At 44.2% G+C, this 72,089-nt stretch overlaps 1 protein-coding gene and 1 long non-coding RNA gene across 3 annotated transcripts; one reads left to right on the plus strand and one right to left on the minus strand.

Moving 5' to 3' along the window:
• Window positions 1–979: 979 nt before the first annotated feature.
• LOC123482165 (inositol hexakisphosphate and diphosphoinositol-pentakisphosphate kinase 2-like) lies at window positions 980–9,103 on the minus strand. The gene is made up of 5 exons (XM_045208935.1): window positions 9,022–9,103; window positions 4,192–4,809; window positions 3,664–3,859; window positions 1,544–1,634; window positions 980–1,040 (listed from the first exon to the last, which is right to left on the minus strand). The coding sequence occupies exons 2-5, from the start codon at window positions 4,345–4,347 to the stop codon at window positions 980–982; spliced, it is 504 nt and encodes a 167-aa protein (XP_045064870.1). The 5' UTR covers window positions 4,348–4,809; window positions 9,022–9,103.
• A 14,311-nt stretch (window positions 9,104–23,414) lies between these two features.
• Window positions 23,415–29,980, plus strand: LOC123482124. 2 transcript variants are annotated; one of them, XR_006657557.1, is made up of 4 exons: window positions 23,415–23,851; window positions 24,619–24,730; window positions 27,337–27,464; window positions 29,702–29,980. It is a non-coding gene; the product is annotated as an uncharacterized LOC123482124 (long non-coding RNA). The 2 variants fall into 2 exon arrangements; XR_006657556.1 differs by lacking the exon at window positions 23,415–23,851 and having other exon boundaries at window positions 24,077–24,730.
• The last annotated feature ends 42,109 nt before the right edge of the window (window positions 29,981–72,089 follow it).

Consider the following 72,089-nt stretch of genomic DNA (forward strand, 5'->3'; position numbering starts at 1 on the left):
AAGAAGCACAGGGGTCAATACACACTGCCTAAGAAACACAGGGGTCAATACTCCCTGCCTAAGAAACACAGGGGTCAATACACACTGCCTAAGAAGCACAGGGGTCAATACTCCCTGCCTAAGAAGCACAGGGGTCAATACACACTGCCTAAGAAACACAGGGGTCAATACTCCCTGCCTAAGAAGCACAGGGGTCAATACTCCCTGCCTAAGAAGCACAGGGGTCAATACACACTGCCTAAGAAACACAGGGGTCAATACTCCCTGCCTAAGAAGCACAGGGGTCAATACACACTGCCTAAGAAGCACAGGGGTCAATACTCCCTGCCTAAGAAGCACAGGGGTCAATACTCCCTGCCTAAGAAGCACAGGGGTCAATACTCCTTGCCTAAGAAGCACAGGGGTCAGACGCACAGGGGTCAAGTCTGGGAGCATCAAAACAGTGAGTCAATGGGCCAGCATCCCTGTGGAACGCTTTCGACACCTTGTAGAGTCCATGGCTCGACGAATGAGGCTGTTCTGAGGGCAAAAGGTGTGTGTGTGTGTGGGGGGGTCAACTCAATATAAGGAAGGTGTTCTTAATGTTTTATACACTCAGTGTATGCATTTCCATCATAACGTTCTACAACATTGTGCCCTGCTGAACACGCCCAGTTGTCTTGGAACCTAATGACTGATTCCCACTATAGGGCTGATAAGAACTGTACTGGCTCAGTTCTTTTCTTTTCACATTGTCCTTTCTAACACAGTTCCAGCAAATGCGGTGGATGGATAACCAGGCCACTCCAGTACAGCTTGGCTTGGCTCAGTAATGTGAAAAGGATACAAGTGAGTGATTTGACTGGGGTTTAAGAGTGACCAGAAAGGCATAGGACCAGTAGAGGCGACAGGTACAGAATATTGACCATTCCTAATGGGAACGCCAACGCATGACCTTTGGGGAGCGCACACTGACCGTCTGGTTTATCTGGGTCGCGGTTCAGCACAGCGTAGCGGGTAGATCGATGCCTTCCTGCTGCAGGATACGATACACCTCCCTCCTACAAAACAGACAACACACAACATTCAGCATTCAACAGAGAGATAGTCAGCCATCTCACTTAACGTCAATGCTGTATATATAAGATCACACAAATCACCATGTGACACCAGTGCCACCAATGCTGGTCACACACCACCACCAGTAATTCTTGAACTTATAATAACAATACAACATCATATGGTCATGACTTCATCAATACAAAACACATCAACTGTCCTTATTCCACATAAGCCCTCCAGAATAGCCCAGTAATAACCATGAGGCTCTGTGATAACTACACACATCTATACAGTATGCTAGGGTTGTCACGATACATGGCAAATATTCTGTCCTATTGCTTGGATAATAAACACGTGACTCTGGGTGATAGAATAAGTCTGTTTGTTTCCAACATCAGGACCGTTTTCCTCATGAAATGAAGTTTGCTTCTTGTTTTATTAGCTTGGCATGATACTGTTGTCATGACAACCCTACAGTATGCATCTCCGGCGCTGGTTGTACCTGTCCTGTATGTAGTACTGTGTGTTCAGGTCATTGATGAGCAGCGGGTTTCGGAGTTTGGCGTAGCTCACAGCCTTGTCCAGCGGGAATCCTACAAATTCAAATGCAATAACAATTGTTAGCCAATCCTATACGCAGACTACGCAGTATGTGCAAACTTTGCCAGGGTCAAGAATGGGACACATTAATGAAGTAAGACAAGTGAAAGTAATTTAAATTAATGCAGTCCAGTGGGCAAACATTGCTCAACTGGGTTTCTCTTCAACATTTTGTCAAAATAAATGGTAGCAAATGTAGTCACCTATTAGTCTAAACAGGCTGTTGTTGTGTCAGACAGAATTACTCATGCTGGGTTGAAGAGGAGTAATGCTGTCACAGCGTGGTACGAGAAAGGGCTGTATTTCGTGTGTGTGTGTGTGTGTGTGAGAGAGATGTAGTAGCATGTGACTGTTTAAATACAGTACCAGTCAAAAATGTGGACACACCTACTCATTCCAGGGTTTTTCTTTATTTTTACATTGTAGAATAATAGTGAAGACATCAAAACTATGAAATAACACATATGGAATCATGTAGTAACCAAATAAGTGTTAAACAAATCAAAATATATTTTATATGAGATTTTTCAAATAGCCACCCCTTGCCTTGATGACAACTTTGCACACTCTTGGCATTCTCTCAACCAGCTTCATGAGGTAGTCACCTGGAATGCATTTCAATTAACAGGTGTGCTTTCTTCAAAGTTAATTTGTGGAATTTCTTTCCTTCTTAATGCGTTTGAGCCAATCAGTTGTGTTGTGACAAGGTAGGGGGGTATACAGAAGATAGCCCTATTTTGTAAAATACCAAGTCCATATTATGGCAAGAACAGCTCAAATAAGCAAAGAGAAACGACAGTCCATTATTACTTTAAGACATGAAGGTCAGTTAATACGGAACATTTCAAGAACTTTGAAAGTTTCTTCAAGTGCAGTCGTAAAAACCATCAAGCGCTATGATGAAACTGGCTCTCATGAGGACCGCAACAGGAATGGAAGACCCACAGTTACCTCTGCTGCAGAGGATAAGTTCATTAGAGTTACCAGCCTCAGAAATTGCAGCCCAAATAAATGCTTCACAGAGTTCAAAGTAACAGACACATCTCAACATCAACTGTTCAGAGGGGACTGTGTGAATCAGGCCTTCATGGTCGAATTTCTGCAAAGAAACCACTACTAAAGGACACCAATAAGAAGAAGAGACCTGCTTGGGCCAAGAAACACGAGTAATTGACATTAGACCGGTGGAAATTTGTCCTTTGGTCTGGAGTCCAAATTGGAGATTTTTGGTTCCAACCGCCGTGTCTTTGTGAGACGCGGTGTTGGTAATCGGATAATCTCTGCATGTGTAGTTCCCACAGTAAAGCATGGAGGAGGTGTGATGGTGTGGGGGTACTTTGCTGGTGACACTGTGTGTGATTTATTTAGAATTCAAGGCACATTCAAGGCATTCTGCAGCGATACACCATCCCATCTGGTTTGGGCTTATTGGGACTATCATTTGTTTTTCAACATGACAATGACTCAACACACCTCCAGGCTGTGTAAGGGCTATTTGACCAAGAAGGAGAGTGATGGAGTGCTGCATCAGATGACCTGGCCTCCACAATCCCACGACCTCAACACAATTGAGATGGTTTGGGATGAGTCGGACCGCAGAGTGAAGGAAAAGCAGCCAAAAAGTGCTCAGCATGAGGGAAATCCTTCAAGACTGTTGGAAAAGCATTTCAGGTGAAGCTGGTTGAGAGAATGCCAAGAGTGTACAAAGCTGTCATAAAGGCAAAGGGTAGCTATTTGAAGAATCTCAAATATAAAATATATTTGGATTTGTTTAACACTTTTTTGGTTACTACATGATTCCATATGTGTTTTTCATAGCTGTGATGTCTTCACTATTATTCTACAATGTAGAAAATAGTGAAAATAAAGAAAAACCCTTGAATTAGTAGGTGTGTCCAAAGTTTTGACTGGTACTATATGTGTAATCACTTTTTTGAGTATAGAATAATGGGTGTGGTAAATAAGTTGAATACAGTGCTTTCATCAGTGAACAGAGTTGGTGTTTGTGTCTGTGTGTTCCACCTTTGGAGTGGAAGGAGACGAGGCAGTCACACAGCGGCCATTTGTCCACAGGCTCGTTAAGAATGACGTCCTCGGGGAAGATGACCACAGTGATGTACTCAAACCTGCACAGCCGCTCCAGGATCTGGGTCATGGGCTTAGACTTGGACTTCTTCATCATGGAACAGATCCCCACCACGATCTGTCGCTCCGGGGGCTGAGAGGGAGGGAGGGAGGGAGATCACTTTAATAAGTTAGGCTACTTTATCTATTGCCGACACAGTCTTGTGTAGCTTTACAATTAGTCAACCGACTGGAAAAACTGACAGTTGTCACAAAAGTGCTTTACAGTTGAATAGTCTCATGTCTTCCATGATCTTGTGCTGTGGAATTATCCCTAATATCTGTAGCCTCCATTGTGATGGTATCTAATAGTAATGGAGGTTACCATATCAGGGCTAGTTGTCTAATGTACTTTCATGCGGGTGATTCATATGACATCATGAGGCCTGATGTAATCTTGTGTTGTCTCGTCTCAAGCAGTCTCACCGAGTCTGCGTCCTCGTCGTCCTCGTACAGCTCCATGTCTGTCCTCATGCTACAGCCGTCGTAGTCCTCCAGGCCCTCGCTCTCATCGTCCTCGCAGCCCACGAAGAATCTGGGAGCGCCGCGCTGGCTCTCGCCCGGGCTGGCGGGCTCTGACATCACAGTCCTCGGCGGCAGCCCTCAGCGTCCCGCCGCGCCATCGCACACCAACACACCGCCGCCGATGGGGGCGCACGGGGCCTAGGAGCTGATCGGGTGGTGACTCTCCAGTGACGAGGAGGGCTAAGCTGCTCTGTGGGGTGGGTTGGGTTGGGAGGGGGTTGGGGTTTGGGTGAGGAAGGGAAGGAAGGGGATACAAGAGCTGGTCCTGGGGAAGGGGGCAGGTGTTCAGGGTTAAGTTGTTATGGGTGTGTGACAGACTATGCTAGTAGTAGTGGTGGTGGTGTTGTTTCTGGGGTGAGGTTGCTGAGGCCTCATTCTTTATTCAGCGGTTAAAGATCTCATGTTTCTGGCCTGGCCTGGGGCTGGACTCCTTGGGTGGCCTCAGGGCTAGTAGGGGTAGATCCAACTATAATGGGATCACAGCCCATTCCTCTATGCTTGTCCAAGATCGACAGAGTCCTAGAAAGGAAACAAACACAGAGATTATAGAGGATATTCAATAGCCCATAGGATTCCCAACAGCCTTTATTGCATCCATGTTACGACGGGGGGCCTAGAGGCCCAGTTCCATACTGATAATTGCTCTGTAAAACTGGACACCGCGTCTGACGCCCCTGAGTGTGACCAAGCTCATCTGTTAGAGCACACAGCCGTGGCGTGAGGGAGCGTTGATTCCCCCAAACACTAAATGTTACACCGCCTGCCCTGACATCAGCAAAACCCTGCAATCAGGGGTTGGAAAACCTCAGGAAGCACACGTCTGTTGTATGTGTTGTGTGGAAGACTTTACATCAGCGCTGAACTGTGGTCGCAGGTTGGTGACCCGTGACAGAGCAGCACTGGCCTACATCACAGATCACTAAGCTCTCGGTTAGCTGTTACCACTCATTACAACCTGCCATGTCATACATATCGAGCCAGTGGTTTCCCATGAGGAGAGCTGTTATTCACGGACGGTTGCTAACATTCTGTGCCTGGATGAGTATTAGAGAATAGCCTAGGCAGGCTACTTCAAAAACAAATTACTGCACAAAAGTATCTTACATGCCCGGACAACAAAAAAGCTAGGGAAGAAAATGGAGAAGCCTAAAACGTGATTAACTACAATATAGGCACTAGGTAGAGGAGGAACTGCAGAGGAGAGTGTAGAACCAGTCAAGTCCAATTATTCTACCTACTTGAACAATGCTGCTTTAAATTCACATCATAGAGAGGCAGAAATGTCAACACAAAATCCTGTATTTGCCAACACTTACTAAATGAAAGCTAGGCACAAACAGAACACTGCTGTTTGATATATGCCCCCAGCTCCCATACAAAGCTCAATTCTGCTTAGGGTGTGAAAGTAGCTAACGTCCATGATACAGTAGTTAAAAACATTAGCCATCATTACTAATGGTAGGCTAGATAGCATTCCAGTGATTATTAGCCTAGTCACTATAGGGCTGTAGTAAAAAGCTCAAAGGACATTTTAGGCTATCCAGTAATGGCACAGTTAGGCATTCAACAGCAGGGTACGTATAGACTACAATACATCTCATATCCAATTCTAACCACCCACCACATATATGTTTGAGTTTTGGTCATTCCAACAGAGGTCATTCAAAAATAGCTTAACCATATAGGCCTAGGCTAGAATCTAACAGAAAAATCATAATGAGAGTTGATTCACCTTCACAAATCCATCTATCTGCAAAACAAAGTAAGCCAGTCAAGCTGAGAGGGGGAGGTACCTTTAGAATTATTTATTTCTATTAATGATCTCTCACTAGCACACACCAGTCTAGATCTGTCAACCATGGAGGACAGTCAGTAACATACATGGCATCAAATAGTATTAGATTAAAACCTGGGTAAACATAAGGAAAATCCCTTTTACGTCTTGGCACGCAGTTTAATTAAAGTAAACTCTTTCCATGGTTAATTTAAGGGGATTACACAGGGCTTTGGATCTGGAGTTTAACTCCATTAAACCTGTTCCTCAGCGCTGCAGCGGCAGCATAAGGTGAGAGCTATTGGTTTCTCTTGGGCCATTAGGCTACACTGGCTAACAGTAAGATTCATATCAGACACTTTCTGCGTGGAATGAATGGACAGGTAGATGCTATCCAATACAGTGGAAATGATATGAAAAAGAATCTCTGCTAATTCAGTTTTTACTTGTTCTATATCAATGTCAGGTAACCAAAGCACGTACCAATTCACTAGCTAAATATAAAAACAATCTCTAATGTTGCCGAGTAGATGGCTGCACAGTGAACACCAGCCCTATAAATAGTACGCCAAATTCTAGCCCAAGATGTACTCTTACGGAGCCTATCGTTACATTAGTCCTACAGGTCCAAGGAAGGCTCCATCTAAACATAAATCGATTCTCTATTGCGATACGGTTCTAGAAACACAAAGCCCTTTACTTTCATATCACATCAAAATAACTCAAAAATGCAAAATACACACTTGCTGTACACTGTTTTAACCGGCTATATCACAGTCGCAGCAGACAGTATTTTTCAGTGACAACACGTTTCTAGCAGCCTTCTTCATTACACACAGGTGTTTGGAGCATGCTAGATCGCTAATTAGTACAGATGGTCCCTCTGTCTTCCGTAAATACATGCTGTAATATGGTGATATGTCCATGTGGGAACACTAACCCTAACCCTATAAAAAGGTGTGTATCAATTTAACGTTTAGTTTTTAGAAAACTGTTTCTTGCTAATATGAAAGTGAAGATATGCTTCAAAGACCGTACTGCAAGCGATGCGTGGTCATGTTGAGACAGAGTAGGGGCTCTTAACAAAACTCCCCATACAGAAGGGTCTTCGTCCAATGACTTATGTGTAATGTAATGGAACTGAGAGTGATGATCAAGGGCTAGCCAAATTCATCATAATAAAACATTTACATATGGTATTTTCTTAATGAATTAATGTTGATTAAAACATCAATAAAAATGACAATATCCAAATGTATATGTTTGTTAATTAATTTGGCGTACTATTTATAGGGCTAAGTGAACACGCACATTTCCATCCTGCATTGACTTGAGGTGAACCGAGTAGTCGTGAACAGACGAGTCCAGCGGTAATTCATCAAATCAATATTATACACTATATATACAAAAGTATGCGGACAACCCTTCAAATTAGTTGATTCAGCCATTTCAGCCACACCCATTGCTGACAGGTGTATAAAATTGAGCACAAAGCCATGCAATCTGCATAGACAAACATTGGCAGTAGAATGGCCTTACTGAAGAGCTCAGTGACTTTCAACGTGGCACCGTCATAGGATGCCACCTTTCCAACAAGTAGGTTAGTCTAATTTCTGCCCTGCTAGAGCTGCCCCAGTCAACTGTAAGTGCTGTTATTGTGAAGTGGAAACATCTAGGAAAAACAAAGGCTCAGCCACGAAGTGGTAGGCCACACAAACTCACAGAACGGGACCACAGAGTGCTGAAGCGCATAGAAATCGTCTGTCCTCAGTTGCAACACTCACTACTGAGTTCGAAACTGCCTCTGGAAGAAACGCCGGCACAAGAACTGTTCGTCAGGAGGTTCATGAAATAGGTTTCCATGGCCGAGCAGCCACACACAAGCCTAAGATCACCATGCACAATGCCAAGCATTGGTTGGTGTGGTGTAAAGCTCGCCACCATTGGACTCTGGAGCAGCGTAAACGCATTCTCTGGAGTGATGAATCACGCTTCACCGTCTGGCAGTCCGATGGACAAATCTGGACAGAAGAATCTGGGTTTGGTGGATGCCAGGAGAATGCTACCTGCGTTATGGGGCTTTTTTCATGTTTCGGGCTAGGCCCCTTAGTTCCAGTGAAGGGAAATGTTAATGCTACAGCATACAATGACATTCTAAACGATTTTGTGCTTCCAACTTTGTGGCAACAGTTTGGGGAAGGCCCTTTGCTGTTTCAGCAGGACAATGCCCCGTGCACAAAACGAGGTCTATACAGAAATGGTTTGTCGAGATCAGTGTGGAAGAACTTCACTGGCCTGCACAGAGCCCTGACCTCAACCTCATCGAACACCTTTGGGATGAATTGGAATGCAGAGCCAGGCCTAATTGCTTAATATCAAAGCCTTCCCAGAAGAGTGGAGGCTGTTATAGCAGCAAAGGGAGAACCAGCTCCATATTAATGTCCATGATTTTGGAATGAGATGTTCGAAGAGCAGGTGACCATACTTTTGGTCATGTAGTGTATCTTGCGAGATGTTGATTGTCCTATTCTTTATAAAGCCCCTGATATTTCGTGTCAACAACATGAGTGTTGCACGTCAGCCCTCGTCCACAGGACAAGGAGAGGAGACTCACATTGTCGGCATCAAAACCATGATCATAACTGGCTAGTGAATAAATCAGCAAACTAGGTTAGCTAGCTAGTTTATCCTAACACCTCGAATAAGAATATAGTTAGTTAGCTTAAATAACAAAGCAATAATAAGCAATACAATTAACATTATTTGCGTCATAGCTAGCTATGTTTCCATACCCGGCTGTAACGTTACTAACAAACAACGCTACTAGGTAGCTATGTAAACAAGTCTATTCGTGAAAAAAAAATTATGTAACCAAATGCACCCCATGATTCAGCTAGCTAATACTCACTATATCAGAAATATAACTGTACATGATAATTAAGCGACCAGTTACTTACAAAGTGGCTAGATAGCGTTGTTAACGTCTCTTCGCTTCTTTCCCCCTTGACAGCTTGCAAGTGCTACCACACTTGCTTTTCCTTCTTCTTCTTCGATGAGGTTTAAACGCGGATGGCATCCAATAAATGTTGCATTACCGCCACCTACCAGACTGGAGTATAACTCCCTTATACTTTGCACTACACACACTAAATAAAATAAATTATAAAAATGTTTTAAAAATTTAAACACCACCCTACTGCACTGTTTAAATCTATATAGTCCTACCTCAGGCCAACAGCCTGAAAGGACGGGACACCACTACTTAACACACCCTGTAACTCTTCTGACGTCAAGTCTCGCACACCCAAACACCTCTCTGTAGCTGCCACCACAACCTCAATTTTCTGCGATTTACGTTCCATCCCTGCAGTACAGTTGATAACCATTGCTATAAATACTAAAAATCCAATCTTACTGAAACATATCACTTGTTGGCCTATCCCTCTGTACTGGTAAAGATCTACTACTCACACCACTCCCCTCAGGATCCCTCCCCCTTGACCCATCTTCCTCTACTTTTCTTCACTGCCTAAGCATATGTCAACTTCTGCACTACTCTAACCCTGGAAACCTCAACCTGCCTCTCTCGCACCGGACATTTCTAATCCCCAGCCCCATGGGCACCCCTACAATTAACATACATTTTACATTTACATTTACATTTTAGTCATTTAGCAGACGCTCTTATCCAGAGCGACTTACAGGAGCAATTAGGGTTAAGTGCCTTGCTCAAGGGCACATTTACGTCATTTAGCAGACGCTCTTATCCAGAGCGACTTACAAATTGGTGCATTCACCCTATAGCCAGTGGGATAACCACCTTACAATATATATATATTTATTTATTTATTTATTTGGGGGGGTAGAAGGATTACTTTATCCTATCCCAGGTATTCCTTAAAGAGGTGGGGTTTCAAATGTCTCCGGAAGGTGGTGAGTGACTCCGCTGTCCTGGCGTCGTGAGGGAGCTTGTTCCACCATTGGGGTGCCAGAGCAGCGAACAGTTTTGACTGGGCTGAGCGGGAGCTATGCTTCCGCAGAGGAAGGGAGCCAGCAGGCCAGAGGTGGATGAACGCAGTGCCCTCGTTTGGGTGTAGGGACTGATCAGAGCCTGAAGGTACGGAGGTGCCGTTCCCCTCACTGCTCCATAGGCAAGCACCATGGTCTTGTAACGGATGCGAGCTTAACACATATCACTACTTTCCCCAATGCTACACATTCCTTTGTCTCTTGCCCTTCTGCACACTTTTCACACATAGGAACCTCCCATCTACACACTGCTGCCACGTGCCCATAAGCTTGACACCTGTAACAACGTAATGTATTCGGCACAAAAGCTCGTACAGGATAATTTGTATATCCTAACATCACTTTGTCGGGCAAAGACTCAACATCAAAACTCAAAAGAACAGACAATGACTCTTCCGCACCAAACGACGAGCATCACAAACACTGGGAATCTTCCCCTTCAGTTGGTCAACTTTCATATTTACCGCTACCCCAGTAATCACTCCTTTCAATAGCGCCCTTTTCTTGAGAGCAAAACAATTCACATCTCTTGCCCCCATTCGTTTAACACTCAGTGCCTGCGCCCTCTGACCAGCAGAAACACAAACAATTATCACAAGACCACTTTTGGTTACTCTCAACGATTCCACAGCACCTAACTCTGTTTTCACCCACCCTGAAACCACAAATGGATCAGCCAAAAGGCAAGGGTTTACTTGCTTTTCCCAAGTGGTTGTAGACTAAAATATCAATATAGAATGTAACCAATAGAATTGCAGACATTGCTCATCAGGACATGCCCAGAGAAGCATATGAACTAATGGCGAAAAACCGATGAGTTCGCGTCATTGGTTGAGTTCGTTTTGCATGGCCCTGTGCCCCCTGAGCAGAGTTTACACATTTTAGAACCTTCCATTGGTCCATAAGTGAAATCGCCACTCACCAGGGGCACCGGGCCATGCAAAACGAACTTGCCCAATGTAAAAAATAATAATAATAATCCGACCTGGTCCAAAAAACAATTCGTAGTTGATTTTGAGTCATCACAATTTATTTAAAGTGCATGCATTTAACAACGTCTCAACACATTTTACAGGAAAAAAATATTTGTAATTCATAAATCAAAAACAAGAAACAACAGAGAAATCAAAAACAGAGAAACTGCAGAGAGACAGCATTGACACAAAAACAGACAATTTCACGGGTAATATAAGGGATGTATAAGGGTTAGGGGGTCAAGACAGAGTGCAGGGGTAATACATGGGGTTTAGACAAATAGGACAGTAAAACATTGGGGAGTCCAGTAGGGCAGGAGTGACAGTGAGTCCAGTTACAGGATGGATGGAGAGTGGATGAAGAATGGATGGTTCACAGAGTTTGGTGCTTGGTCACAGGGGAAGCAGCCAGGCGGTGAGGGGGGCGGGTCAGTGGGTGGACCGGGTGGATCCGGGGGCTCACAGGCCCGTGGCCTGAAAAGGTGGGAATAGTGGGGAAAGCAGGGAGTTAAGGAAGCAATACAGACATTAATACAGACATAAACGTACATGACAAGTTGTTACGAACCCCGTGGCTCTAAACGTCTAGGGTGGATGGACATGAGACCCGTAACATAAATTATGCAAATTATAAGTGTGACCTGGAACAGTGAGAACCAAAAATGACACAACAACCATGAACTACCGTCAAACATAAATGGTTTATTACTAAACACACGGTAAAGGTTTGGGAAAAAGGGCTGAGCAGGACCCAAGAAATGAAACAATAGTGTAAAACCCCCTAAACTGATCTTGCCTGCCTCAAGAACCGCTAGGCTACTGCTACCATACAAAAATACAGTGGGTGGTCCGCTCAGGTCTAACTGGTGTTTATAGACAGATTTCTTCCTACGGGTAATGTACGCCCAAGGGCATCTAGCTTAAACTCCCCTTTTCCCAGAAACACACCACGCTACAAAAACAGGGTAATCAGCAATAAAGTATGTACACAATACACAGGACACAACAGTATCCACACTCACATAAAGAAATGGCTTCTAACAAAGTTACCAATAGGGTAACCAACAACTTAGTGAGTACACAACACACAGGACACCACCGTGTCCATACTCACATATGGAAAAAATCTCTCTCTCTTCCAACAAACACAAGTCTGGTTTTTATAAAATGGGATGTGTGATTGAACAAACGAGTAACAGGTGGTGCAATTCACAGGAATGTTCACTGATTGGTCCAATCAGCAGACACCTCAACGACCACCAATCAGGAACATACAGGACACCTGTGATTAGGGCAGAAGGAGAGAAAAACACAGGACACAGGATACCTGTATCCGTAACACTCCCACCCTTAAAAGAGCAAACCACAATGGTTTGCGACACACGTACTATCACAACACCCAAATTCACAAATCATCCTGCCGGGATAACAAAAAAAAACCTAGATCATTACACACGAGACAAAGCATCTGCCAACACATTATCCAACCCCTTTTTGTGGCGGATCTCCATCAGGAGTCTGTATCACGTAGTCAGTTTCAGTTAGTTTCTTTTCAATGACATAAGGACCAGAGAAACGTGCTGACAATGACGCTCCTGGCACAGGCAACAACACAAGAACTCGGTCACCTGGCTGCAGTGAACGAGGAAACAGCCTGTGTGTCATAGTGTCGTTTCATCCGTTTCTGTGAGGAAGACAGCGCTTCCTTTGCTAGAGCACAGGCAGCATGTAGGCGCTCACGAAAGCGACTAACGTAGTCCAACACATTTTCTTTCACACACAACTCTTGTGACAAAAACTGATCCTTAAGGACTTTCATAGGTCCTCTCATGGTGTGTCCAAACACCAGTTCAGCTGGGCTGAACCCTAGGGATTCCTGTACTGTCTCACGGACAGCAAACAACACTAGAGGAACTCCCTCATCCCAATCTTTCTCAGATTCCATGCAATATTTACGGAGCATAGACTTCAGTGTCTGATGCCAACGTTCAAGCGCACCCTGAGACTCTGGGTGATATGCGCTTGACACACGGTGTGTAACTGACAAGGATTTTAACACTTGTTTGAAAAGTGTAGAAAGGAAATTCGTACCCTGATCAGTTTGTATCACCTTAGGTAATCCAAAAGTTGAGAAGAATTTGATCAACGCTTTACTCACCACTGGAGCAGTAATCCTTCGCAGAGGAATGGCCTCTGGGTACCTGGTGGCCACACACATAATTGTCAACATAAACTGGTTACCAGATTTTGTTTTTTGGTAATGGTCCAACACAATCAACCATCACATGTTCGAAGGGTTCACCTATGGCCGGTATGGGACAAAGAGGCGCGGGGGAAATAACCTGGTTCGGGTTTCCCAGTTACTTGACAGGTGTGGCAAGTCCGACAGAACTGAGCCACATCTTGTTTTAAACCAGGCCAAAAGAAATGTCGCAAAACTCGATCATAAGTCTTGGTGACTCCCAGATGTCCGGACCACTGGTGATCATGAGCGAGGGATAAAACATTTTGTCGAAAGGCTGTAGGAATCACTATTTGGTAAACAGCATTCCAATCTCCGCCAGCGTCAACATGGGATGTCCATTTACGCATGAGGAGATTACCATCAATGAAGTATGCCATGTTTTTCTTCTTTAGCTCCTCCTCTGAGACAACACTAGAAAAACATTTAGCCAGGCTAATGTCAACCTGTTGGTTAGCGATCAGCTGCTCACGAGTAACTGGTAACTGTATGGCCTCAGCAACAAGTTCCACATCCTTCTTCCTTTCTCTGGGCTGTTGGTCAGACTGCACCAGCTTACCAGAGGTAGCACCCGAACTATCCTCTGGGTCACACTCTCTGAATAGAATCGTGTTCGACAAATCTATCACTTCACCCACTTGTCGTGCTTGAGCACGTGTGACAGCACAAGCGGGGAACACATCTGGATAACCCTGTGCCAGCTCCTCGGAGAGAGACTGGTCACTTTTATCCAATACCTCCAATATGGGTATTACCTTTCCTCCGGCAATATCGTTGCCCATTATAAAGGTCACCCCTTTTACTGGCAACATCGGACGTACGCCAACTCTGAACAATCCACTGACTAACTCAGAGTGGACGTTCACAAAGTGCAATGGCACTGGGACAAATCCCATTTCAATTCCTTGTACTAACACATTGGAACCACAATATGTATTATTAGACAAGGGCAACACATCAGCTAGTATGAACGACTGCGCCGCACCAGTATCTCTGAGGATTCTAACTGGACGCTGAGACGCTTCGTCATCTGATATAGAAACAAACCCCTCAAAAATGAACGGTTCATAACTGTGATCTGGGACAGGGACTTTCAAACCACATTCACTATGAGGCTTCTGTCTTGATTCCGGCCTGACAACCGATGCGAATCAGCCCAACACCCGTTGGCGGCCCGGCGTGCTGAGGCATCCCGGTTTGCGTTTTAGCAGAAAGCAATCATTAACCATATGTCCCACCTTATGACAATAGAAACAGTGACGCACATCTTTTGGGCGTGCTGGATGTACTGCTGGTCGACTAGGACTAAAAGTTAGCAACTCCGCAGCCCTGCTCTCCGTACGAGCCGAAAACACGCTCTTATGCGTCAACACAAACTCGTCTGCCAATACAGACGCTTCCGACAGTGAGGATACTTTCTGTTCGTTCAGATAAACTACAATGCGTTCCGGTAAGCAATTTTTAAACTCTTCTAACAAGATTAACTCCCGTAGAGAGTTAAAATCAGTTACTTTACTAGCACTGTGCCATTTGTCAAACAGATTTCCTTTGTCTCTAGCAAACTCCACATAAGTCTGAGTAGGAGACTTTTTATGAGACCTAAATCTCTGTCGATATGCCTCAGGAACAAGCTCATAGGCACGAAGAACAGTAGCTTTGACCACTTCATAATTCAAACTGTCTTCAAGAGGTAGCGCTGCCCGAACCTCTTGGGCTTTACCTGTTAGTTTACACTGAAGTAATAGGCACCATACCTCTTCGGGCCATTTCAATGCTACCGCTATACGTTCAAACACACTGAAATAGGAATCAACCTCTGACTCCCTGAACACAGGTACCAAGGTGATCTGCCTACTAATATCAAACGTAGCAGCCGACACAGCTGGTGAGGATGGCTCACTAGCAGGCATAGTATGAGCAGCGACTAACCTCGCTGTTTCTGCCTCCAGTTCCATTTTACGCACCTCCAGTTCCATCTTACGCGTCTCCAGTTCTTGATCAAGCCTACGCGTCTCCAGTTCTTGATCAAGCCTCACGCGTCTCCAGTTCTACCTCTAGCTTACGCATCTCCTGTTCTGCCTCTAGCTTACGCATCTCCAGCTTGTCTTGCCTGATTTGTGCCCGCTCTTCCGCCTCCATTTGGAGCCGTGTCGAGCGGACATCGATCCTGGCATCACTGTCAGTCAGTGGGGAGAGTGGGTCATAACGGGGCAATGTGGCTGGAGCCTTAGTCTCGTCCTCAGACACTGATGGGCTTACAGGCGTAGCAACCACATCCCCGACAGGAGCAGCAGACTCAGGCGGCGGTAACTCAAGCACTCGCTCGTTTAACAATATCGCTAGCACTACTTCCCTAACTTCTGCTTTCACTAAACCCCTCGGTATGGGTAAAGAAAAGTGGTCAGCCAAAGCCTGTAGATCCACTCTACGGCAATTCTCAAAAACCCCCCACGTAGGGTTTTCCAAAAATGCCTCTAACTCAAAAGTAGCCATCCTACTAGCAACACGAGCCGTCGACTACTGAACACAAAAAAAAACAGGTAGTACAGCTGCCAAGCTCAACACTGAACCAGACACTTGCTAATTTACATGAGTAGCATGGGATAGATAGGATCCCAGACGAGCCCCCACTTTATGTTACGAACCCCGTGGCTCTAAACGTCTAGGGTGGATGGACATGAGACCCGTAACATAAATTATGCAAATTATAAGTGTGACCTGGAACAGTGAGAACCAAAAATGACACAACAACCATGAACTACCGTCAAACATAAATGGTTTATTACTAAACACACGGTAAAGGTTTGGGAAAAAGGGCTGAGCAGGACCCAAGAAATGAAACAATAGTGTAAAACCCCCTAAACTGATCTTGCCTGCCTCAAGAACCGCTAGGCTACTGCTACCATACAAAAAATACAGTGGGTGGTCCGCTCAGGTCTAACTGGTGTTTATAGACAGATTTCTTCCCTACGGGTAATGTACGCCCAAGGGCATCTAGCTTAAACTCCCCTTTTCCCAGAAACACACCACGCTACAAAACAGGGTAATCAGCAATAAAGTATGTACACAATACACAGGACACAACAGTATCCACACTCACATAAAGAAATGGCTTCTAACAAAGTTACCAATAGGGTAACCAACAACTTAGTGAGTACACAACACACAGGACACCACCGTGTCCATACTCACATATGGCAAAAATCTCTCTCTCTTGCAACAAACACAAGTCTGGTTTTTATAAAATGGGATGTGTGATTGAACAAACGAATAACAGGTGGTGCAATTCACAGGAATGTTCACTGATTGGTCCAATCAGCAGACACCTCAACGACCACCAATCAGGAACATACAGGACACCTGTGATTAGGGCAGAAGGAGAGAAAAACACAGGACACAGGATACCTGTATCCGTAACACAAGTACAGTGAGGGAAAAAGGTATTTGATCCCCTGCTGATTTTGTATGTTTGCCCACTGACAATGAAATGATCAGTCTATAATTTTAATGGTAGGTTTATTTGAACAGTGAGAGACAGAATAACAACAACAAAATCCAGAAAAACGCATGTCAAAAATGTTATAAATTGATTTGCATTTTAATGAGGGAAATAAGTATTTGACCCCTCTCAATCAGAAAGATTTCTGGCTCCCAGGTGTCTTTTATACAGGTAACGAGCTGAGATTAGGAGCACACTCTTAAAGGGAGTGCTCCTAATCTCAGCTTGTTACCTGTATAAAAGACACCTGTCCACAAAAGCAATCAATCAATCAGATTCCAAACTCTCCACCATGGCCAAGACCAAAGAGCTCTCCAAGGATGTCAGGGACAAGATTGTAGACCTATACAAGGCTGGAATGGGCTACAAGACCATCGGCAAGCAGCTTGGTGAGAAGGTGACAACAGTTGGTCAATCTCCCTCGGCCTGGGGCTCCATGCAAGATCTCACCTCGTGGAGTTGCAATGATCATGAGAATGGTGAGGAATCAGCCCAGAACTACACGGGAGGATCTTGTCAATGATCTCAAGGCAGCTGGGACCATAGTCACCAAGAAAACAATTGGTAACACACTACGCCGTGAAGGACTGAAATCCTGCAGCGCCCAGAAGGTCCCCCTGCTCAAGAAATCACATATACAGGGCCGTCTGAAGTTTGCCAATGAACATCTGAATGATTCAGAGGAGAACTGGGTGAAAGTGTTGTGGTCAGATGAGACCAAAATGGAGCTCTTTGGCATCAACTCAACTCTTCGTGTTTGGAGGAGGAGGAATGCTGCCTATGACCCTAAGAACACCATCCCCACCGTCAAACATAGAGGTGGAAACATTATGCTTTGGGGGTGTTTTTCTGCTAAGGGGACAGGACAACTTCACCGCATCAAAGGGACGATGGATGGGGCCATGTACCATCAAATATTGGGTGAGAACCTCCTTCCCTCAGCCAGGGCATTGAAAATGGGTTGTGGATGGGTATTCCAGCATGACAATGACCCAAAACACACGGCCAAGGCAACAAAGGAGTGGCTCAAGAAAAAGCACATTAAGGTCCTGGAGTGGCCTAGCCAGTCTCCAGACCATAATCCCATGGAAAATCTGTGGAGGGGAGCTGAAGGTTCGAGTTGCCAAACGTCAGCCTCAAAACCTTAATGACTTGGAGAAGATCTGCAAAGAGGAGTGGGACAAAATCCCTCCTGAGATGTGTGCAAACCTGACCTCGATCAACATTTGTCTCTAGGCGCCCAAGAAGAATATGATGGTCAATATTCCCCTTATAAATCAAATCACATTTTATTGGTAGCATACACATATTTTGCAGATGTTATTGCAGGTGCAGTGAAATTGCTCATGTTTTTAGCTCCAACAATGCAGTATACCTAACAATACAAAACAATACACACAAATCCAAAACATTTAGAAATTAAGAAATAGATCAGAGCAGAGTAACCAAATGGTGTAAACTCCACTGGCTGAGACCTTGGGCCAGGCTAGGTGTATGGCAAGCATTCGCCGCTCTACATGGCCAGTTCCTCCATTACTACAAACACCTATAGAACGACCTAGGTAAAAAGAGCGGTTCCAGTCCCACTGCTTTCTTCCAAAGAAGCTAAACATGTTGGGACAGAGATCTCTAGCTGTCAAAGTCATACAATCAAAATCATGCACGTGCTGTGGTTGTTTTTTAAACTCTTTTTTCTCACACTTTTTTGGTACCACTGTACAATAAGGTCACCTTTGTGAAAAGATCCAAATGATTGTTTCAACCATGTTATACAGTGTTTGTTTACAATTACATTGTTTACAAACAGTGGGGGAAAAAGGTTATATTTTGGGTTCAGATGACATGTATAAGTTATATTCTTCAAGAATAAATGGCTTTATGTCAATAATAAAAAAAATTTTTTTAAAAAGGATGTAGTAATCACAGATTGCCCCTTTAAGTTGAATGCCTGTGAGAGGGTTTTGTGCCTGCAGGAACAGTCATGTATGCTCTTTTACATAATAGTGTAGGTTAGCAGCAAATATAAACTGATATCACAATATGCCTTGTTTATATCGATATGAAACATCAATATCACACCGAAATATGGATATTGGTGCCCACCATTCATTATGAATGGTTAATCATTTGTAAATGCATTATAAACCATTCATAAATGGTTATACAACATTGGTGAGAACAGTGAGATAGCAAAACAATTAAAAATAAATGTTGTATTGTCACACACTAGATAGGTGCAGTAAAATGTGTTGTTTTACAGGGTCAGCCGTAGCAGTACAGAGCCCCTGGAGCAAATTAGGGTTAAGTGCCTTGACAAAGCTGGTCAGTGCTTGCCAAATAGTGACCGAGTATTTAGGCCTACCTCTAGTTATTAGCCGTTTATAAATGCACTTGCAAATGTTTATAAGATGAACCCTTATGTATCATCATGCAACCTTATTTTCAAATGGTTGCACAGTTGAAGAATAGTTATTTTCATGGTTGATGCTCTCAAACATCCCGATCATATACACATTCTCATTGTGCCCGTATTTGTACGACGTGTCTACACTGGCACTAAAATATTTATCTTGCCTGTCAAATGTGTCCTCATTGGGCCGATAACCAAATTTCCCAGTATCTCGCTGTAAACTTTGAAGAAAACATTTACAGGAGGCTGAAGAAATTCGGCTTGGCCCCTAAGACCCTCACAAACTTTTACAGATGCACAATTGAGAACATCCTGTCGGACTGTATCACCGGTACAGCAACTGCACCGCCCGCAACCGCAGGGCTCTCCAGAGGGTGGTGCGGTCTGCCCAACACATCACCGGGGGCACACTGCCCGCCCTCCATGACACCTACAGCACCCGATGTCACAGGAAGGCCAAAAAGATCATCAAGGACATCAACCACCCGAGCTATGGCCTGTTCACCCCGCTATCATCCAGAAAGCGAGGTCAGTACATGTACATCAAAACTGGGACAAAGAGATTGAAAAACAGCTTCTATCTCATGGCCATCAGACTGTTAAATAGCCATCACTAGCCCATTAGAGGCTTGCGGCTACCACCCGGTTCGCCACCCTGCACCTTAGAGGCTGCTTCCCTATGTACATAGACATGGAATAATAATAATAATAATAATAATATAATAAGCCATTTAGCAGACACTTTTATCCAAAGCGACTTACAGTCATGCGTGCATCAATTTTTTGTGTATGGGTGGTCCCGGGGATCGAACCCACTACCTTGGCGTTACAAGCGCCGTGCTCTACCAGCTGAGCTACAGAGGACCACATCACTGGTTTCTTTAATAATGGAACACTAGTCACTTTAATAATGTTTACACACTGTTTTACTCATTTCATATGAACATACTGTATTCTACTGTATTTTAGTCAATGTCACTGTGACATTGCTCGTCCTAATATTTATATATTTCTTAATTCCATTCTTTCACTTTTAGATTTGTGTGTAATGTTGTGAATTGTTAGATACTACTGCACTGTTGGAGCTAGGGACACAAGCATTTCGCTACACCCACAATAACATCTGCTAAATATGTGTATGTGACCAATAAAATTTGATTTGATCAGTCATGGGTATAAACCCTGGATGACTGGGGAGTGATAACTGGGGTGGGGTTGAGTGTTAATAAGGTGGATCAACTGATGTTGGGGACCCCAGTTTCTGTGATGCACGCTGTTTGGTGCGACGCAGACCCAGTGGTGAGCGTGAGACTGAGGAGACCCTGTCTGTTCTTTTGAGTTTTGATGCAGAGTGTTTGCCAGATCAAGTCATGCTAGGGTATATAAGTTATCCTGTGAGAGCTTTTGTTCTGAACCCACTACGGTGTTTCAGGTGTCAAGTTTATGGTCATGTTCCAGCAGTTTGTAGGGGGGAGATTCTGAGGTGTGAGAAGTGTGCAGGAGGACATGGGACAAAAGAGTGTGTCGTTTTGGTGGAAAAAGGAGTGTTTCAATTGTGGGGGTGGCCATGTTGCTGGGGATCAGAAATATCCTGTGACAAGTGACACAGATTGAAGTTTCCATGGTGAGAGCAGTGCAGAAAGTGTAATATGCTGAGGCAGTGAGGAACATAGAGGATGGTGGGCAAAGGGTGAGAGAGCCTGAGAGGATCCCTGTGAGTAGTAGGCCAGTACAGAGTGACCCCAACAGTTTGTGCTTTAGTAAGGTTGGCTTCTTGCCGTTTATTTCTATGGTTATTAATTGTACTGCACAGATGAAAAGGAGATCCCAGAACATTGAAATGGTAGTCGCAGCAGCAGATACGTTTTTGGGTATCAGAGATTTTAGTACAGAAGAACTACAGGGGGTTTTGAGAGAAGAGGTTCCAGCCAACCAAGGCCGATGGCCTGGAGGAGGTTCTGTTGTGGCTAAAGTAGCGGGAAGGGGTGGTAGGGTGTGTTGGGGAAAGTGTTATATATACTGAACAAAAAATATATAAACGCAACATGCAACAATTTCAAATTTTACTGAGTTACACTTTAAATATGGAAATCAGTCTTGAGACATCTCTGGCACTGTGTTGTGTGACAAAACTGCACATTTTAGAGTGGCCTTTTATTGTCCCCAGCACAAGGTGCACCTGTGTAATGATCATGCTGTTTAATCAGCTTCTTGATATGCCACACCTTTCAGTGGATAGATTATCTAGGCAAAGGAGAAATGCTCACTAACAGGGATGTAAACAAATGCGTGCACAATTGGAGAGAAATAAGCTTTTTGTGCATATGGAACGTTTCAAGGATTCTTTATTTCAGCTCATGAAACATGGGACCAACACTTTACATGTTGCGTTTATATTTTTGTTCAGTGTACAGTCGTGGTCAAAAGTTTTGAGAATGACACAAGTATTGGTCTTCACAAAGTTCGCTGCTTCAGTGTTATGAGATATTTTTGTCAGATGTTACTATGGTATACTGAAGTATAATTACAAGCATTCCATAAGTCAAAGGCTTTTATTGACAATTACATTAAGTTTATGCAAAGAGTCAATATTTGCAGCGTTGACCCTTCTTTTTCAAGACCACTGCAATCCGCCCTGGCATGCTGTCAATTAACTTCTGGGCCACATCCTGACTGATGGCAGCCCATTCTTGCATAATCAATGCTTGGAGTTTGTCAGAATGTGTGGGTTTTTGTTTGTCCACGCGCCTCTTGAGGATCGACCACAAGTTCTCAATGGGATTAAGGTCTGGGGAGTTTCTGGCCATGGGCCCAAAATGTCAATGTGTTGTTCACCGAGCCACTTAGTTATCACTTTGCCTTATGGCAAGGTGCTCCATCATGCTGGAAAAGGCATAGGTCATCACCAAACTGTTCTTGGATGGTTGGGAGAAGTTGCTCTCGGAGGATGTGTTGGTACCATTCTTTATTCATGGCTGTGTTCTTAGGCAAAATTGTGAGTGAACCCACTCCCTTGGCTGAGAAGCAACCCCACACATGAATGGTCTCAGGATGCTTTACTGTTGGCATGACACAGGACTGATGGTAGCGCTCACCTTGTCTACTCTGGACAAGGTGTTTTCCGGATGCTCCAAACAATCGGAAAGGGGATTCATCAGAGAAAATGACTTTACCCCAGTCCTCAGCAGTCCAATCCCTTTACCTTTTTCAGAATATCAGTTCTGTCCCTGATGTTTTTCCTGGAGAGAAGTGGCTTCTTTGCTGCCCTTCTTGACACCAGGCCATCCTCCAAAAGTATTTGCCTCACTGTGCATGCAGATGCACTCACACCTGCCTGCTGCCATTCCTGAGCAAGCTCTGCACTGGTGGTGCCCCGATCCTGCAGCTGAATCAACTTTAGGAGACGGTCCTGGCGCTTGCTGGACTTTCTTGGGCGCCCTGATGCCTTCTTCACAACAATTGAACCTCTCTCCTTGAAGTTCTTGATGATCTGATAAAGGGTTGATTTAGGTGCAATCTTACTAGCAGCAATATCCTTGCCTGTGAAGCCTTTTTTGTGCAAAGCAATGATGACGGCACGTGTTTCCTTGCAGGTAACCATGGTTAACAGAGGAAGAACAATGGTTTTAAAGCTTCCAGTCTGTTATTCTAACTCAATCAGCATGACAGAATGATATCCAGCCTTGTCCTCGTCAACACTCTCACCTGTGTTAACGAGAGAATCACTGACATGATGGCAGCTGGTCCTTTTGTGGCAGGGCTGAAATGCAGTGGAAATGTTTTTGGGGGATTAAGTTCATTTTCATGGCAAAGAGGGACTTTGCAATTAATTGTAATTCATCTGATCACTCTTCATGACATTCTGGAGTATATGCAAATTGCCATCATCAAAACTGAGGCAGCAGACTTTGTGAAAATTAGTATTTGTGTCATTCTCAAAACTACGGCTAGATGGCGGTGCAATTTCTTTTTTCCACCCCCATTTCCCTTTTTTGTGAACAAATGTGCAGTGCACGTTCCAAACTGTGAAAGCAGCAATGGCGTCTCGTCTGCCGGGAAAGCCACACGAAGAAGAAGACGAAAGAAGCGCGCGCTCTCTGTGACTCCGCCTACCACTAAAGAACCTCGCGACAGTTTGTATGCGCCTTTTTTTTGTACACCTCATCTTTGAGCGATTCAGAAACAGCATACGGAGAAGGACGAGTCGTAACGACGTGCAATTGGGGAAGATGAAGTGGATTCTGAATAAAATGGCGTAGAATCAACGAGGATTGTTCAAAATAATGGAAAACGGAGCAAAGTAGTGTACACTGATGAGAATGAACCTTCGTATCTAGTAGGAGTACGGTTTGTTAATGTGGAGCAGCTGAGTAGAGTACCAATCTTAAAGAAACCATTTGAGTTATCCAAACTGGTGGAGAGTGCGCTGAGTAAAGTGCAGGCTGTGAGGAGGGCTTGTTTAGATTGTTTGTGCTTCTGCGGATCAGAAGGAACGTGCGGTCTTAACCGATTTGATAAGTTTGAAGTGTCGTGTGTGTCTCTTCGGAACAGGGCACCCCTCAAGGGGGTTATAGCTGGCGTCTCGTGGGAAGTCGATTAGGAAGAGATGAAAAATATTCCTGGAGTGATTGAAGTACGTGTTTATTTTTTTTATACGGGGTCTCTCCCTATTCAAGTGCAGTTCGAGTATATTAACTATAGAGTCCGAGCATTTATCCCAAGACCAATGCAGTGTGATCATTGTAAAGCTTTTGGTCATGTAGCAAGTGTTTGTAGAAGGGAGAAGCCGAGATGTCCAAGTTGTGGAAAGGATCATATTATGTGTTATAAAAGTGATGAATGTGACATGTTGCAATTGCGGTGGGAACCATGAAGCCACGTCTTCCGAATGCCCCACAAGGGTGAAAGAGAACGAGGTGGCCAAAGTCAGGGTTGTACAGAGCATTTCATATACAGCAGCTGTGAGAGGGGTTGAATGGTGCACCAGGAAAGTCCATGGTAGTTGTTAGGCCTACACTGCAGGATGCAGGGGTCGCCTTTCACCAGCAAGATCCAGACATTTTAAAGGTTAAGAAGGTGGACTTTTTGGCATTTATAGCTATGGTAATTAATGGCACTGCCAAGGTGGAGAGAAGGTCCAGGAAGATATAAATCATAGTGATTGCGACAGGGCGGTTCCTGGGGCTAAAAGATTTCTCAGCGAAGGAGTTACATGGAATATTGGCACAAGCCGTACCACACTCTCGTCATTGAGCCTGAAAATGGAGATATGGAGAACTAAAAGCATGAATAAGTAAGAGTTTTGTTTGTTTTGGCAATGTACTATTTTTATTAGGGTGGAGTAAGTTAGTTTCACTATTACGTATGGATATATATATATATTTTTTTCAAACCGTCTAGTTGGTGGCGGCAAAAAAGCTTTTTGGATGAAGTCCGCCATAAAACCCACAGAAGAAGAAGAAACAGTGTATATATATATATATTGAACTGTGGTGGTCTGACAATGGCGTTGGTAAGTATCTAGCTTTACATATTTTCATTTAGCTAGATTAGATTTAGTTTATTAGTCACATGTACAGGGACAAATATATCATGCAATTATATGGCCAATAAATAACACACAACAGCATGGCATATTTAGATAGTGAAATAGGCCTAGCCTAAATCATATTTATTTTCTATTTTGCAGCTCAGGTGGTTATTCTAGGCAAGGCTCTTCTGTGTCTTTATAGTATCATTCTCACACAAGTCATTTGCTGAAGGCCCAAGCCTATACTACGCCATGTACTGGTATGACGTCGTTATCGAATGCCGTTCTAAAACCAGCTCTAGACTTTTATTTTGGAAATGAAACCGGAAGCTGCAAAGCAACTCTAACGTCTCAAAATGGAGTGCATTCGTTTTGGAACCGGGCTGCCTCCCGGGGAGGCTCTGGTCGACGGCATGGTTGGCTCAAAACAAAATGACGTAATTAAGCACGGTAGCGCGAAAATGAAAAACAAGGAAGTGACATGTTTAATGTTGACCGAGAGCTGTACTTTTTCATTCCAAGCAAGCGAGCAACTAACAGCTGAACAATACGTTACCTAGCTAAAACTATTTCAAGCCTTGGTCTCATAACAACCCAGTGTACTGTAGCTTGCTAGTTAATCAAGATGGTATTCCGCTGGTGAGTCTTTTCATAGTTAGTCGATGTGTAATGTTATTAACTTGTAATTTTTTTTTACTGTGACTTACTGGCTAATTCAGGCACGCTAGCTTAGAAAACAAGTAAATGCTAACTGACGTTAGCTACCTTGACTTCTCGGCCTGTATCGTTAGCTACGCTAGCTAAACTTAGCAAGTTTACGTCGCGCATTTCGTGTATTTTGTTAATTGACCGGTGTCTAGTATAAAAGCTATAGCTAGCTGAAGACAAAAGTATCTGTGTAACGTTAGGCTAGAAGTTAACTAACAGTTAGCTAGCTTTCCCTGTCCTATCGATTGTCGAAGAGAAATACGAAGCCCGGGAGCAAATTAGTTAGTTAGCTAGTAGGTATGTTTCAAACCGGTGTGATTGCCTTATACTTATTGCTGAGACATTCATCAATTCACGTTACTGCGTACATTGATTGAAAATCTATAAGCCCTAAAAACGGCCACATTTTTAATTTGCATGTATAGCTAATTGAGAAGTAGTAAATATTGATACTAACCACAATTGAACAAATGAATCAACACATGCTAAGATTTATGTCAACAATATTGGAGTTAAATTCCCGTATTATGGGCATACGGTCCCGTTATTGGCCTCCTTACTATTTTGTTCAATTACAAGATATATCCGTTTAATTATGTTAAAAAATAGACACCAACCTCGTATCCGAAGTGTTTACTAGATAGTTGGCCTGTCAACTTTTCATTATGTAGCCCGGTGCGCTCTCCTGTGGAGGGTTCTTCACCAACATATTCAGTGTTGTAACCAAATAATGTCTCATAATTTGTTTTACATATTCATTTTATGTTTTGAGAAAGTAGATAACAGCTTAATACTAAAATATAAATGAGTATCAGTAATTTACATCAAATAAAACTTTAATTTCAGTAATGTGCATTGACATAAACAATGAAAACACTGTTGGAGTTTGTGTTGCTGAGATGCACTTGGAAAGTAAAGGAAGAAATACACAGGATGGGTTGAATAAATATATAAATATTATATTTTAGACTTTTTTTTTTTTGTACAAATAAATAATTTTAATATGAACACAAACAAAACAACAATTAAATCTCAACCTCCATCCCTATATTGTCACAAAAATCACACTAAAAATCCAGCTCCACCGCCACCTCTGGATCCCACTGCAGTGGAACCAGTGCTGGCAGAAGTCACAGCACGCCCATGGCACCTCGGACCTACACTCCTGACGGAGAAGTTCTTCAACAACCATAGTAATTGATACAACAGAGAGAAAAACAGATTATGAAGTACCTGAGCGTGGTGCCATGGGTGGCGTGACAGAGGTGACCGGTGGAGCTTTTCTCTTTCTTTTCTGTGCTGCAGTTTGAGAAAAAGTAATGTTAGACAGAGCATGTTTCATGAAAACCCTTTTCAACATTTTTACATCAATACCTCTGGAGGAAGCTGCAGAAGTTTTGGAGGAGGTGGACATGACTTGAAGGCGGGTGCTATGGACTGTACATATGCTAGCTGAAGACCAACGTATCTGTGTAACATAAGGCTGGAAGTTAGGCTAGAAGTTAACTAACAGTTAGCTAGCTTTCCCTGGCCAAGTGATTGTCGAAGCGAAATACGAAGCCCAGGAGCAAATGGGTTACTGAATACATTGCTTGAAAATCTATAAACCGTAAAAACAACCACATTTTAAATGTACATGTATAGCTAATTGAGAAGTAGAAAACATTGATTCTAACCACAATGGAACACATAATGAACACATGCTAAGATTGATGTCAATGTCATTGAGTTAAATTCTTAGCTAAGGATATCATTAGCTAATACATAAATAATGGTAATCTCCTAACAGTCACTTAGTTATAACGTTACTATGAAAGTGTGTTGATAATTGCTTTCTTCAAAATTGCAAATGGTCATACAAATGGTCAATTTCTCCTTAGGCGTCTGATTGTTGTCCTAGTTACAATCTGGTTCCTGTCCTGCCTGCCTTCCAGCTGCCTGCCTTCCAGCTGCCTGCCTTCCAGCTGCCTGCCTTCCAGCTGCCTGCCTTCCAGACAGCCGAACTCAGGTTGGTTTTAATTAATTATACCACTGGAATTGAGCGTTTTCGTAACATACATGAAAATGTACTACTACACCAAAAAAGAGTCAAGAAATGACTGAGTGCAAAACAGTAGACCCCTGTTACCTTGCCTAAAATATCATGCCTCAACTCAAATTATCTTCAGTCCAAGTTGTAGTGCTCCTTGACTAGTGCTGAGGGGCGGGTGGGGTGTTATTAATCAACTAATTGACCGATGTCGGTTCAGATTACTTGAATTCCATTCAGTCAGGGTTTTTTTGTGAGCCCAACGCGCTGTTTCTCTGGAGATAAATCGAATCATTCACAACAGAAATCAACTCAAGATCTATGTGGGACGCTGGGCTGAAGGGAGTTGTAGTTTTCATTAAACAAATATTCTTGGAGGCGCCTTATTGTAGCGAAATTAATATTACATTCTCTTGTAACAGCTCTGGTGGACATGCCTGCAGTCAGCATGCCAATTGCACGCTCCCTCAAAACATGAGACATCTGTGGCATTGTGTTGTGAGAACTGCACATTGTGGCCTTTTATTGTCCCCAGCACAAGGTGCACCTGTGTAATGATCATGCTGTTTAATCAGCTCCTTGATATTCCACACGTGTCAGGTGGATGGATTATCTTGGCAAAGGAATAATGCTCACGAACAGGCATGTAAACAAATGTGTGCACAATTTGAGAGATTTTTGTGAGTATAGAATATTGCTGGGATCTTTTATTTCAGCTCAAGAAACATGGGACCAACACTTGTTGTGTTGATGTTTTTGTTCAGTATAAATAGGATGACTAAAGACAAAACAGCATGGGAAGTACAGAGATAATGTTGTTTGCCTGCGTCTGCCTGAGCAGCTATTATGACTTTTAAGGAATGAAAAAATAATAGTCATCAAATAAAAGCTAAGTAATATAGACAACTGAAATATTTTATTTCAGAGTAATATTCTATTGACTACCCAATGTGGACCTGACAGAAATTGAAATATTTAAATGTTTTGGCAATTGAATGTGAACTATTTTGGGCTTTGGAATTACCATTTTTAAAAAGCAAAACATTTATTTGAATGTCATTATTTCATGATGTATTTAATGAAAACGTGATAATTTTTCTATAAGCGAACTGAAACCGACCTGATCTAGAAAAGCATTAATCACTCAGCACTAACGTTAACTCATAAATTGCAGATCCTGTGGATTTATCCTTGTGTCGGTCACTTTAGGGTTAGAAAATATTGTATTTTTTTATAATATTGTATTGTGAGTTAAAGACATCAAAGCATGTTTTTTGCATTTTCTGTGATTTATTTGACCGGGTCAAAAGTTTGCCCTTCTGAAACGCCATTTTGATTAGTTGAGGGGAATTGATAAAAGCGTGAAACACTATCTAAAAACAATTGATCTTGATTGCAATACGTTTTTTGAAACCTTGAACACTTAACTTAATGATTATCCAAAATAACTTTACAGATACAGAAGATAAACTTGCTGTTTTAGCACATTTCTTCCACTGATGGCTTCTATTAGCTCATTATTCCCTTCAGTGGGAATCTGTTAAAATGGGGTGATATGAAAGTGCAGTTTCTGAGGTTTCAAAACCGTATTGCACGCAATGATTATTAACGGTTAGACAGTGTCCGAGGTGTTGTACACATTGGCTGCGTTGTGGTCAATGGTTCGAATGAGAACCCAATGGCATGCTCATTGTTTGTCTGTATTGTAATTGTTTTTAATAACCTGCCTAGGGACTGCGGTTGAAAACTAACCCGGCTGGCTAAAACCGGCACTTTTACTGAAACGTTGATTAATGTACACTGTCCCCAACAAAAAAAAGCTCTAACTTAACAATGCTGCTTTAGGGCAGAAGTTCTGCCAGCATAAATATAATCAGTCAACATGACTGACATTATTGAAGAAAATATTTTTGTCCAATTTGATCTGTCACTTAGGGTACATTTTTATATGCCAACAGCGTTTAAGCATTTTTTATTTATTTGAATTATTACAAAGAATCCTGACAGACTCACACCTTATTAGTCAATACATAACAATACTGCTTTACTTGATTTTGGTGTTCTGTAACGAGACTGAGGGAAAGTGTATGTAGATAGCTCTAGCATCTTGAAAGTGATGCTCGGGAGTAGCATTATTTAATGTTCAAAATGTTTTGCTGTGGTGGCAAAAATATTGCAGTGAATAATATGATAGTGTTTTTCTCTCATTTTTACAGTGCCATCCTCGGTATGTCCGGTATTCGATGGAGAGTCCTTATTCATAAAAATTGTTACCCAGTGTCCTGAGTCTGAGATCAGTTTACGCACCCAGCGAAAAGGCAGTGTGTTCACGTATGACAAGGAGAAGGACTTGTGTACTGTGGATCCACGTTATCGGGACAGGATCCAGATGAGGAATGACTCCAACGTCCGTGTTTTTGAATTTCGCAATGTAACCAAAGAAGATATGGATGAAATATATGTGATCTATGCTTCCAATACACCCATCAGATATTACAAGTAAGAAGCCTCCTGTCCATCTTTTTTAACATTTTAAAGGATTGAGTGGAAGTACATGTGACAGAGTGGTTTCTAAACTTGCACTGTTACTTCGCTGTACTAAAGGGATAAAACACCAGTTATAAAGCTGTTATTCCTATTGTAAATGAATTAACAAAAACCACTAACGTTTATTTAACTTATGATGTATTTTCAGGGAGTACTGAGAGTTCAACCACCGCAGCAGCCCCCCAACCATCTACAACCACACCAGGAGGTATTATTGTCACCTGATCTTTGACCAGAAAGTAGATGATAAAGATAATAGTTTTTGTAGTGCAGAAAAATGTGTTATTCACGCAAGACAAAGGTGTATTTGGCTTATGATCTATTTTCAGGTAGCACTGAGAGTTCAACCACCACCGCAGCCTCCCAACCATCTTCAACCAAACTAGGTATAATCATCTTCTGATCTTTAAGTTGAAGTAGATTGCTGAGAAGATTCTGATCTGTGGAGTGCAGTAATAGCAGACTGGGTTCATTTGACATTTTAGTCATTTAGCAGATGCTCTTATCCAGAGCGGCTTACAGGAGCAATTAGGGTTAAGTGCCTTGCTCAAAGGCACATTGACAGATTCTTCACCTAGTTGGCTCGGGGATTCAAACCAGCCACCTTTCGGGTATTGGCCCAAAGCTCTTAACCGCTAGGCTACCTGCCGCCCCGGTTTCAAATAATATTTCATCTTTCAAGCGCTTAATTGATATTGCGTGTTGCAGTAGAAGCAACAGAGATATGTCAAAAGTGAAAACCACGCCGATCGGCATTCAAAGGCCAACATTTTAGTCTCGTAAAGACCGCTGTCCTGTGAACTAACGCACAGCAACAATATAAATAACGCGAGCTCCCAAAATGTTACCGTAAGTATTTGGAATTTATTTTCTTTCAAATAATCTTTGGGGATCTGTTGTGTAGAACTTGAACGTAAAGTAACATTCAGATGCTGTTCTTAACTTCCACCAAACTCCAAATGTCACTTTATTTTTTGCAACCTCGATCATGACCAAGCAGTGGGTCAGATCTTGTTTATGTGCCAGTACGTTTTGGAATGAGTATGATTATCCATATGCCCACACCTGGCCGTATTTCATTAGCACAGTCAAGCTACTTTCCAACTTTCAAAGAGCAGAACTGCACTGTATGGTTTCATATGCACTGAGTGTACAAAACATTAACAACACATTCCTAATATTGAGTTGCACCCTGCCCCCGCCCTGTGAACAGCCTCAATTTGTTGGGGCATGGACTCTATAAGGTGTTGAAAGCGTTCCGCAGGGATCCTGGCCAATGTTCACTCCAATGCTTCCCACAGTTGTGTGAAGTTGGCTGGATGTCCTTTGGGTTGTGGACCATTCCTGATACACACGGAAACTGTTGGGCGAGGAAAACCCAGTAGCGTTGCAGTTTTTTACACAAACCGTTGCGCCTGGTACCTATTACCATAGCCCGTTCAAAGGCACTTAAATATTTTTGTCTTGCCCAATCACCCTCTGAATGGCACACATACACATTCCATGTCTCAAGGCTTAAACATCCTCCTTTAACCTGTCTCCTCCCCTTCATGTACACTAATTGACGTGGATTTAGCAAGTGACATCAATAAGGGATCATAGTTTTCACCTGGATTCACCTGGTCAGAATGTCATGGAAAGAGCATAATGTTTTGTACATATTTCATTAGCACAGTCAAGCTACTTTCCAACTTTCAAAGAACTGCAGGGTACGGTTTCGTATACACTGAGTGTAATAAACAGTAACAACACCTTCCTAATATTGAGTTTCTGTGTGAGTCGCTTTGATGTAGGCCAACGTTTGTATCATGTTAGTACATGTGCTGCCGAAAGGAGTGGGACAGTACTTTCAGAACATTAGCCCTAGCTAGTTAGCTCGCTAGTTAACGATGTATTAGTAAATGTCTTAAACAACTTTACTGCGCCACTCACAAATTACTGTGAATGTTTGTGGGTGCCTTTTCAAAACTAATGTTAGAAACTCTGTGAAGCGGTGTCATTCACAAAAATGTTATAGTTAAGAAATCATTTTTGGACCACAGGAAAGCTGCAGTTAGCTATATGGAACGCATGGAAATTGATAAATCAATCCCATGATGTCAAAATAGCTCCCCTGAAACCTGAATGCCTACGCTACTTTATAAGATAAATCACATGACCTTGCTTCAAAGTATACTAGCCAACATTTGATAACTGGGAATTAGGCCTTTTTATAGACGTTCCTTTTTTTTGGCTTCATTGCCGTATTCTCTGAATGCCTATCCCAATAGCTAAATAACCAAAGCTTCTGCGTATGTGTGGGATTCTCTTCTTAATTCAGTCTTTGCTCTACTCATTCAGCTACCCACAGAACAGGTTACGATAGCGCATTTCAGTGATGAATGGTGCTTGTTTAATAAAGTTAGGTCAAAGCTGAATCAATGTCTGCATAATCACATTGATAGTATTTTACATAATACAACTGAATATAAGAGCATAGTATAAGGCTACTGTAAGAAAACACCCTCATTTCTCATATTTTAGGATGATTGTATGAATTGTAATTATTCTCTCATGCAGCCAAAACTCAGTCAACAGTGCACAGTAGGCAAAACACTCGGAAAGTATTCAGACCCCTTGACATTTTTCACATTTTAAGTTACAGCCTTATTCTACAATGGATAAAATAATTTTTTCCACTCATCAATCTGCACACAATACCCCATAATAGCAAAGTGAAAACTGTTTTTTACACATTTAAAAAATAAAATACTTTAAAAAATGGATGCATTCTGAAAGTGTTCAGACCCCTTGACTTTCCCACATTTTGTTACATTACAGCCTTATTCTAAAATTGATTAAATAAAGTCCATCAGTCTACACACAATACCCCATAATGACGAAGCGAAAGCAGGTTAAGAAATTTTAGCAAATTTATACAAAATAAAAAAACATACCTTATTTATAAGTATTCAGACCCTTTGCTATGAGACTCGAAATTGAGCTCATGTGCATCCTGTTTCCATTGGTCATCCTTGAGATGTCCACCTGTGATAAATTCAATTGATTGGACATTATTTGTAAAGGCATACACCTGTCGTCTATATAAGGTCCCATAGCTGACCATGCATGTCAGAGCAAAAACCAAGCCATGAGGTCGAAGGAATTGTCCGTAGGATTGTATCGAGGCACAGACCTGTGGAAGGGTACCAAATAATTTGTGCAGCATTGGAGGTCCCCAAGAACACAGTCGCCTCCATTCTTAAATGGAAGAGCTTTGGAACCACCAAGACTCTTCCTAGAGCTGGCCGCCCAGCCAAACTGAGCAATCGGGGGAGAAGGGCCTTGGTCAGGGAGGTGACCAACAACTCAATGTCACTCTGACAGAGCTCTAGAGTTCCTCTGTGGAGATGGGAGCACCTTCCAGAAGGACAACCATCTCTGCAGCACTCCACCAATCAGGTATTTTATGGTAGAGTGGCCAGACAGAAGCCACTCCTCAGTAAAAGGCACATGACAGCCCGCTTGGAGTTTACCAACAGGCACCTAAAAGGACTCTCAGACCATGAGAAACAATATTCTCTGCTCTGATGAAACCAAGCATCATGCTGTATGGATGTTTTTCAGGTGAAGAGACCGGGAGACTAGTAAGGATCGAGGGAAAGATGAACGGAGCAAAGTACAGAGATCCTTGATGAAAACCTGTTCCAGAGCACTCAAGACCTCACTGGGATTAAGGTTCACCTTCCAACAGGACAACCTCCCCTTGATTTCTCAGTTTGGTCGGGCGGCTAGCTCTAGGAAGACTCTTGGTTGTTCCAAACTTCTTCCATTTTAAGAATAATGGGGCCACTGTGTTCTTGGGGACCTTCAATGCTGAATAAAGTTTTTGGTACCATTCCCCAGATCTGTGCATGAACACAATCCTGTCTCGGAGCTCTACGGACAATTCCTTCGACCTCATGGCTTGGTTTTTGCTCTGACATGCACTGTCAAATGAGGGACCTTATATAGACAGGTGTGTGCCTTTTCAAAATCATGTCCAATCAGTAGAATTTACTACAGGTGGACTACTAACTCCTGAGTGGCGCAGTGGTCTAAGGCACTGCATAGCAGTGCTAACTGTGCCACTAGAGATCCTGGTTCGAATCCAGCGTTGTCCAGGGTAGGGGAGGGAATGGCCGGCAGGGATGTAGCTCAGTTGATAGAGCATGGCGTTTGCAACGCCAGGGTTGTGGGTTCGATTCCCACGGGGGCCAGTATAAAAAACATGTATTCACTAACTGTAAGTCGCTCTGGATAAGAGCGTCTGCTAAATGACGTAAATGTACTAGAAACATCTCAAGGTAGCTAAGATATGACTAAACTAAAAGGTACATTTCCTAAAGAAAATCTGTGGCCTTGCTTCAGCTGAATAAAACGGTTTGGAGCCTACCATAACCATTTGATCTTTGGTATTTACTGAATGAGTTAATTATTTTAAAAAGCATAAAACGTATTTGGTTGCAATGTTATACATCAAGGGAGGTCAACCATCCTCCAGAACAGCTAATGGGTGTGCAGGCTTTTATTCCAGTGCCTCTCTTAACAAACCACATTTTTTAGAAATGAGCTGCTCAACTAGACCTTGATAAACTGGCTCTGTGTTTTGAGCAGGGCTTGATCAAAAGCCTGCACACCCAGTAGCTCTCCAGGCTGAGGGTTGACCATGTGTTTTATACCGTTGCCTAACAGGTATTCTACTTTGGGGGGGGTTTAAGTGCCTTTCACAACGACAGGAGATGGTACATAGGATCAGATAGAAGCCTCCCAGTGTCAATACCACATTACGCATACTTTCTTTTGTTATACATACATAAAGATGTCCCTAACGGTTGGTCATGGGAATGTGGTTAGAAGTCATGGAAAAGTCGTGCAATTCCATCTCAAAATGTATATGAACCCTGAACACACCGATAGGCTAGTTGAACACCATCTGCTCTAAAATTCGCTCACTGTACATATTTCAAGAAAATTTAAACGTATATTCCCATGAAAATGAATGAGATCAAATGGTTGGCATTCAAATATTTTGCTGTGTTATTGCTACTATTATCATATTGAATTCAAAATGTTGGTGTTGTGACATCTACTGCAGGAAAGTCATTGCTATGAAGTCATTTTCTGTCATGAGAAATCATTACAAACCAGAGAAATCATTTCACAACATGGATTCAGTTGTAATGGCAATTTGTGTTCATTTATGTTTAATGCTGGAAATAATCGTACTATAACAGTTCTTTTTTTGTCTTTACAGGTCCATCTGTGGTACATGGTCATACTGGTTTGCTAATATCAAGTATACTGGTACTATGTGTGGTACTGGTAATGGTACTGGTATGGCTATGGGTCAAGAATCATAAAAACAGTAAGACGAAGCACCTGGACATGGAAGCATATCAGCAGAACGTTGAAAATGAACGCTGTCTGCATCTCTACGTGCCTGGCAGACATCTCGGCTTGGATGTCGGCCCACCACCTCAACAAGACGGATCTGCTCTTCTTCCCGGGGAAGGCCTTCCCGCTCCAAGACCTCCTTCAATTGACTACTCCACGGTGTCCCCCTCCCATGTAAATTAATAAGCTGTTTACCCTGTCACAATCGTCACCTCCATTCACTTCCATTGATTGTTAGCTTGTGGTGGCTAAATTAGTTGAATTTTGTAGTGGCTGTTTAAAGAACTGAACAATGGATTACCATTTCTGCTGACCCATAGACTACTTTCAGTGTGAAGGACCCATCTAACAATACATTGTAAAATCCTGAACTTACCCTTTAAACCCTCAGCCTTACTGGACAACTATTGTATATAACATTTATTTTTCTTCATCGACCTTGCATAACCTTTATACAGTGGTGTAAATATACTTTCAAGTGTTACTTAAGTAGTTTTTTTTGGTATCTGTACTTTACTTTACAATTTTTATTTTTGACTAGTTTTACTTTTACCTAAAAGTACTCGTTACATTTTGAATGCTTAGCAGGACAGTAAAATGGTCCAATTCATGCACTTATCAAGAACATCTACTGCCTCTGATCTTGCGGGATCTCTAAAACACAAATGCTATGTTTGTAAATTATGTCTGAGTGTTGGAGTGTGCCCCTGGCTATCTGTAAAAAAAAATACAAAACAAGAAAAATGGTGCCGTCTGGTTTGCTTAATATAAGGAATTTTAAATGATTTATATTTTTACTTTTGATACGTAAGTACATTTTATCAATTACATTTACTTTTGATATTTAAGTATATTTAAAACAATCCTTTTACTGGGTGACTTTCACTTTTACTTAAGTCATTTTCTATTAAGGTGTCTTTACTTTTACTCAAGTATGACAATTGGGTACTTTTTCCACCACTGCCTCTATAACTACAGATCACTGTCAGCATTACATCAATTTGGGGACACATGTACTGTACTTTCATTGTACTGTATCAAATGACTGATGCCAGAACCATTCTGCTATTGTATGATTATTTCACTTATGGTAATGATGTTGTAATTGATTTCCGCTTCTTGGCAAGACTAATCAAATTTTTTTATTGTTTATTTAAATTCTGATAGAATTTTGCAGCTTATTGTTCCAGGGACCTGTTTCAGGACAGTGTTTTAAACAATATTGGTCACTATTTGGATAGTCCAGATTTTCCATCTGTAGATGTACTACAGATGGTCATATAAATGCTTAATGAGCTTAGTTCAACAGACAAAACCCAAAATATACACTTTTTTAATTCAATGTTTGTAAACAAACACTATATAGCCTCAAAACATGGTTAAAACTATAATTCTGATATCATGGCTGGTCAGTCCTTTCATCCATAGCTCTATCAATTTGAGTTGTTACATTTCTCCAACCCCATCCCTCAGCTTTTTACCGAAACAGGGGCGGGGACACCGCTTCGTTATTGTTTCTACTGCTGATTGATGCTTTAAGGTTCGGACATAATTAGTTGAAACGTTACTGATAGTCTGTAGTAGAGCATCTACAGATGGACTATCCAAATAAAATGTTACTGCAATATTTTGTATAACCTCCCAAATGCATTCCTATACAATCCTCACCTTCCTCAGAATCTCAAGGTCAGTAGCCTTCTTTGTAGAATGTAAGTTAGAGGTGCCCAACTACTGCATGTTCTATTGTAACTCACCCCTGGTAATATTCCATCCTCCTTGATCTTCTAAAAGACTTGTAACTGTAAAACGTTTTAATATATACTGTACAAATAATTTATTAATGACGTTTAAGATCAAATATTAACATAGATGTGATCAACAATTTTATTTTTTACTGAAGGTCTTTTTTAATAAAATCTTGCTATTTTCTGATTTGGTTCTGTTGACAAAGCAGGTTGTGTCACATTTCTTAAAGGTTTATGGTTAAGCCACTGCTATTTTGACAATTAGTCCTTGGATGGAATGGTAGATATGAGGTACATGATTTATGGTCTTATGGCTAAAGTAAAGTCAAAACTGTAACTTGGCCACTCAAGAACATTTACTGTCTTCTTGGTAAGCAACTCCAGTGTAGATTTGGCCTTGTGTTTTAGGTTATTGTCCTGCTGAAAGGTGAATTCATCTCCCAGTGTCTGGTGGAAAGCAGACTGAACCAGGTTTTCCTCTATGATTTTGCCTGTGCTCCATTCTGTTTCTTTTTTTATCCTGAATAACTCTCCAGTCCTTAATGATTACAAGCATACCCATAACATGATGCAGCCACCATTATGCTTGAAAATATGGAGAGTGGTACTACATAATGTGTTGCATTGGATTTGCCCCAAACTTAACACTTTGTATTCAGTACAAAAAGTGAATAGCTTTGCCACATTTCTTGCAGTCTTACTTTAGTGACTTGTTGCAAACAGGATGCATGTTTTGGAATGTAAAGCGGCTGCTTCTTCTTGATGTTCTTCTTTGTCCTGCTTCCACGCTTGCTTTTCTTCTTCTATGATATGACGGTCCGCAAACAAACGTTTAAAGTGCATGCCGCCATCTACTGTGCTGGAATGTATGATCAATCATGATCTGTCCAATTCTGTACTACCATGAAAATAAAATTCCAAAACAAATAAATCCCTAACCTCTACCACACCCTCCCCCCAAAACCCCATTAAACTTGAACTATATCATGCTGAAACACTCCACCCTTAGGATTGTTCAGCATGTCAATAACCATTTCAACAGTAACATCTGTTACCCCCAATATCTCTTTTGCTGTCTCCACAATAACCTTCAACCTAGCATTTCTGCTTTCCACACCCGAGTTGTATTGACAACCTTACCAATAAAAGCTAAGAAGTCAACATTATTCATTATCAAATTGTCCTTTGACACCGCACATTCATGAGCACAATATTTCTGAACAAGCCTTGAAACCATGCCAGGACCATCAGAAGCACCAGCCCCGACAGTAGGTCCACTTACTACAGGTACATCCACATAAGCTCCATCAGTCCGCACTGCAGTTCTACCAATCTGTTTTACGGCCTCTGCATATGATACATCATGACTGATCCTATATCAGATTGCTTCCACATTCACCTTAATCATGTGCCCCTCCACACTTGGCACATCTTTTCTTTCCTTTACACTGAGCAGCTACATGTCCCATTCTTTGGCCACTTACTACAGGTACATCCACATAAGCTCCATCAGTCCGCACTGCAGTTCTACCAATCTGTTTTACGGCCTCTGCATATGATACATCATGACTGATCCTATATCAGATTGCTTCCACATTCACCTTAATCATGTGCCCCTCCACACTTGGCACATCTTTTCTTTCCTTTACACTGAGCAGCTACATGTCCCATTCTTTGGCATTTAAAACACTGCAGTGCATATGAGACAAATTCTCTAACATTGAAACTAAGGAATCCTATCTGTACTTTTCCCGGCAAGACTTTCTCAAACCTCAGCATCACTGATAAGCTTTCACTTATTTGACCCTCTTTCCTACTGATCAACCTTTTGGCCTCAATCACTCTGCCTCCCTTCACATTTATTTAATATCATCTGTGGACATAGATATTGAGACCCCAGTGATGACTCCCCTCAATCTAACATAAGCACCAAGGGGACATGGCTTTTAATCTTCATCCCAATAGGGTTTTTCCATTTTCAGAATCTTCTCTTGCTGAGCCTGGCTACCACACAATATTAGCAATCTACCATTTCCAATGAACCAAGCTAGTTTCACTTCACCTACCTCTTTCTCTACGGCATTAGTTAGTCGGATAGGGTCTAAGTGAGGCCCTGTGGTCTCGTCAAACACTATCACCACTTTCCACTCCAACACATGATACTCTTGCTTCCTACCTTGACCCTCTTTGTGCTTTCTTTACTAGACGCTCCACTGCTTTCTGTATCATGATCGCTCTTCTTCCTATGTCTTTCCACTACCGACCATTCCGGTCCTTGACCCTCATCCTCCTGCTCCATACCATCAGAATTTACACCCATATTGTTTGCATTCCAGCACAGCTGAGCTTCACCAACTTTTTCTAAATTTCCTCAATTTCGTCCGCACTACTCACCACCATTTCCGACCTCCAACCCTCTCTCACAATCCCCTTCTTCTGTGGATTTTATATGGTGGTTGGCAACCAACTTTAAGGAGCATTACCACCACCAACTGGACTGGAGTGTGGACCAGAGACAGTGAAGGTCTAAATCCTACCCAATATTCTCGTCTCCCTAAGGAAACGAAATACATAACTAAATACTACATCCCCTGAAGATTTCCCCAACAGTTAACTTAATCCTGGCTCTTCAACCACATTACTCCTCAAATCTAATAACAATCGCTCCCTTTCCCTCACATATTTCTGGCCCTGAAATAGAACATGTTCCTCCTGACAATGATCACACCTCCCAGTCGGATGTTTCTCCATCAATTTCAATGTACTATTGAGGCTTATGTGTCCCAGTCTCATCCTTGTGATTACACATTCCTCCCTTCTCTCTCGGCCTGAGGACCTCCCTGCCCCACCTTTTCCTGGATCTTATACAGATGTCTTCCCTTTTTCTCCTTGTTCCACAACTCTTGCCATTTGTTTTTAATCACTGTTATTAACCCCTTGGCTTCTGCTTTACTTGATTGACAATTCCATCTCAACCTTAGGATGTTTAAGAGGCTGTTTGGCGTTAACATCCACCTCCTCATTCTCTTCTTATCCCACACCAGCTGGTATCCAGAGGAACATCACAAATACCCCCATCTGTTTCACACTATACAAACATGGCTAAACCTCATACAATACATCCTGTCTGCTCTGAGACACAATTAATTTAAGCTCATCAGAGCTGCACTGGAGTCAGAGCAGATGACTACTCTGTCTGGCCTCACCTCCTCCACCCACTCTGCAGCCAATAGTATGGCCAACAACTCCATTGTGTTAACAGATAAATGATCTGTTGCTCTTTTCGTCACTGCCTCCTTAAACTCAGGAACACTAACAGCTGCTCCTGTTCTCCCTGTTTTAGGGTCCTTAGATCCATCTGGGAATATATTCAAGAAAGCATAGTATTGTGTTCTTAAATGTTTACTTACAACTGAATCTACTCCTTCCTCAACATCTCTTACCCTTTCAAGCAACCCTAGATCTATCACTGGCTGAGGGAGAAACCAAGATGGGATAGCAGAAAGAACCACAGAGGGGCTAAACTCCCTCCCAAACAACCCCATCTTTCTCGCCATGCCGTTGCCTATCCACCAAAATATTGTATTCAGATTGTGTTCATGTTTCCAGGACTCTAGGAGCACCTTTTTCGTAGGATGTGTAACTTTATGTCCTTGTAACCCAATATGTCATGGCTAGCTCTTGTCTTCTTAGCTTTAACGGCATCTCTCCCAACTGCACCTGCATCGCTGCCACCAGGGAGGTCGTAAGTGCTCCACAACATATTCTTAGGGCTTGGGCCTGGATTATATCTAGCTTTTTTAAAGATGTCTGAGCTGCTGATCCATATGCTACACTTACATAATCCAGTGATGATCTTAACAGCACTATATATAGCATTTTCAACGCCATTCTATAATGCCCCCCACTCCATTCCTGACAAGCAATGCATCACATTCAAAACTACTCTGTTAATATGCTCCGCCCATGTCATTTGCGTGTCAAACCAGACACCCAGGAACCTAAACCCTCCCACCCTCTCCAGATTCCTTCCATACAACTTCAAGTATATTTCCTCCCCAACCTTCCTTCTAGAAAAAAACACAGTCTGTGTTAGCTCAACTGAAAACTTGAAGCCCCTCAAACAATGACCTCCCAATATCAGGTCTCAGTGGTGTAAAGTACTTAAGTAGTACTTTCAAGTATGTTTTACTTAAGTAGTATCTGTACTTTACTTTACTATTTATATTTTTGACAACTTTTACTTTTAACTCACTACATTCCTAAAGAAAAGTATGTACTTTTTACTCCATACATTTTCCCTGACATCCAAAAGTACTCGTTACATTTTGAATGCTTAGCAGGACAGGACAATTGTCTAATTCACACACTTATCAGGAGAACATCCCTGGTTATCCCTACTGCCTCTGATCTGGCGGACTCACTAATCACATACTTCGTTTGTAAATTATGTCTGAGTGTTGGAGCGTGCCCCTGGCTCTCCATAAATTAAAAAACAAGAAAATGGTGCCGTCTGGTTTGCTTATTATTAGGAATTTTAAATAATTTATACTTTTACTTTTGACACTTAAGTATATTTTAGCAATTACATTTACTTTTGATAGTTAAGTATATTTAAAACCAAATACTTTTAGACTTGTACTCAAGTAGAATTTTACTGGATGACTTTCACTTGAGGTATCTTTACTTTTACTCAAGTATGACAATTGGGTACTTTTTCCACTACTGTCAGGTCTCACCTGGGAGAATACATCGTCAATCATAATGAAGAACAACAAAGGACTAATGACACTTCTCTGGGGGTACCATTATCTACCTCATAGCTTTCTGACATAGAGCGCCCAACCCACACTTGCTCTTCCCAATATACAGTTGAAGTCGGAAGTTTACATACACTTAGGTTGGAGTCATTAAAACTTGTTTTTCAACCACTCCACACATTTCTTGTTTACAAACTATAGTTTTGGCAAGTCTACTTTGTGTATGACACAAGTAATTTTTTCAACAATTGTTTACAGACAGATTATTTCACTTATAATTCACTGTTTCACAATTCCAGTGGGTCAGAAGTTGACATACACTAAGTTGACTGTGCCTTTAAACAGCAAACAGCTTGAAAAATTCCAGAAAATGATGTCATGGCTTTAGAAGCTTCTGATAGGCTAATTTACATTATTTGAGTCAATTGGAGGTGTACCTGTGGATGTATTTCAAGGCCTACCTTCAAACCCAGTGCCGCTTTGCTTGACATCATGGGAAAATCAAAAGAAATCAGCCAAGACCTCAGAAAAAAATGGTAGACCTCCACAAGTCTGGTTCATCCTTGGGAGTAATTTCCAAACATCTGAAGGTACCACGTTCATCTGTACAAACAATAGTACACAAGTATAAATACCATGAGACCACACAGCCGTCATACCGCTCAGGAAGGAGATGCGTTCTGTCTCCTAGAGATGAACGTACTTTGGTGCGAAAAGTGCAAATCAATCCCAGAACAACAGCAAAGGACCTTGTGAAGATGCTGGAGGAAACAGGTACAAAATATCTATATCCACAGTAAAACGAGTTCTATATCGACATAACCTGAAAGGCCGCTCAGCAAGGAAGAAGCCACTGGTCCAAAACCGCCATAAAAAAACCGTCTACAGTTTGCAACTGTACATGGGGACAAAGATTGTACTTTTTGGAGAAATGTCCTCTGGTCTGATGAAACAAAAATAGAACTGTTTGGCCATAATGACCATCGTTATGTTTGGAGAAAAAAGGGGTAGGCTTGCAAGCCGAAGAACACCATCCCAACCGTGAAGCATGCAGTGGGGGTGCTTTGCAGCAGGAGGGACTGGTGCACTTCACAAAATAGATGGCATCATGAGGAAGGAAAATTATGTGGATATATTGAAGCAACATCTCAAGACTGTCACGATTCAGACAGACGACCAGAGGACCACAATTGCGTCACACCAGAAAGTTTATTAAACTTAAGGGAAAAGGGGAAGTAGGGAGTGAATGAAGGCTCCAGGGGTAACAGGGATCCCGTCCAATGCGCTGGGTCTGTGCCCCCCCAGTGGCAGCGATGCGTCCCTATGAAGCCGGTGGTGGGTGGTCCAGAAGTCCTGGGGGGAGACACAGACACAACAGGGCGGAATGAAACCAGGCAGCAGTACAGTTCAAGGGAATCCAAAATACGTAGTAGCAAGGCAGAAGGCTGGTCAGAGTTACCGGGATTGAAGAGTAGTCAGGAGTCGTAATGGCAGAAGCAGGTCTGGATCTCCTAAGGCAGAAGAGTATCCAATAAACAGGCAGGTCCGGGGTCACAAAACCAGGGGTGAGCCAGAAGCGCGAGCACACAGGTTCCGGGTGTGAGCTTTGCAGACGATCTGACCCCGGAGAGCTGAAAGACAGGGCCTTAAATACTGGGAGAGGTTAGTGGGTAATGCAGCGCAGCTGGCAGAGTAATTAGAGCCGAGCAGAGCAGGGACAGGTGGAGCTAGTTAGGCTGAGTAGAGAGAGGGAGGTGAGCAGAGTGGAAGATAGTGGAAACCAATTAAGGTGGTAACCCGGTGGAGTGAGAGGGCTCATGACAGAACCCCCCAAGGGACGGCCCCAGAAGTCCCAAGAGCAACACCACGCCGGGCGGGAGGAGGGGAGCCGGAGGAGGGCTAGAACTCCTCCGAACGGTCCGAGTGAACGTCCTCATCCTCGGAGGAAGCCGGAGGGCCGTGGTCGGGAGATGGGACAGGTCCCGAGACAGGATCAGGCACAGGACAGGAAGCCGAGCGGGCCGGACGGTTAGGGACCCCTCTGGGGCGGCCCCTACGGATTGCAGGTTGATCAGGATGCCGTTGGTGGAAAGCGGTGATGAGAGTCCTATCCACAATCCGACTAGCTGGCACCCAGGTCCTTTCCTCAGGTCCATAGCCCTCCCAGTCAATGAGGTACTGGAGACCCCTACCCCTCCGTCTGGACCGAAGCAGGCGGCGGACGGTGTAAACCAGACCACCATCGACGAGCCGTGGAGGAGGAGGACCAGGCGCAGCAGGGACCAGCGGACTCTCATGGATGGGCTTAATCTTAGACACATGGAAAGTGGGGTGCACCCTCAGGGAATTAGGCAGTTGGAGCCGGACAGCAGTTGGGCTAATCACTCTTATGATAGGGAATGGGCCAATGAACCGAGGTGCCAGCTTCTGCGACTCCACCCTGAGTGGCAGGTTCTTCGATGACAACCACACCCTTTGACCAACATGGTAGGTGGGAGCAGGAATTCTCCGACGGTTGGCCCCGGTAGTGTAGCTGGCAACGGACCTGAGGAGTGTGGCTCGGGCTTGTGACCAGGTGCGGCGACATCGACGGGCAAAAGCAAGTGCAGATGGGCAAGTAACCTCCTCCTCCTGGCTGGCAAATAGAGGAGGCTGGTATCCATAAACACATTGGAAAGGGGACATACCGATGGCAGAGCAGGTCAGAGAATTGTGTGCGTACTCCACCCATGTCAATTGCTGCGACCAGGAGTGGGGGTTGCGTGAAGTCATGCATCGCAGTGCCTTCTCGAGCTCCTGATTAGCCCGCTCTGACTGCCCATTGGATTGGGGATGGAATCCGGAAGTCAGACTGACTGTGGCTCCCAGCAGGTGACAGAACTCCTTCCAAAAAGCGGAGGAGAATTGTGGACCACGGTCAGAAACAACATCCCTTGGCAGTCCGTGGATCCGGAAGACGTGTTCCAGGACCACCTGGGCGGTCTCCTTGGCGGTTGGGAGCTTGGGGAGGGGAATGAAGTGTGCCATCTTGCTGAAACGGTCAACGATGGTGAGAATGACGGTCATGCCACTTGAAGGGGGCAGCCCCGTGACAAAGTCAAGGGCGATGTGAGACCAGGGACGTCTGGGCACAGGCAGGGGCTGCAGCAATCCGGCTGGGGGCTGGCAGGACGACTTGTGTTGGTTGCAGATGGGGCAGGCTTGGACGAATTCCCGTACATCCTTCCTCAGAGAGGGCCACCAGAACCTCTGGGCGAGCAGGTTGTAAGTGCGGGTGGAGCCAGGGTGACAAGCTAGGCGGGAGTCATGTCCCCACTGAATGACCTGGGACCTCAGGTCTTCGGGACAAAAAGGCGGTCAGCTGGGCAAGTGCTGGGACCTGGCTGGTTACGGAGAGCCTCCAGCACCTGTTCCTCAACAGCCCAGGTCAGAGCTGCAACGATGCAGGGACTTGGCAGAATCGACACAGGGTCCTTGGAGGGGGTGTCATCCTTCTGGAATTGACGGGAGAGGGCGTCTGGCTTGGTGTTGCGTGATCCAGGCCGGTATGACAGAGTGAAATTAAACCTGGTGAAGAACAGGGCCCAGCGGGACTGCCTGGAGTTCAACCGTTTGGCCGTGCGGATGTACTCCAAGTTCTTATGATCGGTCCAAACGAGAAATGGAATGGTGGACCCCTCCAGCCAGTGACGCCACTCCTCCAAGGCAAGCTTCACAGCCAGCAGCTCCCGGTTCCCTATGTCGTAATTGCACTCAGAGGGGGACAACCGACGTGAGAAAAAGGCACAGGGATGGAGCTTCCTATCCTCCGCAGCCCACTGAGAAATCACAGCACCAACTCCCACATCCGAGGCGTCCACCTCCACAATGAATTGCCGGTCCACATCAGGCATCTGGAGGATGGGAGCGGAGGTGAACCTCACCTTGAGGGTACTGAAGGCTTTGTCGGCTGCTGGGGTCCAGGTGAAGGGTTGCTTGGTGCTGGTTAGAGCAGTGAGAGGGGCAGCAACGGTACTGTAGTTCCGGATAAACTTCCTATAGAAGTTAGCAAACCCCAGAAACTGTTGCAGCTTCTTTCTGTTCTCCGGAACTGGCCACGAAGTGACTGCTGATACTTTGGCAGGATCCATTTGGATACTTCCTTCTGCCACTATGTACCCCAGGAAGGCCACTGTCTTGACGTGAAACTCACATTTCTCTGCCTTGGCGTAGAGGGAATTCTCCAGAAGACGATGAAGGACTTGCTGGACATGGCGGGTGTGTTCAGACAGGTTTTTGGAGTAAATTAAGATGTCATCCAGGTAAACGAAGACAAACTTGTTTAACATGTCCCGCAGTACATCATTCACTAGAGCCTGGAACACAGCAGGAGCATTGGTGAGGCCAAAAGGCATAACCAGATACTCGTAGTGGCCTGTTGGTGTATTGAATGCGGTTTTCCATTCATCTCCCTCCCGGATCCGCACTAGGTGGTAAGCGTTTCTGAGATCCAACTTGGTAAAAACAGTGGCTCCCTGGAGCAACTCAAAAGCAGAGGTGAGCAGAGGCAGAGGGTAACGGTTTTTCACTGTGATGTCGTTGAGTCCCCTGTAGTCGATGCAGGGGCGAAGAGATCCGTCCTTCTTCCCCACAAAGAAGAAGCCAGCACCAGCAGGAGATGAAGATGAACGGATTAATCCTGCGGACAGAGAGCCATTGATGTAGTCCTCCATGGACTTTCTTTCAGGAGCAGACAACGAATAAAGACGACCCCTTGGAGGAGCTGTTCCAGGGAGGAGGTCGATGGCACAGTCGTGACGGTCGGTGAGGGGGCAGAGATGTGGCTCTTGCTTTGTTAAACACCTCTCTGAGACCATGGTAGCATTCTGGGACATTGGAGAGGTCCGGAGCGGAGTTAGTAGGTACTGGCCGAGGGGGTAGTGCGGCAGCAAGCAGGCAGGTTCGGTGGCAGTCCTCTCCCCACTCCCTGATCACCCCGGTCACCCAGTCGAGCTGAGGGTTGTGCCGGGCGGAGCCATGGGTAACCCAGGATGAGGGGTTGGCCTGGAGAGGGGAGCAGGTGAAACTGGATAGTTTCTTGATGGTTTCCGGACAGACCCATCGAGACCGGGGCCGTGACATGAGTGACCGATCCGAGTAAGTGTCCGTCCAGTGCCCGGGCAGGAATAGGAGGTGTCAAACGGAGGTTCTCCAGTCCCAGTTGGCGTGCCAGCTTGACGTCCATTATGTTGGCTTCGGGCGCCAGAATCCACCAGAGCAGCCAGGGTGTGAGTTGAGTCAGAGAGGCGGAGGTGAACTTGCAGCAGGGGTTTGCGGTCGGAGGACTGGATGGTCATTGAACTCGACCGGACTCCCCCTACGCCCGGTGAGCTTCGGCCCTTTAAAGGGCAGGTTACCACACGATGTCCATCACCTCCACAATAGAGGCAGAGGTTTGAGGTGAAGCGGCGCTGGCGCTCTGCAGGAGTGAGGGAGGCTCGCCCAATCTCCATAGGCTCAGACTGATCAAGCTGACCTGGGTGAGTGGCAGTAGATGACAGGAGCCCAGTCGGATCTCTCCGAATGCCGGTAGTAGGTGGACCTTGGCGCCCCCTCTCACGACGACGGGTCTGTATCCTTCTGTCGATCCTGACAGTCAGTGCGATGGCTTCATCAAGAGTGGAAGGCAGTTCATGGGAGACCAACTCGTCCTTGATATAGTCAGCCAAACTATGGAAGAACGCGTCCACCAACGGTGGTGTGTTCCAAGAACTTCGTCTAGCCAGGGTTCGGAAGTCGATGGAATGGTCTGCGACTGTACGTCTGCCTTGTCGAATACTGAACAGTTCACGAGACGCCTCTGCGGTGGGTGAATCCAGGTCAAACTCCTTCAGCATCTCCTCAGCAAACAGGTCGAAGGTTGCACATGCGGGGGTTTGACGTTCGAACTCTGCTGTTCCCCAGAGTCGAGCTCGGCCCGTCAGGTGAGTGATGGCATACCCAACTTTAGCCCCCTCCGTGGCGAAGGTCCTTGGCTGCAAGGAGAACTGAAGTCGGCAGCTAGTCAGGAATGGCCGGACCTGGGTTGAATCGCCGTTGAACCGCTCGGGGTTTCCAATCTTGGGTTCCGGAGCAGCGGCTGCAATGACCGGGGCAGGTAACTCGGGGGCTGGGCTGGTGGGCAGACTGGCTGGGGTAAGGTTGGTGAGGGAGTTGAATGAGCATGGCGAGTTGTTGTTGCTGCTGCTGGAACTGCTGCTCATGCTCATCGGTTTCCATGTCGGGGAAAGTGTGCGCTGAGTCCATAATGGTCAGATCGTACTGTCACGATTCAGACAGACGACCAGAGGACCACAATTGCGTCACACCAGAAAGTTTATTAAACTTAAGGGAAAAGGGAAGTAGGGAGTGAATGAAGGCTCCAGGGGTAACAGGGATCCCGTCCAATGCGCTGGGTCTGTGCCCCCCCAGTGGCAGCGATGCGTCCTATGAAGCCGGTGGTGGGTGGTCCAGAAGTCCTGGGGGGAGACACAGACACAACAGGGCGGAATGAAACCAGGCAGCAGTACAGTTCAAGGGAATCCAAAATACGTAGTAGCAAGGCAGAAGGCTGGTCAGAGTTACCGGGATTGAAGAGTAGTCAGGAGTCGTAATGGCAGAAGCAGGTCTGGATCTCCTAAGGCAGAAGAGTATCCAATAAACAGGCAGGTCCGGGGTCACAAAACCAGGGTGAGCCAGAAGCGCGAGCAAACAGGTTCCGGGTGTGAGCTTTGCAGACGATCTGACCCCGGAGAGCTGAAAGACAGGGCCTTAAATACTGGGAGAGGTTAGTGGGTAATGCAGCGCAGCTGGCAGAGTAATTAGAGCCGAGCAGAGCAGGGACAGGTGGAGCTAGTTAGGCTGAGTAGAGAGAGGGAGGTGAGCAGAGTGGAAGATAGTGGAAACCAATTAAGGTGGTAACCCGGTGGAGTGAGAGGGCTCATGACAAAGACATCAGTCAGGAAGTTAAAGCTTGATCGCAAATGGGTCTTCCAAATGGACAATGACCCCAAACATACTTCCAAAGTTGTGGCAAAATGGCTTAAGGACAACAAAGTCAAGGTATTGGAGTGGCCATCACAAAGCCCTGACCTCAATCCTATAGAAAATGTGTGGGCAGAACTGAAAAAGCGTGTGCGAGTAAGGAGGCCTACAAACCTGACTCAGTTACACCAGCTCTGTCAGGAGGAATGGGCCAAAATTCACCCAACTTATTGTGGGAAGCTTGTGGAAGGCTACCCAAAACGTTTGACCCAAATTAAACAATTGAAAGGCAATGCTACCAAATACTAATTGAGTATACGTTAACTTCTGACCCACTGGGAATGTGATGAAATAATTAAAAGCTGAAATAAATCATTCTCTCTACTATTATTCTGACATTTCACATTCTTAAAATAAAGTGGTGATCCTAACTGACCTAAGACAGGGAATTTTTACTAGGATCAAATGTCAGGAATTGTGAAAAACTGAAAAAAATAAAGTGTATGAACCAATGGTGAAAACCGATGAGTTTGCATCATTGGGTCGTTCTGTAAGTGCTGTTAATGTGAAGTGGAAACGTCGAGGAGCAACAATGGCTCAGCCGCGAAGTGGTAGGCCACACAAGCTCACAGAACGGGACTGCTGCGTGCTGAAGCGTATAGAGCGTAAAATCGTCTGTCCTCGTTTGCAACACTCACTACCGAGTTCCAAACTGCCTCTGGAAGCAACGTCAGCACAATAACTGTTTGTCGGGAGCTTCATAAAATGGGTTTCCATGGCCGAGCAGCCGCACACAAGCCTAAGATCACCATGTGCAATGCCAAGTGTTGGCTGGAGTGGTGTAAAGCTTGCCGCCATTGGACTCTGGAGCAGTGGAAACGCATTCTCTGGAGTGATGACTCACGCTTCACCATCTGGCAGTCCAATGGACGAATCTGGGTTTGGCGGATGCCAGGAGAACGCTACCTGCCCCAATGCATAGTGCCAACTGTAAAGTTTGGTGGAGGAGGAATAATGGTCTGGGGCTGTTTTCATGGTTAGGGCTAGGCCCCTTAGTTCCAGTGAAGGGAATTCTTAACGCTACAGCATACATTTACATTTTAGTCATTTAGCAGACGCTCTTATCCAGAGCGACTTACAGTTAGTGAGTGCATACATTTTCATACTGGCCCCCCGTGGGAAACGAACCCACAACCCTGGCGTTGCAAGCGCCATGCTCTACCAACTGAGCATACAATGACATTCTAGACAATTCGGTGCTTCCAACTTTGTGGCAACAGTTTGGGGAAGGCCCTTTCCTGTTTCAGCATGACAATGTCCCCATGCACAAAGCGAGGTCCATACAGAAATGGTTTGTTGAGATCGGTGTGGAAGAACTTGACTGGCCTGCACAGCGCCCTGACCTCAACCCTATTGAACACATTTGGGATGAATTGGGAAGGGGGGGATTGGGGGGTGTTAAGTTGCGTAATTCAAATCTGGTATCAGAACAGAATTTAACACTAAGTCACTGTATATATTCTCAGCTTTTTTATTAATATAGTTAGTCAAGCGAATAAATGGTAAATGCAATCTTCGTATATACGGGTTCAATGTAAAACCTCGCAGGGCAAAACAAAGAACTAACTGTCCCAACCCAAAGTTATTATTTTAATACTCTGACAGAGATAGTTCCCGTTCAAAGCAGGACTGTCAGAGTAGAGGCTGAGCGTGGTTTAAACTTACTCAGCCTATCGTTGGCGCACAGGCTGGTCCCAGCCTCTTGGCGCTTCACTGTTGCCGGGCATTAGTTGTTTTTTGCAACTTGTCTCGAGAGTCAGCAACCCTCAGACATAGTTTCCTCTTCTTCATTGTTGCAGTACACATGTCCTTGAACGGTTTAACAAAGAGGCAGTGTGTGTGTGTGTGTGTCACAAGTCTATCTCAGCCTCCCCCCTAACGGTTCCTCACATTAGTCACAGCTTGTTATGTTAAACAATCTATATCAGTACAGCACAAACCTATTATGTTTAATCATTAATGTATTATTTTTAAGCTAGGCATCACATCTAATTATAAGAAAATAGATCCCAACAATCCCCCTTTTCACACCCGCTGGGTGTGAACCCAAAATAAGAAATTCCAGGGAAATTTAGGATTCCCCCTTTTGACACCCAATAGGGTGTCACTCATTAAAATACAATACAAACAAAAAGAATCACACTTTTATTAATAGGCAATAATGATAATTAAAAGGGCTTCAGTCCTTCCATCTACACCTAACTTGTACTAGGTTGGCTACCAGCCACCCAGGAACTTCAAACCTTCACATAGGAAAGACAAACATTCACAATAGTTAAAATGGATTTATAAAACATAAACAGGGAATTTTTGATTCCCCCCTTTAGACACCTACTAGGGTGTTACTCCACCACCTCACCAATAGCAAACCAAGGGTCATCCTTAGTCAACCCCATTTTCCTCCGAAAGCTAGACTCAGTTTCTGCATCTCCTTCTTGAGCCTCCAGCAAAGGCATCATACCAGCAGCGTGCACGACATCTGTAACAGACTTTCTCAGACAAGGGATAATACAGGCAGCACATCAAAATTAAAAACATAACGATTAGGGTCAGAAATCCAGTAACCACCAGTGCAGCATACTTACCAAACCAAGAAAACAGTCCGGTTTCCTCCACTCCAGCCATGCTCTTCATTTCAGCTGATAGTTTATCTAAACCAACTAGGGCTTTAGAGGTACTCCTGTCAGGACTGGTATTGTTAGGGATAAATGTGCAACAATGGCTTACCATTCTATAGACACCACCCCTTTCTGCCTGATCTAGAGCCAACCTCTTTTACTAAGTCATGAGTGAGATGGCGGAAAATTGTTCAGAGATCCCATTTGCTGCATCCCTAGTCTAGCCAATAAATCGTTGTTGGTCGTAATAGATATAATTAATCCAATCCACAATTTTGTTTGTCACCCACAAAAAGAACGTGGTAGTAAACCCTTCCCCTAATTGTTTCATAGCTCGGTATCCATCCGATACCCCCCTTGGTATCCCAGTCGCATCCATCTAAATAGGGCTATTCTCCTTCTTGTTAAAACTCCTCCTACATCTGTTTAATCCTTGGTTCCTGGTGACTAATTCTAACTAGCTGAACCAGTAGAACCAGGGCGCACGTATCTAGCCACCCTTTTGGAATTATCTGCCTTATACTGCCTTTACTGGCACACGCCCACCACACATCGGTTACAGTGCTGTAAGGTTTAGAATTCTCTCCTGTGCTTCCGAACTTAAGTCCGTCACATTACTACTATCACCAATTGATAATTGGTGATGTCTTTGTTTCTCTTTACCCCCCATCTGGATGTTCAGTCCCGCTCGGTCTCATATCCCCGTCCCCAAGTGTGTTTAAACACTTGAGTCTAGGAACAATCCGCCGCGGGGGCCGAACACGAATATAATGGGATTTTATCATCCCAATTTGCTTATTGACATGTACCCCACCCGTTGGCTACGTCCCTAACCCTTATTTTGATTCTGACTCCCATTTTGTAGGCCACTCGTCCTTGACGGTCAGTATGTCAGGTCGCTTCTCTTCTCTTTTACTTCTTAACAATGGTAAGGGCATAGCGTAATTGGTGGTGGATCTTGACATATCAAGACCATTGCCGAGACTATGATGCAGCTCAAGTCACCCATATTCCCAAAAACCGCCAACCCTCTCCTGTCCTCAGTCTTTCTGCTTGGTACTACCCCATACTCACACCCTGAGAACACACTACAGTGATGATAGGTCGGGGTAGGAGATCTTCGTTAACAGAGGTGATTCCCAGACCCTATTGGTCCAGTTCTTCTCTCTAACTCTGCGTGTGTTCAGTGGTGCTTGCATGTGTTCTTACCTTTTTGCAGTGGGTAACGCGGACCCAGGTTGCTCTTTCTGCTATTCTAATGGCAAAGGCAGTGACCAATATAACCTGATAGGGCCCTTCCCAACAGGCCTGCTTCCAGTTTTTCTTCTTTAGGGATCCTCACCAGTCACCTGGTTAGATAGAGTGGGTCACCTACTCCTTTAGTTCACCTGTGGGGCACAAAACCTCTGACATACGGGTGTGGTTAATTAACTACCTTCACACGTGTTCTGCTCTCAATTTCTATTTCTGACTGCTCCGGTCCTTCTAACTCGGGTATTCTGTATGGTCTACCAAATCCCTTCTCCAATGGCAATAACCCTTCTTTATCTGGAGTTCTCCTGATCATCATTAATACTATCGGTAGACCTTGTACCCCATTTCTTCCTGCTCGCCTGTGTGTTTTCCTTAACCCCTCTCTAATAATACCGTTCACATCAGTATTCTCTTTCTAGACTGTATCTAAAAAATTGTTTTTTTAAAAGTATTTTGTCCTCTCCTTTGTGTATATTTATTATTTAATCCTACCATCTACTATCATCCCCCTTTTGACACATGTTTTGCCCATGTGTCAATATTACCACCTACCTAAACAATCACTTAGGTAATATTGGTAATTTATCATCCAATTGCCATCCCTTATTTATTTTTGAGACTGTCCCTTCCTTCTTTATTGCTCCTATCTTCCTGATACTGTAGGGGATTTCCCTCAATCCTGGGAAAAAAACAAAAACATAAAACTCCCCCCTCAGAACACATCAGATAACTCCACGTATCATTAAATTCACTAAACCTATAAATAACAAACCCATAACCACCTTCCGGTAATCTACTGATTTAAACCTGTTGCATTAAAATATAAACCTACTGTTTAATAAATCCAATGTTTGCATTGAACACATCTCTCAGTCTCTCTAGGTATTGACTAATAGTCTCACTGTCTCCCTGCTTACACTCGTGGACTTTGGAGAAGTCAGCATGTCTGTGATAATATTCTCTCAGATTATCACAGAGTTGTGCCAATTTATCTCCATAAGCCCCTTCTTCTGCCCACTCTAGAACCCCTGTATTCAGCTTAAAGTTGGCGGTCAGCCCTTCCATATCTCTTCTGAACTGGTGTACCCCCGTCTTAGGGTGGGGTATCCCTTCCACTGCTCTCACTACATCTCTCTGCTTCGTTTACTAAATCCTGGCATTAGTAAATTCTATCCACACACCACCAAAAACGAATAACATATTTGCATACACATAACTAGAAAGCATGAATTTAATACCATTCTTGCTTAAACAATGCAATTCAACCTTTCTCAAATCTAATTACCTCTGTTATCAACTGAAATTATAGCCACCTCTTATGAAACCCCCAATCTGTCATTGTTTAGAATACAGCAGATATAGGTAACTGTCAATTCTAAGTAGGCTACAAATAACACCAAACACATGCCGTAGTTGACCAGCATATATTGAATTTATCTCCATAGTATTAATATCCAATGTAGTGATTGACGTTCCTTAATGGTACAATATTTATTATATTATTATATTAATCCTAAATTGGCTTTGTACAATATTATATTAATTATGTCTCACCCATGACGTATGTCTAAGTTTGGGTGAGCAAGTTAATATATAATTATTATTCCAATTATTATTTTATGAAGTCTCTAGCCTCTAATTCAACACAAAACCCCAGCATCAATTGTACTCCCAGCAGAACTGAAAAAAAAAAAAACATACTGTGATTTCCAGGACACTGCACCTTTGTTTCTGGCCTCACTATCTCCCCGAGAATTGGCCCTCCCTCAAAGTCCCTCCCAATCTGCTCTTGGTAAACTGCAAACCTTTTATTGCTTCTGGTTTCATAGGGTATTGCTTCTGATATGGCCTATGATTAGATTTGGGTATCACCTGTCCTGGAATTACCCCTTTTATTAATCCTACGTCTGCTGGACCCCGGGACCACAAATGCTCTGGAACTTCTTTTAAGTCTGACTCCTGTTGTTCTGTCAACAGGTATTCCTCTCCTCATCTGCATCTGCTATTCTCATCTAAATGTACTCCGGGAACTGAATTGGCTTTCCAATTCAATTTCCGACGATACCCATCTGTGGATGGGCTGTGTTGATCTCCACTCAAAATATTGACCCAATCAGTGATCCTCTTACCCTTGGATACCCACTGGCCCATGTCTTTCCAGTCCTCTGCTGGCTCCTTTGCTAGGGACACATGTGGGCTCCATCTTTCCCTGAACTTTGGGGCCCTAGTTCCACCTCCACTGCTGCGTGGGTGTTGTCATAGTGAAACCATTTCAAGGCTATAGTCCTTTCTGTGGTTTTAAATAATGCTTCCTCATAGATTGCATCTGGACCTGGGTGTTGGTTATACCAGAGAGTACAGTGTAGGTCATCGGGGGACATTTTAGTGGGGCCTGGTGCTACATCATCAGCAAGTTCCATCAAGGTTCGGGGAATATCAGTTATTCCCCCCCTTAACAAATCTTGACTATACCAATAACATGGCTCCCCTTCCCCACAGACCACCATATTGTCTCTGACTATGTGTACATCACGTCCTAGTAAATTTACCGGACACAGCTTAGATATCAGGATGGGTATGGTTGCCTCTCCTCCTGATTGGTCATGTTTTAGGGTTATTGGGGCTGATAACCTTTCAATAAATTGATGACCAGAGGCCCCATCAATTGATTTTCTCCACATCAACCCTGACTCCATCTGGCTTGTCTGTTGCACAGATTTACAGCCCTCTAACCAATTGTACTATTATGTGTGTTTTTCCGCGTTATTTGTAATTTATTTTGTACATAATGTTTCTGCCATCGTCTCTTATAACCAAAAAGAGCTTCTGGAAATCAGGACAGCGATTACTCACCTCGTATTGGACGAATAATTTTTCTTCAACGAGGCGGCCGCAAAGGATATCCTACAGACACGCGACAAGGCCCAAATCCCCGTCATTCGCATGAGGAAGAGACGGGGATATCGTGGACGTAGGTCGGGGTGCCTTGTAAGGATCCGACGGCGAGCGAGTAAACTGCAGCTCCCATCGATCCTATTAGCCAATCTTCAATCATTGGAAAATAAATTGGATGACCTAAGATTACGGTTATCCTACCAACGGGACATTAAAAACTGTAATATCTTATGTTTCACCGAGTCGTGGCTGAACGATGACATGGATAACATACAGCTAGCGGGCTATACGCTACATCGGCAGGATAGAACGGCTGACTCCGATAAGACAAGGGGTGGCGGTCTGTGTATATTTGTAAACAACAGCTGGTGCACAAAATCAAATACTAAGGAAGTCTCGAGGTTTTGCTCGCCTGAGGTAGAGTATCTTATGATAAGCTGTAGACCACACTATTTACCAAGAGAGTTTATCTATATTTTTCATAGCTGTCTATTTACCACCACAAACCAATGCTAGCATTAAGATTGCACTGAATGAGCTGTATAAGACCATAAGTCAACAGGAAAACGCTCATCCAGAGGCAGCGCTCCTAGTGGCCGGGGACTTTAATGCAGGGAAACTTAAATCCGTTCTACCAGCATGTTAAATGTGCAACCAGAGGAAAAAAAACTCTAGACCACCTTTACTCCACACACAGAGACGCATACAAAGCTCTCCCTCGCCCTCCATTTGGCAAATCTGACCATAACTCTATCCTCCTGATTCCTGCTTATAAGCAAAAACTAAAGCAGGAAGCACCAGTGACTTGGTTAATAAAAAAGTGGTCAGATGACGCAGATGCTAAGCTACAGGACTGTTTTGCTAGCACAGACTGGAACATGTTCCGGGATTCTTCAGATAGCATTGAGGAGTACACCACATCAGTCACTGGCTTCATCAATATGTCATGAACCCTGCATCCTGAGTCGGTTCCTGCCTGTGTTGTCATTTTCTGCTCGGAATCTCCAGTTTCCTGAGGGTTCTGGAACGCTCCCTGCCTGGTTGCCGGGCGACGTTGCTAGGCGGGAGTTCTCCTGATTAACCGCACCTGCATCCCATCAGCGATCTGCACACCTGGTCCTGATCATCACCCTTTTTAAGCTCTGACCTGACATCCATTCCCTGCCGGATCGTTAGCCATGAACAGTATGTTTATCAGTGTATCAGCCTTAGAGCTTCTAGCGTTAGTTTTGTTGTTTTGCACCTTGTTGGCTTGCTGTGTACTTACCTCCGTTTTGTTCTATCTGCAGTCACTCACCCGGAACCTTCACCCAACCCCTGCCTGGTGGTCGGCGGCTGCCGAGCCATTATTGGACCTGCCACTGCACCCCCACCAACTCATCTCCGCCGCCCGCTCTGTTCCCTGGATTATTCAGCATCGCTTTTGAATCTGTTAAATAAACACTCACCTTCGTTTCAACTCACCTTGTCCTGGTCTGCTTCTGGGTTCTGGCTTTGTAACCCGTGACAGAACGATCCGGCCAGTAATGAACCCAGCGGACCTGGACTCTGTTCGCCATGCCATTACCCATCAGGAGAAGATGTTGGGACAACATAGCACGGCACTACAGGAGATAGCGTTGTCAGTTCGGAACCTTTCCACCAGTCTGACGAAGATCCAGGCCCAGCTCAGTTTGCCGGTGGAGAATCCACTACCGGTTTCACCCATCTCGCCTGCCGCTTCTGGAGCTGTGTCCTTCCGTGAGCCCAAGGTTCCGACGCCGGATAAGTATGAGGGGGAGCTGGGAAAATGCCGTTCTTTCCTTATGCAGTGTGGCTTAGTGTTCGATCTACAGCCCAACTCTTATGCCACAGACAAGGCTAGGGTAGCCTTTGTTATTGAGTTGCTGCGTGGTCGAGCGCTGGAGTGGGCTTCAGCCGTTTGGGAACGACAGGACACCTGCATGGCTTCATACCAGGAGTTCACGGCCGAGATGAGGAAGCTATTCGACCATTCCGTCCGAGGTATGGACGCAGCTAGGCGCCTGTTTTCGCTTCGCCAAGGAACTCGCAGCGTTGCCGACTTCGTGATCGAGTTCAGGACGTTGGCTGTGGAGAGTGGGTGGAATGAGGAGTCTCTGCAAGCGGCCTTTTACCAGGGCCTGTCGGAGCAGCTCAAGGATGAGTTGATCTCCTATCCGGAGCCTAGTGACCTGGACAGCTTGGTAGCCTTGTCTATTCGGGTGGATAACCGAGTTCGAGAGCGAAGGAGGGAGAAGCAATGGGGCCCGTCCAATCGATCAGCTTCTCAGTTCCCAGTCGGATCGGGGGGTGGACCAGAATACGTCGATCATTTTCCACCACACAGGATTAGTGGAGAGGTCCTGCCTCCCGATTCTGAACCCATGCAAGTGGGGCGGCACGGGTTAACCAAGGAGGAGCGCCAACATAGACGTAAGACCAACTGCTGCCTCTACTGTGGTAGTTCGGGACATTACATCTCCACTTGCTCCCGGCGGTCGTCAAACTGCTCGGCTCGCTAAAGTTGGGAGGACTTTTAGCGAGCCAGTTTCAACCTCTCAATACCTCTGTCAGACCCCGTTTCCCGGCTACCCTCATGAACAGGAATCAGAGCTTAGCGATTAACGCTTTTGTCGATTCAGGTGCCGATGGAAGCTTTATTGATGCCGAAGTGGTGGAACAGCTGGGGCTTTCCAAGGAGCAATTACCGGAAGCCATTGAAGCTACCACTCTGAACGGCAGTAGTCTGGCACGTATCACGATGAGGACTGAACCGGTTAAGATGCTGTTGTCAGGGAATCATTCTGAGGTGATCTCATTCTTCATTCTGCCTTCTTCCCATGTTCCTCTGGTCCTTGGATACCCCTGGCTGAAAGAACACAATCCCACGTTCGATTGGGTGACTGGCAAGGTAACTAGTTGGAGCCTTGATTGTCATGCTAACTGTCTCAAGACTGCCTGTTCCCATTCGGTTCCCAGTCCGGTGATTGAGGTTAAACCCCCAGATTTGTCCCTGGTTCCCGAGACATATCACGATTTGGGGGAAGTGTTTAGTAAGCAGAGGGCTCTGTCACTCCCTCCCCACCGACCATATGATTGTGCCATCAACCTGTTCCCTGGAGCTGTCTATCCCAAGGGACGGTTATACAGTATCTCCCGACCTGAACGTGAGGCTTTGGAGACCTACATCAAGGAGTCCCTAGCTGCTGGTCTCATTCGTCCCTCGTCATCACCCCTAGGGGCAGGATTCTTCTTTGTGGGTAAGAAGGATGGCTCTCTTCGACCGTGTATTGATTATCGGGGGTTGAATGATATCACGGTTAAGAACAAGTATCCCCTGCCCTTGATGAGCTCTGCCTTCGACTCCTTACAGGGTGCTACTGTGTTCACCAAGCTAGACCTACGCAATGCGTATCACCTGGTCCGGATCAGAGAGGGGGACGAGTGGTTGACGGGTTTCAATACACCGATGGGTCACTTCGAGTATCAGGTGATGCCGTTTGGACTGACCAATGCTCCAGCTGTATTCCAGAGTATGGTGAATGACGTCCTGAGAGATATGATCGGTCTCTTTGTGTTTGTTTACCTGGATGACATTCTGATCTTCTCGAAGGAACCTTCCAACCACGTCCAGCATGTCAGGCAGGTTCTGCAGCGATTGTTGGAGAATCGCCTGTTCGTGAAGGCCGAGAAGTGCGAATTTCACGCCCACACTACATCCTTCCTCGGGTACATCATCTCCAGGGGAGAGATTAGGATGGACCAGGAAAAGGTTAGGGCGGTTCTGGAATGGGCCCAGCCCGGTACGAGATTGCAGCTCCAGAGGTTTCTGGGGTTTGCGAATTTCTACCGCAGATTCATCCGGGATTACAGCCGTGTGGCCGCTCCGTTAACTGCCCTGACTTCCAGTACCAGGACCTTCAATTGGAATCCGGAGGCGGATCGAGCGTTCCTGGATTTGAAGAGGCGATTTACCAACGCACCGATTCTCTCTCAACCTGACACGGCCCGTCAGTTCGTCGTTGAAGTGGATGCGTCTGATGTGGGGGGTTGGCGCCATCCTGTCCCAGCGATGCTCCACTGACGGTAAACTCCATCCCTGCGCCTACTACTCTCGTCGTCTTTCGTCTGCGGAGAGGAACTACGATGTGGGTAACCGGGAGCTTCTCGCGGTGAAGCTTGCCTTGGAGGAGTGGCGCCACTGGTTGGAGGGGGCGGAGCAACCGTTTATTGTCTGGACTGACCACAAGAATCTTGCTTACGTGCAATCGGCTAGACGTCTCAACTCCCGTCAGGCCAGGTGGTCTTTGTTTTTCGGACGCTTTAATTTTTTCCCTGACGTTCCGACCTGGATCTAAGAACGGCAAGGCGGACGCCTTGTCCCGGATGTTCTCCAAGACGGAGGAGAGTGGGGCCAAGACCGAGACGATTCTTCCCCGGAACTGTGTCGTGGGGAGCAGTTATGTGGAAGATTGAGGAGGAGGTTATGGCTGCCCTTCGGACGCAGCCCGATCCCCGGTAACGGTCCACCCGGTCGGTTGTTTGTGCCTGAGTCGGTTCGTTCTGCTGTCCTCCAATGGTCCCACGCCAGCAAGATGGCTTGTCACCCTGGCGTGGCTCGGACGATGGCGTACTTCGCAGACGATTTTGGTGGCCTGCCATGGGAGAGGATACTCGGAGGTTTGTTGCTGCCTGTCCAGTGTGTGCGCAGAATAAGAGTGCCAATCGGCCCAGCTCTGGACTACTTCACCCCCTCCCTATTCCCCGGCGACCATGGTCGCATCTGGCCCCTGGACTTTGTCACTGGGTTGCCCTCTTCTGAGGGGAACACGGTCGTTCTGACTATCGTGGACAGATTCAGCAAGTTCGCCCACTTTGTGCCCATTTCCAAGCTTCCCTCTGCCTCTGAGACGTCCGAGATCCTGGTTAGGGAGGTTTTCAGGGTCCACGGGTTGCCCAGTGACATCGTTTCCGACCGTGGTCCTCAGTTTACCTCTGCTGTCTGGAAGTCCTTCTGTTTGGCCATTGGAGCTACAGTCAGTCTCACATCTGGTTTTCACCCCCAATCTAATGGTCAGGCGGAGAGAGCCAACCAGAAGATGGAATCCACGCTACGCTGCCTTGTCTCCTCCAACCCCACCTCCTGGGTCTCTCAGTTGCCTTGGGTTGAGTATGCCCACAATACTCTCCCTACATCTGCCACTGGGATGTCTCCCTTCCAGTGCCTGTATGGCTACCAACCTCCCTTGTTTCCTTCTCAGGAGAAGGATCTCTCAGTGCCCTCTGTTCAGGCCCACATTCGCCGTTGCCACCGGACCTGGCATCGGGCCAGAAAGGCCCTCCTTAGAGTTTCTGACCGGTATCAGCTCCAGGCGAATCGTCGCCGGATTCCCGCTCCCACCTATACCATCGGAGATAGGGTCTGGTTGGCCACACGGGATCTTCCTCTACGGACTGAGTCTAGGAAACTGTCACCGAAGTTCATTGGTCCGTTTGTGGTGGAGAAGGTGATCAATCCTGTTGCAGTTCGACTCAAGTTACCGAGAACGCTCAGAGTCCATCCCACCTTTCATGTCTCCTGCCTCAAGCCTGTTCTCCTCAGTCCTCTGTTGCCCCCTCCGCCTCCTCCTCCTCCCCCCTCGGATGATCGGAGGTGGTCCTGCCTACACGGTGCGACGCATTATGGATTCCAGACGGCGGGGCCGGGGTTTCCAGTATCTCGTGGACTGGGAGGGGTATGGTCCTGAAGAGAGGAGTTGGATTCCTCGGCGACAGATCCTTGATGCTGACCTCCTTCGTGACTTCTACCGCCTCCATCCTGGCGCTCCGGGTAGTCCGCCCGGTGGCGTTCGGTCGGAGGGGGGTACTGTCATGAACCCTGCATCCTGAGTCGGTTCCTGCCTGTGTTGTCATTTTCTGCTCGGAATCTCCAGTTTCCTGAGGGTTCTGGAACGCTCCCTGCCTGGTTGCCGGGCGACATTGCTAGGCGGGAGTTCTCCTGATTAACCGCACCTGCATCCCATCAGCGATCTGCACACCTGGTCCTGATCATCACCCTTTTTAAGCTCTGACCTGACATCCATTCCCTGCCGGATCGTTAGCCATGAACAGTATGTTTATCAGTGTATCAGCCTTAGAGCTTCTAGCGTTAGTTTTGTTGTTTTGCACCTTGTTGGCTTGCTGTGTACTTACCTCCGTTTTGTTCTATCTGCAGTCACTCACCCGGAACCTTCACCCAACCCCTGCCTGGTGGTCGGCGGCTGCCGAGCCATTATTGGACCTGCCACTGCACCCCCACCAACTCATCTCCGCCGCCCGCTCTGTTCCCTGGATTATTCAGCATCGCTTTTGAATCTGTTAAATAAACACTCACCTTCGTTTCAACTCACCTTGTCCTGGTCTGCTTCTGGGTTCTGGCTTTGTAACCCGTGACACAATAAGTGCATTGATGATGTCGTCCCCACAGTGACCGTACGTACATACCCCAACCAGAAGCCATGGATTACAGGAAACATCCGCACTGAGCTAAAGGGTAGAGCTGCCGCTTTCAAGGAACGGGACTCTAACCCGGACGCTTATAAGAAATCCCGCTATGCCCTCCGACGAACCATCAAACAGGCAAAGAGTCAATACAGGACTAAGATTGAATCGTACTACACCGGCTCTGATGCTCGTCGGATGTGGCAGGGTTTGAAAACTATTACAGACTACAAAGGGAAGCACAGCCGCGAGCTTCCCAGTGACACAAGCCTACCTGACGAGCTAAACCACTTCTATGCTCGCTTCGAGGCAAGCAACACTGAAGCATGCATGAGAGCACCAGCTGTTCCAGATGACTATGTGATCACGCTCTCCGTAGCCGATGTGAGTAAGACTTTTAAGCAGGTCAACATTCACAAGGCCGCAGGGCCAGACGGATTACCAGGACGTGTACTCCAAGCATGTGCTGACCAACTGGCAAGTGTCTTCACTGACATTTTCAACATGTCCCTGACTGAGTCTGTAATACCAACATGTTTCAAGCAGACCACCATAGTCCCTGTGCCCAAGGACACTAAGATAACCTGCCTAAATGACTACCGACCCGTAGCACTGACGTCTGTAGCCATGAATTGCTTTGAAAGGCTGGTCATGGCTCACATCAACACCATTATCCCAGAAACCCTAGACCCACTCCAATTTGCATACCGCTCCAACAGATCCACAGATGATGCAATCTCTATTGCACTCCACACTACCCTTTCCCACCTGGACAAGAGGAACACCTACGTGAGAATGCTATTCATTGACTACAGCTCAGCATTCAACACCATAGTGCCCTCAAAGCTCATCACTAAGCTAAGGATCCTGGGACTAAACACCCCCCTCTGCAACTGGATCCTGGACTTCCTGACGGGCCGCCCCCAGGTGGTAAGGGTAGGTAACAACACATCTGCCACACTGATCCTCAACACGGGGGCCCCTCAGGGGTGCGTGCTCAGTCCCCTCCTGTACTCCCTGTTCACCCATGACTGCATGGCCAGGCACGACTCCAACACCATCATTAAGTTTGCCGACGACACAACAGTGGTAGGCCTGATCACCGACAACGATGAGACAGCCTATAGGGAGGAGGTCAGAGACCTGGCCGTGTGTGCCAGGATAACAACCTCTCCCTCAACGTGACCAAGACAAAGGAGATGATTGTGGACTACAGGAAAGAAAAGAGGACTGAGCACGCCCCCATTCTCATCGACGGGGCTGTAGTGGAACAGGTTGAGAGCTTCAAGTTCCTTGGTGTCCACATCACCAACGAACTATCATGGTCCAAACACACCAAGACAGTCGTGAAGAGGGCACGACAAAGTCTATTCCCCCTCAGGAGACTGAAAATATTTGGCATGGGTCCTCAGATCCTCAAAAAATTATACAGCTGCACCATCGAGAGCATCCTGACTGGTTGCATCACCGCCTGGTATGGCAACTGCTTGGCCTCCAACCGCAAGGCACTACAGAGGGTAGTGCGTACGGCCCAGTACATCACTGGGGCCAAGCTTCCTGCCATCCAGGACCTCTATACCAGGCGGTGTCAGAGGAAGGCCCTCAAAATTGTCAAAGACTCCAGCCACCCTAGTCATAGACTGTTCTAACTGCTACCGCACAAAGAGGTTTTGTCTGTTTTTCGTTTTAACGTATCCAATATTCTGCCGGGCTCCCCGTCAACCGGGAGTCCATCGGGTGAATTATAATTTCTCCCCCCTTCTCTTCCACTCCTTACCGTCTTTACCCCCATTAATTTCTAGTGCTGACTTCAATGCTTTCAGCACCCTCTCGGTCTCTTGGTTGGTCATTTTTTGTTTTAATCTATCGTAATCTAACTATCCAAACGTCTTTATTATTCCTAGTGATATATTTATTTTAGTGCAGAATAAAACGTTATAATTCAGGTCCCCGACCTATTATTTACCCGCAGGTCAATCAAACCGATATTAAATCTCTGACTAATATCAAATGTACTACAAACACTCAGTAAACCTCCTCAGTATAACCTAGGACCTAGCCAGTAATATGTTCACAATTACCGGACCTTGCCTTAGAACCTAGCCAGTAATATGTTCACAATTACCGGACCTTGCCTTAGAACCTAGCCAGTAATATGTTCACAATTACCGGACCTTGCCTTAGAACCTAGCCAGTAATATGTTCACAATTACCGGACCTTGCCTTAGAACCTAGCCAGTAATATGTTCACAATTACCGGACCTTGCCCCAGAACCTAGCTAGTAATATGTTCACAATTACCGGAACTTGCCTTGGAAAGAACAGAACCTAGCCCGTACAACTACGGGACCTTGCCTGTACTTATTTATCCGTGAATCATTCAAACCGATATTAGTGCGCTGTCTAATATCTAATGTACTTCATTCACACGATTGGGTTGGCCTCCCAAACTTCATTCAGTCTTGTTAATAGTCCCAGACTTATTAACCACAATCGAACTTGATACCCCGTATCTAGTACATTACATTCGCTGTTATACCTCCGTTTACTCACACACACACTCTGGTTAAGTATATCGTCTAGTCGCATACATAACTGATGATCAATACCTAATACATTTCATTCATTCATTATGTCATTTGTGACCGATCGGTTTTTTAAAATTGCATTTACCACAGCACACGCTTCATACATGTAATTAATTTGTTAAATACGTTTTCAACTTGATCAATTATACAATTTTGTAACTTACATCAAACAGGTGTCTCACAAAATAAATTTGGATAATGCCAATATGCAGAACTTTAGTTATTCACAATAGGTGTCTGCTTACCTTTTTGTCTGACCGGTCAGGATTTGTGAGGCACACCGTCCGACGACAGCAATGGCCAATCGGCCGGACAAGTTCCAGCGAAGTCCTTCTACCAGATCACGTCGGTGGTCACCAATTGTTAAGTTGCTGTCGTGTATTGAGATTATGACGCTGTTAATGTTTTAAGTGGAACCAGAGAGAATGTTTATGTTAGTATCAAAAGGGAATGTTTTAGTGTAACGCCACATACAACAGACAGGAAGTGTGTTGTAGACAGGGGAGACTGGTGATTGGCCAGAAGAGGGAGCATCTTTTTGCATTGTTTATAAGTAGGGGGAAAAACGAAAGAGAGGCAGAGCGGCCATTCTGAGGCGTCGCTCTCCGGGTGTCATGTCACCTGTCACTTATGCTGAAGCTTGTGATCTGAATAAACCTTATGATCAACGTTCAGTATGAGCGGACTCCTTTGTTCATCAGCAATAATTGCCACCACTCACTCGATACGACAAATGGCGCCCAACGTGGGGCTGGTCTGCATCTCTCCTCTGCCTCATTTGTAGCCGCCAAGCTAACTCAAGCTAACTCGGTCTGGAGTCATGACCAGACAAGGGTGAGTGTTCCTCACAGCTAAGTTGTTAGTTTTGTTACTGCTTGTGTACACTGGAGGAATGTACCATACGACCATGCCTCGGGTGGAGTTATTGTTGATTACTGGGGGTCTGGCTAATCATTATCAATTGTTGCACTGGTAGACAGGGCAAAAAAGGGGGAGAGTAGGCTTGGAATTTTAGAGCAATCGATGGTAGAGATATTAACGGCAGATATTGGCAGGAATACGTATGCAATTAGGGCATTGTGAATCTCGGAAAGCCCTCGAAACGAGGCGATTCTTTAGGAATGGGCCATAAAATCCTTGCAACGCGTTAGGTGGGGTAAGGTTGATTCTGGGAATTATAAGCTGGACGGATTATATGTATGTTATGCTCATCTTATAGTTGACGAAGTATATGTGTGGGGTAACCTCTCTATGATTATCCAGAACTTAAGGCAGCATAAATTTAGATGGATAAATGACAATAATAGGCACAATGCGGGATGGTTATTTGTGTGTGGTAGGCCGCAGTTAGCTAAAGGCCAAATGCTAATGCTAATGATAAATGCTGGGTTGCGTGGCAGGCTACATTGTACACAAAGGCTAAATGCTAAATGCTAAGGCTAAAGGCTGATTGTGTTGTGTGCTACATGCTAACGGATATCCTTAGAGACCCCATTGCGATGGATTAAAGTCTCTTAAACTTGTCTCTGTGTGTGTAAGTCAGGTTATATGTTTTGTGAGCGCTGTTAAATGTTGTTTGACTATGAGGGGAAAATGGAGTTAAAGTGGGACTGTTAACTGTCTGTTTGGGGAGGGAGTAGAAAATCGCCCGTCCACGGTGAAATTGTATTTTTGAATGTATCGCGCATGCGTGGGATTTTACTAAACAACACATCTGTTACACTACAAAACGTGGGAGTTGTAGTTTATGGCACGAGATTAGGACACGTTTTGGTTTACGGTACTAAACTACAACACGTTTTTGCTAATGGGTCATATCTCTGTGGGGCCTGCGTGTCGCAGGGGGAGACAGAGAAATAGACACAGACGAGGAGACAAAGAGATATTTTAACACGAATCTTCTAGTTGTTACATCGGCGGTTGGTTAAAGATGAAACTTGTTTTGTGACCTATTGAATTGATAAATGAGAGAGATATGTTGACGGAGTATAATGAATTAAATTAAATGACGGATTAAAATAAAATAAAAATGTTTTTGAGCGATCTATTTAGTTCTGAGTTTAGTCTTAGAGTGAATAATGTAGAACGAACGAATATTGAATGGTTGGAAATACTCAGTGATTGCATTAACTACTAAAGTCTTTTTCTGTGTATGTTCTTCTGTCATATGAGAGGAGCAATAGGACTAGACGACAGACGAGAGCAAAGGAGAGAGAGAGAGAGGAGATACAGGAAGTGCTGACGTACACGTCACGTGACGCGGCAGAGGATCAAGTCAAAGAGGTTTTGGTACTGATTATGGTTACAAAATCTTCCCCTAACAGGATATGTGATGTTATGACCATTTCACATAGGCTTGGCAAATACTGATTTGAATAAAATTGCATTTTGGAGGCTATGTGCATCACTGGGGTTGATTGGAGTTGTGTTGGGAATCAAGGACTGACATTATTCTATAAAATAAAGATAGTTAGGTGCTTATAGAGCAAGGGGTTATGGGAATTGTAGTGTTCTAGGGTTACAGGCTTTGTTTATGGGTATTTTAGTCTGAAGTTGACTACTTGCATTTGATGGGTTGTGGTAAGATAGCCAACACTAATTGATAAATTGGTGACATAGGATATAGGAATAAAAATTGGTTTTAATTATTCATGATTTTTAATTGATTTATAAAAAAATAAATAAAAAAAAGGAGTTGTTTAGGTTATATTAATAATTACAGGGGGGAAGCCATAGGCTATATAGTCTAAAATAAGATAGTTCACAATAAAGGAATATAAAAGGGTTGTTACAATGGGCCAAAAGATATTAGGACTATGAAAGTGATTACACCGGTTGAAATAGTAGTAATCCTTTGACTAAAGTGTTGCTAGGTTATCCGGCAAGTGAAACAAAAGTTGCTCTTCATTCTCAAACAAAAATTGATAAAATATTCCAGCGATAAGATAACCAAAGCTATAGAGATAAGGCTTAAAAAGTAGAGCTTAGGGATGTTTATCCTCAGCTTCCAGTGATCATCCAGCAGGGTGATTGTTGCATCAGAGATGAAGATGAACGAATAATAGAGAGAGGACAAGCAGAAACGACCATGAAGATGAATCAAAACTCCAGAAGGAAGAAAATGAGATGTCTGGAAGAAAAGAGGGAGGTTAGGGAGGATGGAACTTAAAGAAGATGAGGATGATGAAGATGAGAGTGATTGAGAAGAGGTCATGGGTGGATATGACTCTGTGATCAGAAGGAAGTTGGCAAGAGAGGAAAGAAGAAGGATACTAGAGATTTGATCTCTGATGGAAGTTGAAGGAAGAAGGATACACGAGATTTGATCTCTGATGAAAGCAAAGATGAAGAAAGCGATGAAGATTTGGAGATTAAAGGTGCTTTATGTTCAAGAGGATTTTATCCTACAATGACTAGCAAAGAAGAAATAGAGATATAGACCGATGCTTATCATGCCTGGATAAAGCAAATAGTTTAGAAGAAGTAACACAGCTGAAGATACAGAAGAGGAGAAACTGCTGAGAAAATAATCCCAAGAATTGGAGGAGGAGAAGAATACATTGAGGCCAAGATGCTGAAGAAAAGTAAGAAGATGATATTTCGAGGACAGAACTTAGAGTATAAGCTGTGGAAGAATACTGATATGTCAACAGCAAGAAAGAACAGGACGAAGAAACTCTCAGAAAACTCAATCATACAACTGGAGGAGAAGAGAAGCTTTGGTTCAACAATCACTACTACCGCTTCAACTGAACAATATCAAATGCAATTGTACCAGCCAAGGGGGGTACCAGGTGTTTCATATCCACAGCCAGTTTCTGGACAGACACAGAATTGGAGAGGAAGAGGACGAGAAGAAATAGAAGGAGGAGGAAGATTTCAGCTACACTTCCAGCAACTTTCAGAAGACTGTTATAATTATGGACAGGTTGGTCACTTTACCTGTTAATGCAACAAGTCAGGAGGAAACAACAGAGGAAGATAAAGGAGCAAGTCAAGATCACCTGTTCTCCAGGTGAACCCTAAGGATTCTAGAGCCTAGAAGATACGAAGGGGGGTGTCAGCTGATAGCATCGATTAGAGAAGAAGAGAAAATAGCTAACAATTGAAGTAAAAACAGAGGACTATGAGAATAATGGTGAATAGTGGAAAAACTTATCTGTGTTCAGCCTAAAGAGGTTAAACATCTCACTATGTAAAATTAACTAATTAGAATAGGGATTTGAGGTAGTAAAACAGCTACTCTTAAGGAACCAATTGAGCTCTGCTATAAAAATCAAAGAGAAATTAAAATAGACATATTAATATTAGTACCTATTGTAGTGTTGGGAAGAGATGCATGGTGTAAATTGAATTGTACAATAAGATGTACACTAACAGCTGTCTGATAGAGGATTTTAAAAAGTAGGGTTTTTTGGGAATCATATTTGCTTAAAAAGATAATATCATAGGAAGGATGATAATCTATTAGATTGTCTATTAGACAATCTGTCTGAAAAATAAACTAAAAAGGGGTGACTGTTATTCTGGGTTACATTCTTACACCCAGAGATTTCAGGCTAGGCTAAAAGGGTGTTTAGTCGTTTGCCAGGTCTGTGTGAAGAAGTCAAAAGCAGGTGGGGACTTTCCCAATCACATATTCTAAAAATTGGTGGTAAAGGGATTTTGTGAATAAATCAGTGGGAAAAGGTTTTTAAAGGTTAGGAGACAATATTAGATTAAAAAAGTTAGGAGAACTAGGTTGAAGGAACTCTAAGACAGTAAGCTAAGTTTCAAAGTTATTAGTAAGAGAGAGAACAGTGATGAAGGACATTCTAGAGTTTAGTGGGAAGATGTTTAATGTAAATGTAAGATATGGTAGGAGTTTAGATCTGTTAGGAGCAGATGCATTGAGAAAGTATGCGTTGCTGAATGATAAGAGAAGATTGAGGGTGATTGAGTATCTATAGTTACAGTTCCCAGCAGGGAGATCAAGGTAATTATAGGTTTATTTTTTATAATCAAAAGTTTGAAAGTCAGGGATTAGAGATAGGACTGGGAGTTGGGAAAAAGTGACACTAGTGGTGATAGATGGAAGTACAAGCAAAGACAACTGTTCTTTGGGGAAAACTAGAAGAAACTAATGACATCAACACTTCAGTCTAGTAAAACAACAGTGAGAAGCAATTTAACTCTTTCAACATTGATAGTTATTAAAGCCATAAATATATCGCATTTGATTATAAGGGAACCAAGAGCTCCAGCACCAATTTTAGAGAAAAAGACTGTTATTAGGGTTGGGATGGTGACGTTCCTCCCACATAGAGAGATAATTAGGGAGAATAAGTATTGTTATCAGGACCAGAAGTAGAAGCTGTTGCACCTAGTCAAGGGAGGTATTATTTTGCGTAATGATAAGAGAAGATTAGGGAGAATATGTGTACTTATCTAGTGCAAGCATTAAAATTTGTTCCGGTTAAGAATTATTGGTTAAAGGGCTATGTAATTCGTAAAGTGACGCTTATAATGGAAAATGTGAAATCTGTTGAAGCTTCCACAGTCACCGAGGGAGTTCAGGATAAGTTTATTACAGTAGTCACTCCAACAGTAAATAATGCACATAGGATATTGGTAACTTTGCCACTAGAAATAATTAAGGTTAATACATCAGCTAAATCAACTACTTTAATGGTAACTTTGGAAGGGATTAATGATACGATGGCAATAGCAAATGTAGGAAGTATGACACCGACAACAACTTTTCTGAAATTAAAGGAGGCAGCAAGAGAGACTCAGGGGTTTATGATACGGATAGAGTACTGTCAATATAGATTCATCTGAAATAGTGAAGGAGACTATCATGGAAGTACAGGATGAGGTCTTTGATTTTAATGACAGACAAGGAGAGGTATCTGATCAGTACCGCTCGTTAGGGAAGAGAGAAACTATATGCATGTAGTTTGATTCTTCTGTTGTGAAAATTAGAGATAGATTGCCAGGTAGGAATCTTTGGTTCCAGCGGTTAACTCATTCTGTAAGATCAGTGAGGAATCTTGAGGGTCCATGTCTGTTGAGAATTCCAGCCAAACATGTTAGAGACGGTCGCTCGACCTCTATCAAGTATGTGTCAATTTTATGCTTTGTCATGACTGTGGTATCAACAACAATCAGTAACCGATAAAATAATGTCGTTGTCAAAACATTTGTTTAAGCCTAGGTTTAGGTGTTATTGGGTTAAATGAATTACCCTATGGGAATTTGTAGACGGTAAGGAAAATCAGGTAACAGCGAATCCTGAATCATTAGAGGTGAAACCATTGAGGGCTAAAAGTTGTTTTGTTCTAATAAAACATATGAGGTAAGGGGTATGTTTATGGGAATATCAGATTGTGATGTTATATGATAACTTTGGGTATGCGTGACCTTAAGGGTAGTAATGAGAAATATAATGTTAGTTTTTATGTTTCAGTTAGTAAGAAGAGCAGGACTTTGATGGTTAAAAGATTAGCTTTTGACTGACAATGTCACTAAGGATTTAGGTTTGGAAATAGGATGAAAATGGACATGTCATAGGCTTCAAGCCTATCGTTGAAGGATAAATCTAAGGGAGAAGGGGGGACTTTTTTCATGGTATGGTGTAACATTTGGGAAGATCATATTGATAATATTAGGTATACTTTGAGTCCAGATAGTTCAGATATTATCACTAGGGTTATATATGCATTGAAGAATATAAGGGGTAGATCTGAGGAGCTGGATGGTCAGCAAAGACTTGGTTGCAAGATCAGTTAGGCCAGTAGGGGCAGTGATGGGTTACATTTTAATGGCAGCTTTGATAGCACTGTGTGTGATGTTTCTAATATGTTACTGACCTTTGAGAAAGCTATGATATTGAGATAGGTTGGAGAGTGATGCCTGGAGACAACACTCAGATGCCGGTGTTGACTGTTCCTGATCTGGAGGAAGATGGACAAGTAGAACTGAATGGATAAATATCATTTTTTATGAGTTGATGATTTTTCTAAATGTTTTCCCCAATGTTAGTGTGATTTGTAGTATGATTTATGAATCAAAGGGGGGAATAGGTTTATGTGATTCATACATCATTTATATATCATTTTTATATTCTTAGGTGATATTGATGTTTAATTTGAAAATGTTGTTTTGCAAAAGATACTGTTTGGTTTCTTTTCTTTTCTTCCAGAAGCATTTGGGGGAACATGTGACTCAAACAAGGAAAATATGAAGGGACAATATGAAA

This window comes from Coregonus clupeaformis, chromosome 3, assembly GCF_020615455.1.
Source record: "Coregonus clupeaformis isolate EN_2021a chromosome 3, ASM2061545v1, whole genome shotgun sequence".
NCBI classification, from domain to species: domain Eukaryota; kingdom Metazoa; phylum Chordata; class Actinopteri; order Salmoniformes; family Salmonidae; genus Coregonus; species Coregonus clupeaformis.

Bases quoted from the DNA above. Each gene is read 5' to 3' on its own strand.
- LOC123482165 (XM_045208935.1), bottom strand. From the start codon at position 4,347: ATGTCAGAGCCCGCCAGCCCGGGCGAGAGCCAGCGCGGCGCTCCCAGA. The intron at 1,635-3,663 runs GTGGAACACACA...TTGAATTTGTAG, and splicing joins CGTCTCCTTCCACTCCAAAG to GATTCCCGCTGGACAAGGCT. The intron at 1,041-1,543 runs GTACAACCAGCG...TCTGTTTTGTAG, and splicing joins CAGTACTACATACAGGACAG to GAGGGAGGTGTATCGTATCC.